The following is a 72,089-nucleotide window of genomic DNA, read 5'->3' as shown; positions in this document are numbered from 1 at the left end:
GATTTGAGCTGCAAATATATGAGCACAACTAACAAGTATAGCAGTTAACAGAAGGAAATTGATTTAGTTTTCATAGACAATTATATTTAATTGTTTTTGCTAAAACTTTAAAAATATATATATGGAAATGTAATAAATAATAATAATTGTTGATGTGAAGATACTTAATAAATTTATATACCTATGTTATTTGACATTTTGCAAATTATGTTAGGGTGTTCACCGCACACCTTCGCACCTTAGAGCAGTCGTCACTGGTGCACATATTGTATAACCAATATAAAATTTGATGTTGATCCTCAATAACCTATTTACATTTTTATTGATATTTTTAATGTATTGTAGGACAACCGAAGCGTTTATAAATTACACATATACTTCCAGTTGGCATGGAAAGATGAATAGATTTAGTGACTTTTGACTGTTCCTATATTTGTGTGACTGTTGGAAAATTGCATGCCATCTAATAAAGCCCATAGAAAAAAAAAATTTATTTTACCATCTACATCAAAAGGTTAGAGTGGATCGTCGCTCTTCTTATAAATTTATTATTGACAAGTTTTTCGGAAAGAATATTCTTTTATACACACTATGTTATTATTTACCGTACTGTACACGTAACATGCTCCAAGTCTCATAAAATATTTGAACCACATCGAATTTTGTCCTTCCAAATTCTGAACTTTACAATGCTAGTAAAATTTTTAATCTAGAAAAATTCGTTATTGAAATAAAAAATATTTCTGAAATGAAATCAAAAATTTGTCACAAAATTTTTTGCAAATAAAATCGAGATGATTGCATATGAAATTTAACTGCATTGTGGCACTTCAACTGATTTACGGAAACGTAGACTGCAGAGTAATCTGATATGAAGTTCTAGTAAAAGTTGAAACTTTGTTCGTTAATGGAATTTTTAAGTATTTCTTCTTCTGTATGGAATTAAAACTGAATGGAATTAAAACGCATATGAAGTTGATTGACGTCAGTTACTTGAAACTAAAACTTTGTTACTTCAGAAACAAATTTTTGATGGCATTTTTATGAAGTGAATTTAAATTCTTCTGTTGTTCTTCGCTCAATATGAACTTGATAATAAATTTTCTTTTTTAAAAACAACAAAAACAAAAACTTTCACTGCACGTTCCTATAAATCAAAATGAGATGAACTTTTTTATTGACAAATTTTTTTAATTCACTTAAAACTCGTATAATTTCACAGCACGTGCTTTTGTATCTGCAGCTTTAAAGTATTTGAACGTGCCAAAATCTATTATTGTATCCTTAAAAATATCGATTGCTCCTAGCAGTTTTATTGCATTCAATTTTAGGTTCGGAAATTTTATTGCGTTCAATAAAATTTTGATTCTTTCGACGTCGCTTGTAATGAAACAATACCTTAAAAACAAAAAAAAATAGGAATAGACAAATCGAATAGCGTATGAAAGAGGGGAGATCTATGGAAAAAACAACATTAAGGCAAATAAATAGAAACACAAATCCTTGTTGCCTAAGGGGTACCGGGCTGGAAATTGAAGAAAAAATTACAAAGAAATTAAGTATATAGAAATTACTTACATTTTATAAAATATAGGATATACGAGGAAAAAATATTTAAATTATGTTTGAAATATAATAGATTTTTAATATTTTGAATTTTAAAAAAAAAAGATGGAATTTGCTGATTATTAATATTTTTTAAAATAGATTTCGTTATTATAAGATTTTTATATATTAAATAAGCATGTGCGATGTTCAGTGAAGATCTCATACACTTTTTCATATTTTCATATTTTCATTATGTATAACATTTATTGCTGTATTATATTTTTTTTTGCATTATTCCTTTAAATTAATATTTTTATTTTCACTAATAAATGACACACACTTTCATATCAAGTGTCTCTTATATAAAACTATTTATGCAGAGGCAGAACCGTAGCCAATTTCATTCAATTCAAAATTGCCTTTCAAAGAATGTCAACGTTTTAATAAAATTTTTTATAAAGAGGTTTCGTAAAGTAGTGAACTAAAACAATATATTTTAGTTATATCTTTTGTTTAAATATATTATCATGAAGCGTTAATAATAAATATACTTTTAAAGAAATGTATTTTTTAGCTTTAGTTGATATGAAAATAGTCCTACAATATTCCAAACTTCACCTGACCGCGATAGCCATGATTTTCTACAAAAATTTGTATGTATCTCCACCCCGTTTAAATACAACTATTAAATTTTAAACTCGGATTAATATCAATAAATATCCTTATCGATTGAATATCTGAAAACTTATTTGATTTATTTGAAATGCATTCTAAATAATTAGATCCAATGTGATCACATCAGTTTTAAGCAACAGTATTAGAATTGACCAGATATAGTATATCTATACCTATACAAAAAATTATGGGGACATACATACAATAAAATATATCTTAAAGTACTGCAAATATGTGTTTATTCTTTTAAACATAAATAATGTAATATGAATACAATAATGTATATGAATATCTGCCATATTGTTTGCTTTATATTTATGTACTTTACTACAAAAAAGTTTCAAATAATTTTAACTAATATGGAAAATAAAGTCTTTGTCGTTATAAAATAATTGTATCCACAATTTGAATACTGCATTTTTCATCGAAGTAAACACAATGATCTAAAACTACTGGTATCCTACGGAATAGACTTAGTCTAATTTCTTTTTTATTTACAAAAATTTTAGAGAACAGAATAGTATTGAAATTTAACAATTGAAAATAAAATTATAATTAATTAATCAATTCAATTATTCTACAGCTGGTTTATGATTTCGTTCTAATATAAACACAGCAAGTAAAATTGTTAATAAAAATTTTCATAGTAGTAGTAACAAAACTCCAGAAAAATTTGCGAACAAAAAAGTCAAGTACGGCTTTGGATCAGTTGGTTAAGGTACGCTAATTTTGAGCTTCACATTTGGCAGAACCCGAGTTCGATTCCTGGTACTTGCAGTCTCAAAAATAATTATTTACGAATAATTAAATACAAGAATTATTTCCAAGACCACTGATGATGGGTATTTGGCAATACACGAAACAGCTGTACGGTCAGCCAAAAATTCAATTAATTAAAATAATATAAAAAAAATAAAATTTTTGTTGTTGTATTTCACTACTGTTCGAAAAAACCTCTTCAAAAATTTTACTGTTTATATTTTTAAATCAGAAGATACGGAAAAATATGCCATTGTTTAATATAGTAATATAATATAATATAAAACCTAGCACAGTATAAATAGTCCATCCCATATCCAGTGAGAATTGTCTTAAAAGATATATGAAGCAAATTTAAAATAGCCCTCATCCAAGAGCAGAGCAGAAAATGTCTAACGAATTCTTTGAAAGATTTTTATACCCATCATACGACACTGTTTTCAATATAAAATTGATCTACTGAGAGTTGTCTTGGTCGAATTTTTTTATATATCGGGTAGGTTAATTAAACGATGATTTTCATAATTGAAAATTGCGGTCAATACAGTGAATGATAGATAAGAATATCATTTTCTTTTGGTGCAAAATTCAAATAACATGATGGTTTAGTGTGGTGGTGCGTTACAGTGCAACAAAAAACAATAGCCTTCCTCTCATATTCTAGTCCAACTTCTTGAATTGTAGGCAACAAACGTTTTAAAACCCCTACCTCTTAAAACCTAAAACGTACGTTCTGAGCTCAATGTATGGTTATTTAAGAGAAATATGACTTTTGACAACTCACAGCATACACTTGTCGACTCGACTATCACCCCTCTAAAAAATTTTGTGTACGCGGTCTCAACCAACTGGGATAATTTGTATATTGTTAGCTGGACTTGGAGTTATAATCATTTCACTTAAACATTTGAGTTTACTTACAGATTCTAGTTTATTGAGCTATTATTTTTAATTAGTCAAAATCATTGTAAACATATGCTCCTTCTGTGTTTTATTCTTGTATAGGAAATATAGTTCATAAAGTATGTGGCTGACAATATCCCTTAGACACTAGATGCTAGACGTTCGTGAACATACAAAAAACATTTGGCTTGGAATAGCAATGTTTTTAATAGAACAGGTTATATTTTTAACTAATTAGTATTATTAACGATTTAGAATGTTTGTTAAAGTTGTGCTTTATATTTAGTATTGTCACGAGAACATTGTTTTATGTATTTATATTATAGTAATAATTAAAATTTTATCATGCACTATGAAATAAAATATTATTTTTGATGTAGAAAATCTTTTTCCGCCTATTTAAATCACTAGATATTGAAGTTTTCATTATAGATTAGGATTAGAAAAATTAGGATTATAATTTTTAATAAATTAATTATAAACGCTAGTAATGTCTAAAATATCTAAATAAAAAATCGAAATTTAAAGCAAATATGGCAAGATATAACCGTTACCAACGTCTTAGAAAACTCTTCTGCTTCTACTGTTACTTCTGATTTTCACATTATATAAAAAAGTATGTTACTTGCATGTATATAACTATCACAAAAACTAAAGAAATTTTTTTATTTCCATATTTAAGGCTAATCTGGTCTTAGATTTTATAACTAATAAAAACAAAAGCAATGCTTGATTATATTATTATTGTTTTCTTTCATGTGATAACCAAACGGTCCGTTGGTATTTTCAACAACTTCCGGGTTGGTCAAAATATTATTATTATTTTTAGAAAAAATTCTTAGGTAATTACATGAAATTAAACTCAAATAATTTAACTAAAAGATTTTTATTATTTTTATTTGTCATAAAACGAAAGAACAGATTAGCTTAGAATACGAACATAAGATATTTAAAATAGCAATAGTTGTATAAAATAAAATAGTTGGCAAAAATAGAACAAAAAGTAATTAAATTTTTCGCTGTCTTTCTTAAACAAAAATATATATTTATTTGTGAGTTAACACAAAAATTAATATTAAAGTTAAATAAGAATAAGGAATTCATTTGCCCCATATTGAAATATATTATTAATCAATAATGAAAGAAACCGATGTACCAAATAATTATTTTTAATAATAGTGGCAATGAATTTAAATAGTTTCTGTTTAAAATATTTTAAGTGAAAAATTATTTGTTACTAATAAGTTGACTTTTTTTAATTCAAATAATTTAAATAATATAAAATGAATTATTGTTGTTGTAGTTCAGTACAATCCGAAAAATCTATTTAATTGTCAGAATATATAACAAATGCCGATATAATTTCATATTATATTCGCATTCAAACTAAATACTGAATTTTACTCCCTAAAAATATTATTTTAAGTATACATGCTACATAAATAAGCATATCTCAATCAACATACTGGTCTGTTACGAATGCTTTTTTATTTATAACATTAAAAGCTAAAAGTTAGTATTAGAATATAAAAAATATAGAAAAAAAATTATCATCAATAAAAAACTAATATTACAGTGATTCTATATTTCCAAAAGTTCTAATGACTCTCAATATCACATTCATATTGATGAAATATGATAGTCAGTACTGTAAAAAGGAAAGAAAAAAAGGAAAAAGTCTCTTTCTAAACAAAGTAAAAGAAAATTTATTTTATAGTAACTACACGTATTTACCTTTCTTCATATATTTTCATTACCTTTAAAAGCATTTTTTAAAATATTATCTTCTGAGTAAACATATCTTATATAAAACTAATATCAAAGAGCTAATATTTTAATGTATAATTTTTGTCATTTTATTATAATTTGTTCTTCCGTTCTCTTTGTAAACTCTCAGTTTAAAATCATATATATTCTTATATTCTAAAATACTAAGATTCCATCAAAGTTAAAATCGAATTTTTAATTAAAATTGAGTTATACGAAATCGTTATAAATTAAAAGTTTTAATAATATATTTTTTGGATTTAAATTGTTCGCTTTATCAACTAAATTTGTCTCCTCTAACAAAATATCACCATCTGACATTTAGCTGAGAACAGAGTTAGTATATGTCTTAAATAAAACAAATATTTTTAGAACACATTATAAAATAAACTTATTTTGAAACATAAACCAATTTTATATATAACAAGTCAAAAATTTTATTTGGTCACCGTATCGTATGATTAACGTGTACTTTCAGACACTTTTATGAAAAAATATCAGAGTTTAAGGAGTTTTGATGTACTTTCAGCTGATAGGAATTAGTTCTTAACTCAAAATATAGACATATTTAGTGATCTTAAAAAGACTCGTTAAGAGTTTATATGCAAAAAATTGTTAGAAATTCACGACAACTATTGCTCTACCAGAAGGGGTGTATACCTATATATATCTACATATAGGTATAGTCATCATAACTGCAACATGACTGTTTAATAAGAAAAAATAATTTCATAAATTTCTGAAATCCATCTCCAAAGTGAATTTCTGACTATAGGGCCGTGTTCTACGTTGTAATAAAGATTTTTTTATCCTTGATGTACAAACGCAGAAAAATGTCTTAAAAGCTGTTATTTAGATAATAAAATGTTATACATGTGTGGCTTCATTAAAATAGTAAATTAATGCTCACATTGAAACAAGAGCATTGCTATTAAAATAATATGTTTATGATTACATTAAAAATATGAATTGAAGCTTACAGTGTTTAAGATGCATAACTACCTTTAAATACTCTATCTATTTTTAACCTTCTTTTTTGCTGGATAAAACCCAAGTTAGTATTTAAAGCACTTTTATTCTATAGGGTCTGTTACTGCTATTAAACATTTTCTCTATTCTGTCAGGTAGAAAACAACTCGTAATATGGTAGTATTGCTCTACAAATATCGAAAAAGTTATTGAATGAGGCATTATTATTTTGATTAGAGGTCCTACTTATATCATAATAATTTCACATAAGATGTGCAAAAAACTGAACAAAAGCTTCAATAACTAATCATTTAAAGTAAGTTCTGTTTTATAAGTATGATGCATTTCATCTACATATTAACGTTTCTAAGCATCTAATGGTATATGTAAGACATAGGTGTATGTATTGAGGTCATCTATTGGCAATTAGGTGCATCAGTTCTATCAAATACTACTCACGCTCACATAATTTGGCATCGTGGGAATACGTTCTTAGAAATGCAGTTTTAGAAATATGTATTGAAATAAATAAAACTGAAATAAAATCTTTTGTGTGTGTGAAATCTATCCCAAAGGCATATGCGGACATTCCGAAAGAAATTCCAATCGATTATCGAAATTTTTACATTGATTGCGAAGTTCATTTCTTTTTGGATAAAGTAAATCCATTTTACCACTGAGCACGTCTAGTAATCTTAGTTATAAAAAGACTTCTTTATTTCAGAAAATAGCTTTAAAAAAATATATAATCCAAATCTCTAAATTCAAAACCTTTTTCTTTGAATAATATTTAATAAAATATTTTAACTCTCAATTAAGAATTTATTCATATAAAATATAGTATTAGAAGTAACTAAAACAAAAATGCTAACATTTTATTATATTATTATAAAAACCTAACACTTATTACCAACTACTGTTTGACACTATGATGTACCAATATAGTATATAAAGCCCAGAAAAACTTCTCTTTATTCAATTATATGAATAAATGCTATCATATACTTGCTTAAAATATTTATTTATTCACTTATAAAACATATAACATTTTCCTTTTTTATTATTTTATATGAAACTGAATAATATTTACTCTAAATATTTTTTTCTGTATATAAATTTATTTATTTTCATGTAATGCCATTACAATGATTTTATATAGAAATGTTGCCTGTACATAACTTAATTTAAATAAAAGCAAATTATCAGATAAAACTTTGTTTCTGTATATAGTATACGAGCAGAGAAAGGATAGAAAATGTATTGTATACATTAACTACCTTTCGCTTTTAGCCACAAACTAAAGCTAAAACGATTGTTTCTTATCAACATGCCAATCATTTACATATTTTAGTCGGACTTAACTCTCTGCTGCGTTTGTGCCATATAAATGAGTTACAATATTTCTAATCCTTATCTGTTAACGAAGCGATTTTATCAGACAACTAGTAACCCCAAAATTGGGGTATGGAAAATTATGCATTCATACAAAAGGTTACACCTTAATCCTTTGTATGGCAAACTCGTAACGCCATCGCAGTGAAAACAAATCAACCTTTAATAGTTTCATGATTGATGTGATTAAATTGACCCACACAAAATATAAATGTTGAAGGAGCAAAAACATCAAAAAACAGAACACAACACAAAATAACAGAAAATAACTGGGAATAACAGAGAATAACAGCACAAAACCTCACTTCAAAGTACGGAGAAATATACAAGAAGACATCAAGTCATACTTACATACTCCGCACAGAAATAATAAATGACTGCGCTTAGAGTTGCCAGCTGTGTGTGTGTGTGCTGAGTTGTGTTGTCCTTTGAGCGCCGTGTACTGCCGAACAACTCACACCGACACCAGGACACATGTAAGGACGCTGTTAAGCTAAATTTATACTGCCACAAAAATGTTTCCTTTGGACTAATGGCACAAAATTTTGTTGTAGCAACAACGTCAAGCAGTTTTATTTTTGTTGACCAAGTTGCTGCCAATATTGGCACACAAAATTGCCAATAATAGCAGCGAAATTTTTATAAACTTTTTTCGTCAAAATAAATTTGACTTCATACACTTTTGTTTGCTTTAATAAAATTTTCAGTATTAACCGAATTAATGCTTAAGAATTTTCAATAAAATTTACCATCTCTCTTTTTTATATTAGTTAAAATGTAAAACTTTTCTTTGAATTCGATGAAAACATTAACACTCACTGTTGTTTTTGTTGTTGCACTTAACTGCTTTAATAATTTGTCAAAATTAATTTGCAATAATTTATAAACGATTGGGTAAGAGCGGGCATTATTTTCGTTTTTGTAACTTCATTAATCTTTATTTGCGAATGCGGCACACTTGCACAGCCCTTCCCTTACATTCTACATTCGCTCATATTTATTAATTTTCAATTTGTTTTCCATTTTTCATTCACAACATCATTTTTCACAAATCTCAACTTCCGGCAATTAGTGAGCCAAGCACGAAAGCCATCCGTAATGCCTCAATGAATACTTGCACAGCTGACTAAAATACGTTATCTTATTTGTGGCTTTTATATAAATTCTTCTAGTTTTCTTCAACTTATATATATTTTCAATTTATCTAATCATCGGAAACTTAAATCCTTTTTGATTGACCAACAATGTAACGCGTTATTGTCTTGCACTTGAGCAGCAGCCGCTGTGCACAGCTTCGTCGTCTGAAGCCGTTGTCATTCAACAACATTTTTGTGTAATGTCACTCACAAGCTGTAAGCTACGGTTTTGATTACATGCGCGCCGTTCGTAACCATACATCCTTACCGAGGAATTTTCTAGCTGAAACTGTTTCAACGAAAGCGTTCACTACAATGTTTGGCACGTCGGATTTTGTATTCCATAGTTTTTGGCTTGCGGCGAATATATGAAATGACGATAGGTCACGAAGTTGTGTGCCAGCAGACCGACCTAGACGTATGCGTAGCGATGCTCGCACGACATAACAAATGCGGCGAATTCAATATTCTGAGTCAAGTGAAAACAAGTTGAGCTAAGGCAAACCAAGTGCGCCAGTATAGTGAGTATGGTTGGCGATGAAGAGAAAGAGCACGAAAAAGCTGTCGGAGAGCAAACAAATTTTTGGCGCACAAAAAGCAAAAATTCAAATTTAATTTTTGGTAAGAAAATTTTAGGCGCCATGTTAATCCGATTTAATGTATATATATAAAAAAGTGGTTTTAGAAAGTACAATTATTGCAATATAATGAATATAAAAATATAAAATAGCAATAAAATATTTTAAAGTGGCCGCCAAAAATTCTATTAATTAAAAATTTAATTTTTTATACTTTAATACTTAAAAAGAATTCAGTATATTTAGTACTAAAATATATTAAAAGTTTGATACTTAAGTAATTCTATTAAATAAAAATTTAATGTTTTATATTTTAATACTAAAATGTATTCAGTATTTTTAGTACTAAAAATTCGATGCTTAATAAATAGAATTAGAATTTTTGATTGACATTGTTCAATATTTTATTGCTAATTAATATTTTTAATAAAAAAAACTTCATTCATAATAATTGACTTTGAAAATTAAAGTAATACTATGTTTAGACTATTGCACTAAACTCTACGCAGCAATACATATAATTTTTAATATATTTAAGAGATTAAAGTGGTGCGATTAGAGTCTAAGTGTAAATATGGTACAAAATAAATGAAGTTAAATGTATATAATTATAATCTTTTTTAATCTTTTAATCTTTTAATTTTTTTATTAATAAGCATAATGTTGAAATATATGTAAGCATTTATAGAATTTATAATTGCAACAGAAATTTAAAAGGGTTGCATATGTTCAATTGACCTATGAGTATTTCTTGTAACTGTTTTAAATACATTAATTGAACATACTTATCAAAAATATTAGTAGACTTCTACGAAACAAGTATCTTCCACATCACATACAAAGACAAGAAAATCATATACAGAAAGTAATCAACTAAGATTGCACAAATCCAGGTATAAAGTATGAGTCACAGTAGTCAATTAAAATCACAAGCCCCTTTACTTGACTTATGCAGACAATGCACAGCTCAGTGTGCATATTAAGACTAAAGATCAATAGATAATAAAAGTGAATATACCTTTAACCTGCATTCCATGTCATCAGATACAGGAAGATAATGAAGACACAGACTAGTAAGCAGACAATATCTTCATAGTCTACAAACCATTCTACAGAACTTTCAAAACGACTAACAACCTAACCTCTAAACAGCTTTCAACCTCTAAATAGCTTACAACCTCTAAATAGCTTATTTTCTTAGTACTATAATTTTCGGTTAAAAAGTATATTCCCTGTACATGCCGTAAAAATGGATTCTAATTAGAATACATAGACTTTATTAAAGAAAATTTAGTGGTCTAAAAGAAAACCTTATTTTCAAAAAAAAAATATTTTTTTAATATAACGAATGTTTCTGAGTCGAATTATACTATTATTTATACAAAAAAAAAGAATTCTTATTAAAAAAATAGTTGATTAAAGCCTTTAAATAATCTAATATTATTTTTGAATTTTTATTTTTGACTTCCTCTAATAATCTTATATCATTTAAAGGCGTAAGTTCTTAGGATCGGCAATAAAATGTACCCATAATTTTTTTACGAGTGTACTTAAGCTACTAGATTTACATGCTTTGGTCAACATATGCTTTAGTGCTAAGAATATTATTAATACAATTAAATTATCAAAAAAATTAATTATTCGTAATATGTATATTTAAATTAATTATAATCTTTAAAATATTAGTCTCAAAAAAAATATTCTCGTTTAACTAATAAAGAACTAATGATTTAATTCCTTGTATTTATTATGGTTAAAGTAATTTTAATATGATGAATTAAAAATTATATTATACTCTTTTATAATTTTTTGCTTTTATTTTAGTAGTAAACATTACTACCAAACACCAAATATATGTATTTCAATTATTTCAGTTATTTAGTTAAAATATTTGAATATCTTATATAGTTTTTGTTTTCATTTATTTTTAGTAATTTTCTTGTAGATTTTTAAACAATTAAATTCGTTTGAAACTGAGATTATTTTTTCTTAATATTTATAAATAAAAATTATCAAACGCATTAAAATAATCCTTTGCATTTGTTAATTCTGTCATTTTTAATCTTCGAGAAAGCTTTCCAATGTTCTCTATTATCTCTAAACAACTACCGAGAGAGCAAGAGACCACAGAAAAGCTCGTCCTGCATTTTCTTCTCAGTTAAAAATTACTCAGTCCTTTGTCCTTTCGCAGTTTGTTTATGAACACGCAGTGCCTAACAGTGGATTCAGCTGTGCAGAGGACATTCCTGTGGAAGTCGTTCATTCTCGTGCATGGCAATTGTTGCATTAAAGTCCTGAAACACATTAACCTGACACAATAAGTCAAATGATATTAAATAACCTAACTCAAGATGTGAAAGTGTGAAAATTTGCAGACAATTTTCTTCTAATTTCCCTTCATGCCTATGTCCTTAATGTGTTTGAGGTTTAGTAGACGAAAATAAAATGACTGAAACATGGGAGAGAAATATTTTTTTAATTTCTGCATAGTCATTTGGCAAACAGGTTTTACATATTAAAATATCACTTTATGGAGGTGCAATATAACCAAGAAAATTTTTAAATATATCAAATTACAATCTAATGATTGGAAAACAGAGCATCAACACAAATAATCACCAGTTCTTAGTTTAATCAACAATTGTTTTACGCTTGTAAAAAAATGAACTCTTGTAGTTGAGTTAATACTAATGGGTCGAATTCCTAAATCCACTCGCTGTTGATGCTTGTTTATTTCCATTTTTGTAAGTACCATTTTACATGAGATAGAGGAAATATAATGTGCAAAAACATGGATAGTTAGTTACTTGCGATGGCAGGTCTGCAGATATCTTTTCACCTTTCTTAATAAACAAATGTTCACTTTTACAATCCCGCAATTGCTTTAATAAACCTAAAGAGATATGAGTAAGATCGATCTTCCGGTTTTATCGGAAGATAAAACCACTCCAAAAACGTGTTCCTTCCCGAATTCAGAGCTGGGCGATGACAGAAAACATAAAATATGTTAAAATATATGTTATTTTTTTTGTATTTTTATAATAAATAGTTGGAAGAAATTGCACAAGCATTTCAAACTAATAGTTTTTTACTATATATATAACAAATATATATTAAGGTCTAATTCTTTTAATAATATATTATAAGAAATAATAAGCAGGTCTGTCTAGTGATCAAAAGTAATTTTCTTGAATAAGGTTCAAAAACTTACCCTCATCTTAGTGATGAGAATATAATATGGTTCACTGATTAAGAGCAAAAATAACTCTGTGAATATCGGTATTGTTAGAGATTCAGTTCCTCGAAAAAAAATTTAAATTGTTCAATTTAAAGATTGATTATAATTTTTGAAGCGAGTAAACCTAACACCTAAACATGGCATAACTTAATGTTTGCTATCTTAGCGTACAAACAATCCACAAATAAATAAATAAATAGCTATTAATTTTAGTTAGGCAATAAGATGAACAAATGATTTTTCTTTAGTAAGCTGCAAAGAACTATTTTTAGTCTTTAATAAAGCACCCATAACTCACTTCAATGTATTCTAATCCAAGCAATTTATTTGAGGCTCGTTGTTTAAGATTTATTTACATTGTTTTACATTAAATAGTTGTATACATAGCTATTATAAATTTACTCGTATTATGTATTTAGTATTAATAATAAGAGACTTATTGATAGTGTAAAAGTACGTTGTACAATAATATTTGTATGAAATACATAATATTATTATATTTCCAACAATAATCATGATATGAAATATATACTATAATAAGAGTGATTATTGCAGTTCACATAGAACTGTAAATGTCTTGAAGGGTTTCTAATCAAAATACTTTGAAAGAAGCGATATAGAAACTGTTAGCTTATTTAGAACATATCTTCCAAGCATGCTTAATCTACGCTGTGCCTGTACAAATAACAAATACTTTTTTTTTGACTTTAACTTAACTAAAGCTACACTTTGAGCCATTAAAGGATATATTTCATTCCGTTGCATGATTTTTTTATTTGACTTACCCTACAACTGACACCTATGTAGGGGATCTCAAGTAAATATTATATGTTGGCAGAGTGGTACCCCCAATTATAATAAGCATTAGGTACTTTTTATTATTTCACTGTTAATACTAATTCTCATTGTTGAATTTTATTTATATGTGTGTGGAGTATAAAATACATTGCTTTTGTATGTTTTAACATTTTCCAGCAGTTTTTTAATATTAAAAAGTATAGCGAAAACTGTACTGTTAAGTAAAGTAACGAATTTCACATTGTAATGCGCTGTTATTCGTTGCTTGACTGTAAAGCGAATTTGCAATAACAGAGCATCACAAACTTTTATAACAGTTTTCTGCTAGTAATGTTAAGTGCTAATGCATGGGTGTTGTATTATTTATACATATGGATGGGTAGTAAATAAAGAAAAAATTTGATGAACAGATTTTCAGTTTTGATTAAATTTATACTTGTTAATCTTTATTAATATTACTACTTTATATAAATCAGTACATTATTAATTTAGTTAACAGTAATAAATTGCAAAACAGTGAATATGACAAAATTGTTGTGTTAGTATATATGAAAGTAATTGAAATATACGACCGCACTTTATTATTATTGCTAGTAGTTGTGTTAAAACATCTTAGGTAGGTGCTTTAGATAGCTACATTTTCCCAAAAATTACTTTTTTCTTAAACTTGTGCTTTTTCAGCACTGATTAAATAAGCTACTAATATAAGAAAATACCTAAACATTAATGATGAAAACCATTGGTAGTCTTACATTGCAATGTATGCTGATAACTTTGTAATAACAGGTGCAAATAAATTTATCATATATATATTAGTTATTCTATATATTTGAAATTTGAAGCTTATATTTTTAGATATATATATTTGTCATATACGTTACATATCTAGCATGTTAAGTACCGATTGTATGTAATAATTTCTTAATGTGAAAAGAACAGTAGATAGAGCAAAATAGAAAAATATAAAGTAAAAAGAATTAAAATGCATACTTTAACAGCCCTATTAGGACTGTTAAAGTGGAGTCTAAATAGTGCAGTACTGCAGTATCATTTAAGAACATTTAACGGGCATTTATTGAATATATTACCTAAAACTAATGATTACGAATTATGGATTTAGGAACAAAAATATTCTTAGCGTAATGTAGATATACTTAAGAATTTGTTAAATTATGCTATTAGCTTATGATTTACTTAAGATATACAGATATATATAAGATATTTATACACATATACAGATATATGTATACATAAGATACTTTTAAAATCTGTGTAAAAATGCACAAAATTAGCATTTCAAATATAATTCCATTTCTAGAAAAATATTTTCTCATAAAATAATTAAGAAAAATTTTGAAATATAACCTAAAAGCACTCAACAATATTTCAGATATAAACTTTTAGCTTTAAAAATTTTAATACCCACTTTCGCAAACAAATAAACTCTTTAGCATATCACAAACGTTGGTTCTACTCAAAAATGTGCATAAATTCACGGTACGTGACGTATGAGTAACTTGAAAGAGCACAGGGCAAATACTGTAGTATTTCGAATATTCCTGCGAACGATTGCATAGAGAGCCACAATTTATTTATTAGCCTCCATCAACACTAAACTCAAATAATAAACTTTTGAATTGTTGGACAGTGTTTCAATGCAAAACTAAAAAAATAAAAAAAATTGTAATCCGTAATAGCAAAAATGCAAAACACAACAAGTGTAAAAAGTTTTGTGAAATAATTGTTCACGTTTACACTGTTGAACTTTGGAACTACAACAAAAGTTTGAAAAATTTTATTACTTCATATAACAGCTCTGTACAGAAAACTTTTAAGGGCAAATTCGACTCTATTTGCTCAAACAAATTCATTTGTTTAAATGATATATTGCCAATTTTCCAACAAATATAATAGCACATAATATACATGCAATTAATTATTAGATATAATAAATATATAGTATTTAATTGAAAAATATTTAAAAAAATAAAAATTTTAACAAAAAATAAAATGAAAATATAAAAACCCTAATAAACCAATTGAAGTTACTAAGTACATTCCTTTGGAAGTAGAATATATGCATATATTACCCAATGGATGCACTAGTATCAGCAAGTAAAGCAATGGCTTAATAATGGATTAAGCGAAAAATAATTTAACGTATTACGTACACCTAACTTAATAATGAAGAGATTCCGTACTTATAATATTATCAGCAATAAATAACGTAGTTAGAACTTAAACCACGCCCTATCCTTTCGCAGATTGTAAAAGGCTTATACAACCTAAACTTCATATTATAGTATGTTAATATAGTATAATAGCAAAATGTAAATTAAATGCAGATACTAAAATACTTAAATCATTTCTAATAGTTTAATCAATACAGAAATTAATAAAAGTAAAAGAAAATTGAAAATTAATCAATCGACACCCATGCAATCAAAAATGAAAAAATTAGGACCAAGTTTTGAAATTAACTGAGATAAGAAAGAAAAAATCACTAATTCAAATTATTTTAAAAAACTCTGAGAAGCTTTATATTATCACAAGGTTGCTTTCACAAGTACTTAGCCCATTACTGTGCAATAAGTCCAGATTCGCATCGACAGAAGTTTATTTTGTAATGATTTGGTTTAATTCCTGCCATTAAAAATATATAATTTTGTTTAACTTCTTCAAGTTGTATTTTTTTTCTCTGCATATACACCTTCCCACAGAGTTTATCTTCAAGAATTATACTCATATATTTAGCTACATTTGCATATGAAATATATGTTCCATATATGAATATAGACTCATAAGTTATATATTTTTGTAGAGTTCATGTTAGCAAACTTCACGTTAATAAGCTTAATTCACGAATTTTCCCTTCTAATTTACAGAACCGGGAAATCAGTTTCATCTGCGAAAGAAGTTATCATCACATCACCCATGTTATCACCATAATAAGCACTTGATGATGACAAGTCGGACGTATTCAATAATTATAAAATGGTTCGGTGGATACTCCAGAGCTCATTCTTTATAAATCAGAAATCCATTACTGTGTGTTTACTTTCTATAATGTAGTAAATAAAGCGGAAAACGATTAATTTTTTATTGTCTTGTTCCAATTGCCACTTTATACATCTCACTTTATACTCATTTGAAAGCGTCAGTTAATGCCTAATAATGACGTACTTTATCATCCTGCGAAAGCGTCCATCACTCTGTTATTTCAGTTATGGCGGCACCAAGATAAATTTGATGTTACGCAGTGCACATTTCTATCAATAGTCAGTATATATTTCGCTTAATCAATATTATAAATTAATTTAATAATATCAACAAATATTGGTCTTAGGAAACATTCAAATTTTTTTAATTAGTTCATAGTCCGCATATAATTTGTTTATAATTTGTTGAGCGCTGATGATGAGTACATGGCAATACTCGAAACAGAGTTTTATGGTCAATCAAATTTCAATAAATTAACCAAAATTTTTTGTTGTTGTCTCTTACTTTTTATTTGAACCCTTTGAACTTAGTTTTACTTTTGATTATATTTTAGTTAAAAAATGTATATAACAAACTATTTAATATGGATACGAACGCACACAAACCGTTGAGACATAAAACCGAAGAATTTTTAAATGCAAAAGAAGTTCTCTAATATATTAAATTGACATATATAAAACTGTTCAATTGGGCATATTTTCACAGTTCGAGTGAAATATATTTTTTAATCGCAGTTTTTTAATATATGTTACTTGTGCTCACATATTGTAAATTTCATTTGAACCTTTTCGCAACAAAAGAAACATCATATTTCACTGATGATTGTCTTATTTTCTTGCAAACTTCAACCCAAGAGTTATAGGGACCTGTTTACCAGATCGCAAAGGATTCAAATTGTGTTTCTTTACAAAGTTATCTTTAACATTCATGTGAAAAGTGTACTTATAAAGACAACAATCAAAAATATTGATCCGAAAAACGACCTTCATATTCAGAATAAACTTCACACACAAATTGGAGTAGTTTTTACGTCTTCAGCTGGTTTGTCAATAACACTCACAATTATGAGCAATTGTTGTCAGTTTGATGATATATTCTGCTACACAAAATTTTGGTTTCTTTGCCTTTATTTTACAGAAACTGAAAATATGTTCTGTCTCAATTCCAATCTATAGGTATTTTTAAGATCACGGTCATCTAAGCTTCTAGGTTTCTGTCTACTGATCTCTCCGTGATATTTCAATATCTTCATCGTTCTTATGTATTAAGCAAAATTTCGAGCTTAAACAAATTTTCTAAGTACCAGAGAGAGTTTTTTGTTATTGACCTTTCTAGACCACCTCCATTCATTTGAAGTTAAGATAAGTTACACTTTGGCTACTGATGCTTCCTAAGTCCAAATAACTGCATGAACCAAAAAAATGGTTACAGTATAAAACTCCACACTTTAAATACGTATACGTATATATGTTATATATAACATATTCATATTTATGTAAAAAACGGAGCTGGGAACCGTATTTGTTATTGAAGGCTGGTTGGTAATGCAAACAATGCGGAAGGAGTAGCCGTGGTAAAGAAATAGAAAAGCGAACTCGAGTTTTTTCATGCTTTATTATAATTATCACTTTTGTTAATATTACTAAATACATCTCACATATATATATACATATATATCTGGTTATTAAATTATTAGGAATGACAGTTTATATGGCAGCTATATCTTAACCTGAACCCACATAAACACAAGTTTGTACATAATTTTACATTAGTATGAGCACATTTTGTTCGATTATTTAATTTAGGTAGCAGCTATAGGATGTACTTTTTCGATTTTAATTAATCTGAGAAACTACCAAAGACTTTTTCCAAAAAGTATGCTTACGAAGTCATAGGTGAATAGCTCAAAATCTGAGGAACTGGTTTGAGTTCAGATAGACAGACGGACAGACAGTCAAAAGGACAGATGGAAAGTTGAAGAATGTACTTTATGAGTTTCACAAAGTTTGCTATATATGTTACAAAAATCTTGACAAACTGAATATACCGTTTTTACACGTTTTTGTGTGAAGGGGAAAGAAGTTAATAAAGCATAGTTAGTGGAATATAAATAAATTTAAATAAATTTAAATAAAATAAAATAAACTAGAATAAAATCAAATAAAATAAAATAAAATAAAATAAAATAAAATAAAATAAAATAAAATAAAATAAAATAAAATAAAATAAAATAAAATAAATAAAATAAAATAAAATAAAATAAAATAAATAAAATAAAATAAAATAAATATAATAAATATAATATTAAAATAATATAAATAAATATATAAAATAAATAAAAATAAAATAAATATAAATAATAAATAAAATAAAATTAAAATATAAATAATATAAAATAAAATAATAAAAAATTAAATAAAAATAAAATAAAATAAATATAATAATAAATAAATAAATAAAATAAAATAAAATAAAATAAAATAAAATAAAATAAAATAAAATAAAATAATATAAAATAAAATAATATAAAATAAAATAAAATAAAATAAAATAAAATAAAATAAAATAAAATAAAATTATATAAAATGAATGAATTTATGGGAGGTCTTTAGTTCAATGTTTCGGTTTTAAATATTTAACAAAAATGCACAGAATTTATGAAAACAATATCCATTATTGTAGTTTGAACTCAAAGTGAATTGCATGGCAATTTTCAGCTAATTTCCTTTAATTTCCGTTTGTTTTTTAATTTTTGCTGAATATTTAAACTAACAAAGTGCAAAATTATAAACAAAAGCCCATAATTAGGACACATTTTTGACATACAATGAAGTTGGCGTGTTCACATGTGAACACAGCTATTTTGTATTATCAGTTGTTTTGTTGTTAAATTCCTGCATGAAAATTAATAAATAAAAAATGTCAACACAAAATTAGTTAATAATTAACTTCAGCTTAGCGCAGACAATATGAAAATTGTTTACAAAAAAGTTTTTGAAATTGTATTAATTTTCCACATAATTAAGCGGAAAAAAATCCTTGCAGTGTATCGTGAAATGTGAGGGGTGCAATTTTAGTCCTGCCCCCTGCATTGGATCCGTATTGCTTTGTTAAATATGTTTTGAAAATAAATTGTTGGCACTTGTTTGAGCCTTAATGTGTAATTATTGACATATTGACAGCTGAAGTTGTAATATCACAGTTCCTGCCTTTGTTATTGAGCGGTACAAATTTGTAGAATGCACCAGAGCCCTCACATATCGACATGTTTATTTATTTATAATTGTCTTGTTTGTTCTGCATGTTTTGTTGGGACTTAACTCGATGTTTATGATTGCATATCTACAAACATGTCCGTCCGTCTGTCTGTCTGTCTGTCTATTCAACTGTCTGTTCAGTACACAACACACTATTTATTCATTCTATGCAGAATATGTTTATAAGGTAAAACTTTATAAGGTGTCAGTTGCAATTGTTGTTTTGTGTGGTTTTGTTTTGTTGCAATTATATGCAGCGCAACAATCACACAAACGTTATGTTTTATTCATTTATCTGCAATAATATGAACAAAGTTATACTTAGTCCTCGTACAACTGAAACAACACAACATTTGGGTTGCCTCGTTTGATGAATTTGCCTTGCATTTGAAATGCAATGAACACGAATAATTTTGAAAGTAATTCACTTAAATTCACTGCACAGTCGGACAAATGAAAATACTCTTTAACTATATACATTTTCACATAACCAAATGCTGCCAGAAATATTCACAATAAACACAATTGTTATTGTATTTGGTGAATTTATAACCCATAGGCACTCATGTGGTACTGACACTTCTCCATGTTCTCCCAAAATATTATTCTAATTTAGTGTATTTTCTAGCGTTGGAATATTTAGTTTAGTGACTTGCACTCGAAGTTCAAGGAACTTTCAGTTTAACATGAAGGATACTCAACATTTGCATGAAAATTATAAATATGTGCAAATTTTACATAAAAAGTTGGGTGTTCCGAATTATTTCAATTGCTTCATATTATGGAACGAATAATCTATATACCTATGTAGGGAAGATAGTAAATAAATATAAAAAAATGTCTTGATAGTGATTTTACTTGTTAAAGAAGATGTATAACTTAAGAAGTGTCCTTTCTCTTGATAAGAGTATTTTTATTTTTTTCTTAAGTGTAGAGCAGGAGAAGACCAAACCATTCGTCGTCAGTTCATTGTAAGTCACCGAAAATAAAAATTAATTACTAAAATCACATTTGGCTAAAACAAAAGGATCTAATTATAATGTTATACACAACACATCGGGTAAATGGAGAGAGAGCATGCCATTCATGTTTGAAGCATCATAACCGAAAAATTTTAATCTTGATATGAGTAATGTGTTGGATCCATAACGTGTCATGTTAGCCACATTGTGTTCACCTACATTTCTCACTAAATAGGCAATACATTAATTAATTTCAACCAATAAACCAATAATCATTAATTTATTCAAAAAGATACCGTTTAATGTGACGTTTCAAAAAGCGACAACTTTTATTCAGAGGACTCCATTGTTTCATGCAAAAGTAATACACTCATTCTAACCAAATACTTCGTTGTCACTTTTTTGAAATGAATTATCTTTTGAAATGAAGTATCGAAACAGACTTCAGATTCACTAAGCATTTTCCTATTGCAACTATCTGTCTATCGGCAATAATTTTCTTATAAAGTCTGTGGGATTACTGCCGAAAGGATGTGCTTTATTCAATATTTTTTTTATTTTTTATCGCTGATACCATATTCAATTAAAAGGCTCTTATGAGTGGTTGTAGTTTTGGAAAATATTTTCTCTACATCTCCATGAATTATAACTAGTTTATTACTAATATAGAAAATGCAAAGATGAGTACGCTTTGGTCTGTAGTAAAATTAACTCCAAAATTTTTAATAGATATAGAAATTGTCTTCTGCTTATCATACAATATATGCCAACACGTTGACTTTATCTCATTTGTCTATAACAAGCATATATCAGATAATAAAAGTCTGTCATGCGATAACAAACTTTCCACTAATATCCTTAAAAGTAACAACTTCAATCTCATCTTTGTGGCCTAACGCATTAGTTATATGTATATTATATGTGAAATATATTTGTTTGAAAAAGTCTTTATAAAACAGTAACCACTGCTTTATATTTAATTTAAAAAAATTTGATGTGTAAAATATTTTCATAAAGCACAAATATTATACTTCAATGTATTCGTTTATGTTATATATCGTTAACCTTTGTTTCATATTTTGAAGTTAAACAAAGGATTCAATCGTGTCATTTCGACATCAGTGTTTTAACATTTTGGTAAGTAATTCGAAATTCCCATAATATAATTACTCACTATTTATGGTCACTAGACGACTGCATAAATCCGCTGTACAAAAATGTTGCTACTAAAGGAACCTTACATGGATGAACCATTCATTTTCAAACCCCGCAAGGTGGATCCATATAAAGGCTTAACAAACCCAGAGAAGATTTTTGTCAAGGCAATGAAAGTTGAACCTGTTATGATTACCAGGAATTTGTTTGATGACAACAAGCTTTGCTTTCCTCGTCCACAGACCAATTTTACGGGGTATGGCATTGATCGCAGATGTAATCAGTTTTATAAAACAACTAATTCTGAATACGGCTTTCGTCCCCCTAACGATTACACCATTCCAAGACGTTTCTTCGGTAACAAACATGAACTTACTTCAACCCTTACCGACTTCTCTCCACATATGGGCCTACGTTATACTCTTAACCTGTTGAAAAAGCCAAACCGCTATATACGTTTGGCAACTAAGAAGCATTAAGTTTCCTTTAGTAAGCTTTTGAAATGCGTACTTTTGATACATTTATCCCATTTCAAAATTTTCCGTGAATGTATATTAGAAGATAGAAATATATTTTGTACAGAAATATTAAACTGTGACTTTTATCTGTCTTAACGATTCCATGAAGACGTTTCCAAAGTTACCAAAATTGAAGTAGCATATCAGAAAATGATATGAAATAATAATTATTCATCAGCGTAGGATATTTCATTGATCGGAAATGAAGATATAAATTCACATATATATTTGTTAACTTTATCTCAAATAAAATTACAAAGAGATGCACGATTCCGATATTTCGGATTCGCCAATTCCACAAAGGGTTTTAGTAAAGGCAAGTATTTTGAAGAATTTCTTTTACTGCGCTAGTTGTACTTGTCAATAGAACTTAGTTTTCGACAAATTTTAAAGCAGCGAATCACAAGTATTTGTAATATCTTTAAGATTTATTAGTGAGTTTCTGCTTGGCGCTAGATTTAATAAGACTGCAATATTAGTAGCCTAGTACCTAGACCACATATTCTAAAATTTTTAGAATGCCTGCCTTGCTTTATTAATTCCGACTACAACATATGCCTTAGTAGTATGGCTTTTAGTTATTATATAGCTGAGAAATTCAAGGGCAACTGCACTGCGCTTTAAGAAGATTAAAGTCAAGAATACGTTGTTATTACAGGATCAGTTTACTCTGCTTCAGATTGGCTTCATATCTCACACATCTAATATTGCAGGCAAACTAAATAGTATTGGATTATGCTTAATAGTGCATCATCCAATACGACATATGTACTCTGAAGCATTTAGTAGCTAAAAGCAATTCATTGTAATACTATTACGCTTTATTCGTTGTTTCTTCTCGTGACGAGTTCCAATACCCTAAAATGAAAAATGGAGACTATAAATAATGAAAAATGGGGATGAGTAATATCGTTTTTATGCACCATTATTACTCGTGGCTTTAAAAAATCGGATTTTCTTGCCTTTAAAATAAACTGGCAATTTAGTTTCAGCACCCGTTACTTTTGTGGCAGGAACAGGATGTTGTGGTATCCTATATGGTATGATCGCATTAGATAGTATCGATTACGAGACCAAAATGCAAGAATCGGTGATGGATGACTGATTGCCATTCTTCAAATTGCTCTACAACTTCACTTATACAATATTTTCAGTTAGGCTTATCAATCTCTTTAAAATATTTTTATATCTATTTTGAATGGTTATTGAAAGGATTTTGTGATGCATATCTCACTGCTAATAAATTCTATTTTTTATATTTCCTTTTTTAGTATTTAATTTTGTTTAAACTTGACGAGGTCACAACTTTTAAAAAATAAATGATGACCTTTATCAATATATATAATGGTCTGATCTAAAGCTTCAGTTAACTTTTCCCAGAATCGATTCTATCAGGAACTTAAACTCTCAAACTTCACACTTTTAAATATATTTTTCTGTACTTATATTAAATTTCTATATCTTAAAAAAAGAAATTAAATAAAATAAAGAGAAATAAATTTTTCGCCTTTTCATTGAGTGCAATAAATAATAATTAAAATCCTTTGCGCTAATTGCACTTTGGAGTGTCTGCCTGCAAAGAAGCAGGAAGCGGATGTGTATCGTGGAGTATGTGAAAGCATATAAATTTAACAAGCACTTATATATAAATTTTAAAAACATATAAAGTACAATATGCACCTACATGTGTTATTATATGCTATTAAGATTTCTTTAGTAGAATTGCGTTGCATATAACAATAAAAGAACCAATTACACACATAGCACTGCAAAAGATTACAAAAAATATCTACGGAAGCCTTTCTTCATTACTCGCTACTGAAGCGGGGTTAATAATGCTGAAAAACGAAAAAAAAAACAAAGAAAAAAGAATGGAAGAAAGCTATCAAGTTCAGTATAATGCTCGTGCAACACTGACACTGCAATTTGGTGCAACCTGGCTGGATGCAGCCTTAGGAAAACGCGCTTAAGGAGCTTAAATGCAATAATTTATAGTATTACAGCGAAAATCCCACACCAAGTTTACAATAGCACAAATCCTGCCATTGCATTGCAGCTAGTAATTTGCAACAGAATTTAATATCAAAATCTTTAACAGTGAATGCGCCAACACGCCTCACGAAAAATCCTCTTGCAAAACGCATCCTTACGGTGGCTGTACAAATTTTTATACTAACTACTGTTAAAATGGCAGTATGGCAGTACAACGTCAGGTGCTGCTGGTTCCTGGAATCGGTCCGAGCAACTGCTAACAGGAGTTTCGCTTGCATGTAATTAGTATCGCATACTCGGTAATTACAACGGGTTTAACTTTAACTCCGTAGAATGATATATAATTATTTTGTATGGTGCTCATTTACATGAAAAATTGCTCATTCCTAAGTAAGAGAAAACAATAGAAAATAATTTATTTAAGATTTAAATATTTTAATTATTGTTTATACTACACATAAGTAAATCATAGCATAAAGCATGAGCAACGAAGATATAGTTTCATAAATTTGTGAAGAGGAATTTGAATTATCAAAGTTGGGTTTCAATAAGAGTTAAAAATGCATACAAGTCGGAGAAAATCAAGTAATTGTATTTTTAAATATAAAGACGATTGCATTTCATTCAAATAATTGAAACATTCCGACCGTCTCCACACAGTGACGACGGTCGGAAAAAATTATGTCAAGTTAGAGGATGGACTAGAAAATATTTTTGTTAGAAGTGATTTTGCAAAGATTATATTATTTCCCTATTATATTCCCTATTTCCCCTTTTTCCCTATCTTGAATATATTATTTTCCACATATTTACTTGTTTGCTTCATACTTTTTCAACCATGACTCTTTATATGAAACAGTCTGGATTCTCGATATTGTTAGGTTGTGTAACGTTGAACTGGAAGTTTCGTAAACCAAAGCCACTTAACCACATATAATAATCTGATCTGATACCATTGATCTGTATATTATAGTGTGAAGATAACTTGAACATAGTTTTATACTTTTTACAATACTCACAATAACGTTTCTTCAATATGCTAAAAACATGATCCTTATTATAAGAATGATCTCTTATAAGATCATAAGGTTTTTTGTATTTAGTCCAAATTCATATTGGATTAGCCAAAAATGAGCCAGATAGAATAAGGTGCAATAAAATATTTAGCGGGCCTTTTAGCATATATCTATAGTTGAAGTAAGTTAGGTTATAAGTGTAAATGCATAATTTTTTTATATACAAAAATTGTGATTTTCCTCGTATTTGTTACAATATAAGTTATTTACATAACACATGTCGACTAAGGGAATATTTCTTATTTCATTCTCCATTTAGTCGCCTAACGAAACTTCCTCAATAATTTATATATCATGCCTACCAAACAAATGCTTTGGTAATATTTTAGGAATTTGATGGCCACGTAGAATTTTAAATATGTAAGTACATCAACGAACAATAAACCAAGGATATCAACAAACTAGTCATAGGACAAAATATACCACGCAACACTTCACTGGAACTTCCAAGACAACAGGCACAGAAAAAAACAATATAAAATCTGAAGAAGATAACAAATGATACTGGCAAATCTTTAAATGAATTAAGTTATATTGCTAGAAATAGAAATTTGTTGCAGATTTCATGGAACAAGTTAATGCTCCTAATGAAGTACGGCTAATAATAATAATATATGTCCTAATTCGATTTATCAGTCATCAGTTCCAGTTATACCTGTCGAATTTGATATATGATCGGTTCAATCATATTTTCGCTTCATTCAATGGTTATTTATCTGAGATCCGATAGCTATTTTTCACAATTTTTTATTCATAATAGTTTTAGGCTATTAAATCTCTTACATCTTATAAGTAAAGTGAAATTTATATTTAAAATTTCGTCTGTATAGTCACTCTCAATGATTCGTAATAAAATAAAATAAATTTACAGCTGGCTTATGATTTCGTTCTGATATAATACAGCAAGTGAATTTATTAATAAACCTTCACAGCAAATTAACAAAAAAAATACTCCAAGTTCAAACATACAAGTTAATCACGTCTTTAGGTCAGTTGACTAATAAACACTAAGTCTGATTTTCCGATTTGACAATTCCGGTACGTGTACAATCCTTGGTATTGCAGTCTCAATTATTATTTACGAATACTTAAACATAATGAATAATTCGAAGATCACTAATAACGGGTATTTGACAATACTCAAAGTAGCTATATAGTCAACGAAAAATTCAATTCATTAAACCACATAAAAATTCAGTACTGTTCGAAACCGTTACTTCTTTTTTTGTTACTTCTTTTATCAATTATTCATTCCAATCCATGAATATATTCTTAAATCTACTATATTGTATTCATGATGTAGCTAATTTGATTAAGATTGCATGTATAATCCTTAATGCATACTGAAAAGAGAAAAGAGAATAATGTCTTTAAGGTTAGAGGTCTTTAAGTTCTGCACTGAGCATTCAGCAAACATCTCTGTTTGGTTTGGTTAGGTCAGGTTATGCTGGCACACCAAAAAGGGCACGCGAAGACCATTAAGTTCTATTACGATACAAGATCAGAGTCTAAATTTTTAGCGACAGTGTACATCACTTAGGATGCGCGTATTATTCGCGAATTTTATTATTATTTCAACAGAAACATCAGGTATGTAAATATCTCAGCTATGTTTATAGAAAATCGTAAATGCCTAACCTGAATCAGCCTAGCTCTTCGGCTAACCTCCACTTTTCAACCTGGGAATAGCGTAAACCGGGCAATACAAGCCGCCTGCACGAGGTGCAGCAGATGAGGATGGTGGAAGTCAGGCATACATATGGCCTAAATATGACCTGTTTTTTATGTTAGGGGTGGTTACAATATGCAGCTCGATGCGTCTGTATTCCGGTGACTCTAAACCGCGTCTATTCTTTATGTTAGAAACTATGAAAACCTATGTGCTTAGTCATTCAAAGGATTATAGATCCCAACAAACTCCCACTTTGTGTTTATACCTATCGGCCAGAAATTTATTCTCTTGAACCAAGAGTTAAGCAAAACATTGATCAAAACCTCACGATTAGAAAGTCTTTAAAGGGTAATTGTGATTCGACAAATCCCACTGCTTCGGCGGAGTGCACACCAGATTTGAAGGCGTAAAATTCATATCTTAAAAAATTTCAGAAAAGGGTCATAATAACCAACAAAATACATTCACCTTCGAAGCCATATGGAAGATACAGGAATTGATGAAGATAAATCGTTTGGTTAAATTACGTAAATTTAAATTACGTTACCTAAGTTAATATAAATAAGATTAATATTAAAAAACAATGTGTCAGTTTTTTTTTTATTTTATTAAATCCTTTGGGTCTATTAATAGATGTTGACTTACAACGCCTGTGATGTTGAGCCAAGCATTGTAATTTCACAGATGCTACAAATATTGTAATAAAGAAACAAAGTACTGCATAATTAGAAATGAAGTGAATAATTCAACTTAGCAATATTAGTTATATTATCAAGTTAAGGATTATCCTTAAAGCAATACTCCGAGTATCTTTTTTACTAATATTTTGTTTCTTTTGGAACTACTTTTATTAAATGAACTTCTGTTCTTTTAATAGAATCGAAGAGCTATCCAACTGACTTTACTGTGACCTGCATTATCTTACTATAATTATCACGATGTCAAAATTATCCATGCATTTGGAGTGGTAACCTAACATATGTTTGTGCAATGGCAATGTCTTAATAATATGGTTCGGAATTCCTTCACACAAAACAAAGAACTTTGATAAAAAGGAAACTAGTGCATAAATATTAACTACAAAATTTAGTAAAAAGAAATATATTTACCCAGAGTAAGAGTAAGCTCTTAACTAATAAAAATGAAGAAAGTATTTTTTTTCTTTGACCTACAATATTATTCAATCCCATTAGCTACATAAGCTAGAAAGGCGATTACATACCACCTCATACCTTTATAAATATTATTGCAATTGAATGAAGCTCTCATATTTTAAACTATGAACTAATTACAAGTACGTTATTGATTTTTATACCTTTCATTTCGAGAACTTTTCAAATAATTTCATACCAAAAATACAATGTATAATAATCTATAAAGTCTTGGAAAAAATAACGCAATCAAAATATTTCAATATGGAATCCTTCAAGGAATGCATAATAACATGCTTAAGTCTTAACGAAACGTGTAAGTGGAATAAATTTCACTTCACTTAAAAAGCAGAAGCAAATCGTAAAAACCAACCAAAAAGCATTCACAGGTACCACGTTTGAGAAAGTTTTCCAATAAATCATAAAAAAGCGGAGAGAAGTGTTTTTAGCTAGAACTTGTTACATATATTTAAGGATACTTACGCCTTGAATGGATGCACTGCAATTTGTTAAACACAAAAGGAAACTCAAGAACTCGAGAGGAAAAACGAATATGCGTACGAATAAGTAAATTTGCTCGTAAACTTTTTTTACTCGGAGTATTTTGCACATTTATCAGCAGAAAATACTTGGTTAGGTGACTTGGAGAGGTTCGTAAGGTGCCGCTGGGTTTGAAATTTGACAGGAATTATGAATGCGTTTAAAGTTAAGCGCGAAGAAGAAAAGAAAAGGTCTCATTGAAAATTTCAAATTTATTTTTCAGCATTAAATTGATGATGCGAAAGAAAGTAAATGGCAGCACAAAAGTAAGAAATTCTTAAAAGTAAAGAAATATGTAATTTAGCGTAAAATTTTTATTATTAAAATTTTCCTCCTTTTTTCTTTGTTGCCATTGCCATTCGACAGAAGAAGAAGAAGCAGTAGCATTCGAGAATTTGTCAGCAGTCAAAAGTTGTTCAATGGAAAAGTTTAACTATTACGAATACCTTGGCGCGGTACCTACTATGAAGTGCTGATATTGAATATCCTCGTGAAATTGGTATAAAATTAGTCCAGAAGTATCTGCTGCATCACGTATTCCATTTAAAGTTTAATTTCACAATTGCAACTTTTTCCGTTTTTAATGCAAACTATTTTGCTTTCTAAGCAAACTACGGGTAACACAAGTGAAACTTATGAAATTCGGCGTATTGACACAAAATCTACTAGGAAGTGGCAACGGTAACGGATGATGACAAAAAATTCAATTATCAAAGTTTTGATGGCACAAAATCCAAAACGACATTATTACAAATCAATGGAGGAAGTGGGCCATAAGTAATGTTGATACTATGCAGTAGGTTGACTTCATTGAAACTGATAAAGTTTGATGGAAATAGAAAGATTGAAATAAAATTATGTAAATGATGCTTGCAAATGTTTAAATTGTCGTTACATTAGAGATCACTCTGTATTCTAAAAAATTTTTATCAAATGTAGTGACACATTAGATAGTAGTGAAATGACGCTGTCAGAAGAAATTAAAACCTGCAGTTAAGTTCACGAATGTGCATACAAACGCACTAAATCCATATGCAGCACTCCAAAATATATGTAGGGGTCATCCATAATATAGTCATACTAATTTTCACTATTAAGAAACACTTGCTGCAAAGTTCACTTGTCACTTATGAACCTCATTTATCGAGATTTCGCTATCCGGAAAGAGTCGTGGTAAAAATTGCACTCTAATATAACAATAAAAACTTCAAAGTGTCGAATTATGATGAATGTGAAAAATGGAAGTAAAAAATATGAATTGATTTTAAAATTTTGTTGATTGTAAAGCAATTTTTACGATCGATGAGTCAGTAAAATAAAATATTACCAAAACTTTGAAAAGTACAAATTATTAACATAATTATTGATATGGAATGTTGCACTGCGGACATTAAGTCTATTTTACCTCTTTGTGTATTAACAGTATCACTGTAATCCCAGTCCCAGAGTAATATGAAACCCAGGGTATTCTAACAACACATGTGTGGCTGACTTTTCATTCTCTACGCAGAATCTACAGTTTTCCCACACTCTTAAGGTGGTATTTTAGTTTACAGTCTCCTGTTAACATTACTGTGATGATTCTAAGTTGTTCTTTTGATAAGTCCATGCAATTCTGGTATCTACTATTGTTATATGTAACAATAAGTGTTTTAGATTGTGTTAATCCTGGTAGATTATCCCAGTAATCTTTTTGGTGTCGGTTCTCCTTCATTTTTATGTGAATGGTCCTGTGCCCTAATATCTTTAGTTCAAGAGATATGATTTTCATAACTTTAGCAAATTGTCCGATTTATATTGGTCTAACTATACTCTGCAATTTCTCCTATAAAAAGAGCGATCTTCTTTCAAAGATTTCTAGAAATCTTCCTGTGAATAGAAAATCGTTTTTAAAAAATATTTGAAATCAGTTTTTTTTTGGAGGGAAGGAGGGATTTAGTGAAAGCATAAAAAAAATGCTTATTATTTTTTAATGGCTAATTTGATAATGGCACATCTTACAATTAAATTTTTTTTATTAAATTTCTAAAACCTCTTCTTTTTAAGTTTAAGTTGTTTCTTGTAGATTCCGAATTATTTTTGCAAACAAAAATTGTAGATTTAATTAACATAGACTAATATTTTACTAAGAAACGGTACACTCATTACATTAGCACAAGAAACTACCGAAGATCCATAGAAATCGTTTTTGACTTCTGTTGCCAAAACTGCACTGCTTCACAATATACCTCTCGTTTACACATAAGTGATTTATAAAGTGATTTCCAAAGATATAAGCACTTCTTTAAAAAAAGGAGTGATACGCAGAGATGTGAAGTTATTGTATCTTAACTCTTTCAGAAATGATATTAATATTTACAATAGAAACTGGTTCAAAGGCCGGATTTCTAATCATAAGCAACACTAAATCGGATCAAGTATCAATTCAGATTCAATAACAATCGAGTTATTGAACAGTATAACTAGTATTTGTAGTCAAGAAATCGGTAGATGTCATCGACATTTGAATCATAGGAAACAGGTGTGGTAATCTAAATATTGGTTTAAATATTTATTTATTGCCAATAAAATATATAAATTTTCAGCATTAGAAGTTACAAAGGTATTAGAAAATGATGGTTGAAACTTTAATATCAGTGAAAATCACAATTCTACTGTTTTTATAAACTATTAATTTTGTAAAGTAATAATTTTTCAGATTTACGTAAACACTTTCGAATAAGTAATCTTTCATCAAGTATTTAACTAATTTTAAAAATTAACGCACTCATCCCATCGCAATAATCAGCCTTTGTCCGTTGGCAAAGGATGTACCTGTACCTGTGCGATGGTGTCACATGCACCATAAGCACAAACTGAACACATAATTCACATGGAACGCGTACTTTAGCGCCTTCGGTGTGGAATAGAAAATTAGGCTCGTAAAAAACTAAATTAAAACTCGTTCACAAAGGCATTGTGTACTGTCACGTACACATTACCGGCTTTTAAAAAATCATTATTCCCATGTAAACTGGCTGATTAGAAGGGAAATGTACTGACGCAAAATGGCGCCTTTCGTTTGTAATGGTGATAAGCTTGCGCGCATTTAATATTTCGCCTTTATGAAGGATTTTATGCTTGTACGAAGGAACGCAACAACGCAACAACGCCACAACGCATCAACGCAACAACGTAAGTACGTAAGAACGGAGTATCGCAGTTCGCAGTATCCGAAACACAGACAAAGCCATAAACTTTTACTAATTTACACGCACATGTGCTGGAAAATAAAATTGTTTTAAGTCTCAAATTGCCTTCGTAAAATGTTTTTAAAAATTCTGTTGTTTTGTGGATATTTTGACTCTTTAAGTGAGTTGTTAACATTCGCTATTAACAAGGAGCGCAGATGTTTCGGAAAGATTTTCATTAGTAATTCGAGATGTGAAAAATTTACGACATTGAAATAAAAATGATGTTGACAGCATTTAAAAATTTAATAAACTACCAAACGTCTCGAGTATCTGCAGTTTATGTGAAAAACTCTGAAACCCATCGCAGTATTCACTTAACATATTTATGATGAAACCTGACAAACTCATTAGTCAAGCAATTCTTAACTTTTAACAGAAATGGGAAATAATGTTTTCACTATTTTCTTTAAATTTTGGTAAAAAACTGATTTAATCCTTTAATGAGTGCATTTTTTTTAATAAAATTCGGTCGAAATTTTCAGAATATTTGTGTAAATATCAATAAGTAATTTACAATATCGATAACAATAAGTAAAAAGAAATTTCTTAGACTATGTTAAAAATAATTAAATATATTCAATACTTTTAAATATTTAAAAAAGGATCAGTATATTTTGATTGACAACTTACAATCCTGAATTTCTATTACATTAAGCGATTAGGATCGTTATGTACTTTATATATTATATTTTATTCGTGTTGATATAAAACAACATTCATTGACCAATGAGTGAACTATTTCTTTCAAAACAGAGATGAATTGATTATCCAATCGAATTTATTAGTCAATTTAACTTGATCTTGCACATTTATTTCATATGGATTGCACTCCAAATGAAGTTGACTCTTCAGAAACATCTTTAACAGTGAAGATTAAATAACTTCAACTCAAGTTTTGCTTCAAATAATGTTATATTACACCTTAAAATACATAGGAAAGTATAGAAAAGATAAGTCTATAACGGCAACATATTGGACTGCATAAAGCCAGTTAATGGCAGCACATATTCCTTAACTTGTGCGTGTGTCATATATGAATAACTCGAAAAAATTCACTCCTACAAAAGTTTGAATACCAACCAAACATTCAGTACAAATATAGTAGTAAATAGCAGAAGAACCACTAATATTAGTATCATAGCAAAAAACATATATTTCTATGTTATATTTTGCCTCAATTAGAAAATTTATGAACTCTGAAAAGTTACCATCACTGCGAAAGACATATCAGTATAATCATATAAACAATCAAACTTATTATTTTATACGAGGGAAGTCCAAGACGGAGTAGAGTTTTTTGATATTAAGTGAATGGACAAACAAGAACAATACTTTTTCTAATCTTCTTTCTGGATTTTTTTGAAAGTCGAAACTATTGTGATATACTTTATTGAAAACAACAAGATACTACACAACATAGACTAAGGATATATTGATCGCAATGATGTATGGATATATAATAATGATAAAATATATTCCCAAAATTTTACTTGTGAAAATATTTTCATGTCATAATAAGACAGCTGTTTATATCTACTTAAATATAAAAGCAGACTAAATATCTTTCGAATGCATAAAAATGGTACTTTTTCCTTATTCCATGATATTTGGTCTGAAAAGTAAATATTTTTCACTGTATTTATTGAAATATATAATATAGAGACAATACGCAAATATTTTGTTCTTCAGTGAATAAGACCGTATTTGAAGAAGCTGCGGTTTCCAAATGAAAATTGAGCATCAAATATATTCAGATTATTATATATAAAAAACACGACATGATACCGAACATTTAAAATTATTTTTTATATTAGTTGAAAAAATTAAACAGTAATAAAACACTTCAATACGTATTGCGTAATCTTATTAATACTATATTCACACAAGGGTTTTGATTGTAATTTAAGCTGTCAAAAATTTTGACATCTGAAATCAGAACGCAAAAATATCTATTCACAGGACGTAACATTGTAATTTAATTAATCGATTTATCATATGCACACACTTAACTACTTCTACAATATAATTACTTTCCACATATGATACATTCGTATTATAAATAACAATTTTTTTAATTTGTATGAAGACTTCATTTATTCCTCAAAACTATTCACAATAGCACAAATTTGTACTGTACAATACTGTACTACAGTCAACTGTCCAAGTTAAAATCGTTAAAATCGCAGTGATAGGCGATTGAAGTGTTGCCAACTACAACCTGATGTTGCCATCTTCATGAAATTCATACGAATGATGGCAATTTATATTATTTACAAGCCACCACAAGTATGTGCGTCTACGTTTTATAGAACAGAAGTTTTTCAAAATGAAATTCAAACATAATAGTGTGATTGCTTCATATTATTAGTGAGCTCAAACAACTCACAGTGAATAAAATGTTAGTGTAATGCTTTGAAATGCTTTGGAAAGTGAAGGAACGACTTGAACTGAAAATATTTCAGCGAAACATCCGACGCATGCTCTAAAATTAGCTCAAGGCAAAATCTTACAAGTTCTAAAACGCACAAGATCTTACACCAAAACAACAAAAAGTTGGAGTCGAAATAGCAAAGGAGTTATTACGCTTACGCGAAAGTAGCGAATTTCCAAACATTGTGTTCTCTGATGAGAAAAATTTCCACATTGAAGAGTTTATAAACTCTCAAAATGATCGTGTTAACTGAATGCACTGCCAAAAATTTGAGACTACAAATGGCCTCAAGACGTAAGTAATCGTATCGACAGCTGTGACCGCCGATGGACGCTCTCCAATCGTTTTCATCGAGCCTGTTGTTAAAGTCAAAGCGATTTATTATCGGGTGTACACACAAACAAAACTCGTCTCATAAAGTTCGTGTAAACCCAGAATGGTTAAAAAACCATGTTCCACACTTAATTGGAGAGCAAGGTAAGGACTAAAGCATATGCCAGTATGGATGCGCTAAAGAAAGCCATTTCTCAAGAATGTAGTAAATACCGGAACATCACATTCATGAAGCCAGCAACTTATTTTTTAACCGTGTAAAGGCCATAGTCAATACCAAAGTTTGCCACATCGAGCTAGAGTGAATGTATTCCGAAATTTTGATTACTTCTACAAATTTTTGTATTTTGAATGAATATAAAAACAATTTCACACAGAAAAGATATAGTCGCTTGAATAAGTAACACTTCATTCGTCTAACCCTTTATATAGTTTATATATCTAAACATATTACATAGTTTAGCTGACACAAAGTTTTTGTTATAAGAAGAAAATATATCTCCTACAAATGCAGGAACTATACTCAAATGTCATTTATCGATTACATTTTGGGTAACAGAGTATAGAAGTAGAAGTAGCTACTACCAAAGAAAATAATTCCAATAAAATAATACTATAAACAGTAGCAAGTTCACAAGGAAGAAAGAGCAATAAATTCAACCAGCTGATTAGAAATAGCAGAAATTAGGGGCACATGAGTTAGCAGAATGTTATAAAACGTTAATTAGTGGAATTTTACTATCAAACGATTGCAACTGATATTTATTATCATTGAAAAATTATAGATTTTAAAATATTGCATATATGACGTGTGCGTTTAAAATCTAACGAGCGAGCCGATAAGTTAACATCTTGTATACATGTAAAATGTATTAACAAAGTTTTTATATAGATCAATCAAAAATAATTCATCAAATGCATTACCAATTTTATCAAATCGAGTCATACACATATACACATATCGAATAAAGCTTCGAAAATGAAAAGAGTGATACTGCATACCTATAGACAAAAACGCTGAGGAAAAAATATTAACCCAGCTCTAATAAATATTTATTTATTTATTTACTCAGTAACAATTTAATTATTAATTATTTCTAATTTACTAAATAATTAACTAACACCTAATTCAACTTATATCGAATCTTCAAAATATCCACTGTGTAAGTATTTTGGTAATAATTGATGAAGTTCATCCAAAAATTCTTTATTCATATACAGATTCTTTCGATGATCCCTGGAAAGTATAATTTTTTCTACGTCGATATCTTTGTTCTGAAATTCATAACGCATCGCTAAAAAGCCCGATAGCAAAAATAGTTCTGAAATAACATTAAGTTAATAAAGAGTTGAAAAGATTTCGCAAAGACACAATATACCGAAATGTTTGTGTTTCAAAAACATAGCTCTGATTTCACTCAACTTAGGCACTTCCCCATCAAAATCAATTTTATTTAGTATTGACTTGAAATGACTGTGGTATAAATAGAGTAATTCATCAAACTGCTGTAAACGGTGCTCTCTGGAACTCATCATAAAGAAAGAATAATACAAATCATTAACTATTGGTCCAATGTAAGAAAGTTGAAAATCAAGTAAGAGTATATCTTCAACTTTTTCGTTTATAGGATTATGCTTGAACATCAAATTTTTAAAATGAAAGTCTCCATGACAAAGTACATATATTCCATCACTCTGCGGATTTTCGCGAAACTCATCAAATGTTTGACGGCATTTTTCAAGTATATCTGTTTGAAGTGCTTCAAAATATGGTTTATATTTACGCAGAGTTGGTACTTCATTTAGAATTTCTATAAAAATATTTATGCCGTCCGTCACGAAGTCGTTTTCTCGAATTGACGGTTCATTCATAAAACCGTATTGTAAGTTGTCAAATAGTTTTGGTTCCTGAAAAAAAAATGTATATATATATATGAAGTCTATTATTTTAACATTTTTAACCAACCTTTTTATTTAAATAGTAACTAATCGCATGGAAAACTGCCAATTTTCGCATAACGTCTTTTATTTCGTCGTTGTTAAGATCCCGATCTCGTTGTACGGTATAACCAAGTGGTACTAGATCTTCAAAAACTATGCATTTCTTAGGATGTAGACTATAATACAAACAGCTAAAAAATACTTCTAAATTAGAAATCTATCCATGCAATTTCTAATACATATAATATATTCTATTTTTACCTATCGATTGTGCAAGACTTATTGTATAAATGAGGACTATAAGTCAATTTGCTGTTTTTATTAACCCTGAATAAGTTTACTATTGAAGATAAATATTTCAGTTCGTATTTTGGCACATACATTTAGTTTTGTTAGAAATTAGAAGGAACACATAATAGATTACAATAAAAAAATCATATACTTAGGAAATTAACTTATATAATTAACTTTGATGTATTGATAGTAATAATATTAGTACATCGTATATATTTTTGATACACAGGTTTGTATCATTATATGTAGGATATATATTATGTATCGTGTTGTTTCGTTATGTATATCAAACATGTATGTAAACAAATTCGTTGTCTTATATGTGCAACGACACTATATCACAGAACCCTATATTTATAGAATTTTGTTTTGGCACAAAGGCTAGTTGTGGACGGATAAATTAAAATTTTTTAATTAAATATAAAAAACTAACTAACGACTAATGTCACTTCTAGTACTAGTTTAATAAGTTTTAACCATGTATAGATCGTAATCGTCATTTTTCACACTTGTTGTAGTCTTATAGTAAAAATAACCGTAAGAAACTCTGTTATAAAACTTATATTAATTGTTATCACACAAAATTTAATCGATAACGATAGAATTGCAGTGTTATCAGAAGTATATGAAAGACAGCTCGTAATTACATTACATGGACTTCCCGAAGTAAAACAGATAACACGTTGAGCTAATAAAATATTTTGAAAAATTATTCTTGTAACAAATTTTATAATTTGTTTCGATTTTAACAAAACAAAAATCGTTATCTCTTATTAACCAATTCAAAACTTTATAATTTTACTAAACTTATAATTAACTGGTTCTATTTGCTCTACACATTCGAGCTGATTGTATTCTCAATTAAAAAATGTGCATTAAATTGGATTCACACTACAGTTTTGATTGTAATTTTAGTTTTGCAATATTTGAAAATTTTTTAAATATATTAAACTGATATCTGAAATCAAAGGCAAAAATATCGATTCACTCGACGGATTATTATAATTTGATTGTCAGACTTATCATAAGTTCACACTTTATAATTACTTTCACCATATATTTACATATAATATATACATATTATATGTAATAGTTTTCCTTCATGTTATATGAAAATTTCATTCATTCCTCAAAACAATTCACAATAACACAAGTTTGTACTGTACAATAGTGTACTACAGTTAACTGTCTAAGTTATAATGAACTTAATTTTTTAGAAATTACGATTCAATTCTGTTTTCAGTTGACAAAACTCCCATACCAATCTTCTTAATTTGAACTTGTTGTGCTATTGAAATCAAGAATAATTTGAAATAGCATCGAAAATTACAATCCGAATGCTCGTGTGAATGCGGTATAAAATTTCAAGCTAAAATGTAAAATTTTCACTATGTATGTAGCATTATGTTTGTGGCAAAGTCATAATAATATTCTTTCAAAAGCAGAGTTCTAAGCTATTCAACTCAATTCCATATGCTATAATAAATAAAATAATCAATTGAACAAATATATTTAAGTATTCAAGTAGGTTCCACTACAATATTAAAACTTTTGTGTTATATTGATAAATTAGTCATGAAATAAAAATTGTTTAATTCGAAAGATAATATCTGGTTCAGATTAAATACTGTTCATTGTATATGATACTCATTATCATATTATACAGACAATATGCTATGAATTGGTGTTTACGATACGATTCCATCGCTGACAGTAACATAAAGTGTTACTAGTTTATTGAATCAAATATCCCCTCATTACATGTGTTCACAATGAATGTTATAAAATGGTATTATTCTATTTCTAAAGAGCATACAAAACTTGCTCAGAAACTCCTTAATAAAACTTACTTAGGTCCAATTTTTGTTTTATCTCCAATAGAATTTAGAACACTCTCGAATTTAGGTAAAATTTCCGTATAAACCTTTATTTCAGTTTCGAAGATATGTGAATCCTTTAGCATTTCCTTCTTTTGACCTTCAACCTCAGGCATTGTTTTAATAATCAATGATTTTGACTTCCGCACACCCTTTATTTTGTAGTCCACATTGGCTCTGAACATGACACTGGCATAGTGATCGCCTTTTACAGTGCCTGGAGTGAGTTTAAAGTTGGTTACTTCTACGTCCTTAGTTTTTTCATAATTCTCTATGACTTTTTTTAGAAAATCGTTATTTAACCACTCAGGCGCAACGAGTTCATCGTCGTTAAAATTTTCTGTTGCTGACATTGCGCGGACTAAATTTTTTTTCAATTTAAATGACAATTTTTAAACAAAGCGGAATGAACAACTGCTTGACCGAGCGATACCGAAATACTAATAAATTTTTTAAAAATATTTAATATATATTTTATATTCTAATGCGCACTTCACATCGCACAGAGTGAGAATTTATCTAAAACCATCAATTGATAGTAAGATCTTTTTTGTTTTTATTAACGAGTGCTTTGAACTGAGCACTATCACAACCTCCAAATACATATTATTATCAAAAAAATAAAAATAAAAAAAAACTGTCAAAATGCTGTTAAACTTGTTGTTTTATAATGACAAGCAATTTTATATGATTTAACTAAGCGCCACGCTTCTCGTACGTAAACACCCAATTAAAACATTGAATATTTAATCAATTTCACAAATACTTCTAGAATTCGAGATACACAAACTTGTTGATAAGCGAACAGCTGACGATTACTTGCAGTTAGTAAACAAAAATAAATAAATAAAAAAAATATATATGTTGACCAGTTATGTCAGACAGTAAAATATGCTGAGTTGTACTCAAAGAAACATATTTGATAAAATATTCGAATTCTACACTTAAAAAAATATTATTATATTTTATTCGTAATTTGATTATTTTACCTGTTTTTTTATTAACTTTGATATAAACGAAGTTACACGTAGCTTATAGAACTCGACGATGGACCGCAAGCCTCATCCCAAAGCAAAAAAACTGTCTAACAAAAGATTTCGGCGAGGTCAAGTAATACCTTACTCAGCTCCTATCTCGTCATGGATATTTTAATAGCTACCTCTATCAAATGCGCAAAGTGAAGTCATCAAATTGCATATCTTGAGAATGATATCGTAGAACACAAATTCTATGAGCATAATAAGCGGCTACACGAATAAGAAGCGCCAGTAGCGCTAGTTGATGTTTTCTCCCAAAGGACGGTGACAGAAAAAATGACAGAAAACCAAGGAAATCGTGAGGTTGAAATAGTAGGTCTCGATAAGAGACAGCTGGTGCAAGCTGATACATCATACCAAGAAGAAGGGCAAGGCAAATCACACTGATGGAATTCTTAAGTGAGTAATAAAAACCCTACCTCGAAGTAATACTTACGTAGTCCCGGTGTAGGACAAAGTCTCCAGGTATGAGGGGAATTGGTTTAGATCGTGCTAGTTGGGCACAGGGCGCCGGATTGTGGTCAGAGAAAAGGCATTATACTCCTTTACTATAAAAACATTAGAGTAAAACATTAAAGATATGCGTTATAAAGCACAGTTGTGTTATATATTCAATTAATTTAAAGTGCAGTTTTTTTTCGTTACTAGCTAGTAATTACTAATATATTTCCATAAAGACTGGGCTATTATTGCGGATTAAGTATTATCAAGTTTTGCGTTTTAAAATAGGTTTTTAAAAACCATTTGAAAAAAATAACTGGTTAATTCTTAATTTTAGGTGTCGTATTACTCGCTTTATAAACAATTCTTCATTATATATCAATGTGCTACGTTTTTCTAGTTATGGATGTAATATATTTATATTATTGTTACTGATAATATGCTCATATATTTTATCATACCGTTTTTAAATTACAAGCCCTTTTTTTTTAAACGTGTGCGCACTAAAAAAGTTCACATATTGCAGTGGGACTTGCATTTTAATTAGCTCATTTTCGTAACGTCTCAGTATTATAATAATATAATACTTGACATAACTGACAAATCTATACTTCTTTTAAGTATTAATAAGCTGTTTCATAAAAATTTTTGAATTCAAATTTTATAGTGAAAGTAGTAACCTTACAGTAGTATTCGGCAGCTCCGAAGTGTTGCAAAAAACAACAATTCACTAGCCTAAAGTCGCTAATATGTACTTAAAACCACAACACTTCTTCCTCTATCTAAATGACTAGTTATAAAGTAGCTAAACATCTTAGCGACAGTATAAAATAATGTTACCAAAGGTATAAGTGGTCTGTTGTGAACCTTCATTGGAAATTTTAACGAATAACACCTAATATTAATAGGTTACATGCGTAGTCTTGTAAAGCCCCTTAAAAAAATGTATAATACTGAATAACGATGGATATGAATATGAATAATTTCTATTAAAAATTATTATATATTTATAATAAAAATTATTATATATTTAATTATAATTTTTGCTTAGGCTAGTCTAGTCTTTTAAATAAGATGAAAATAAAACATATTTTACTTTATTTTTTAATCCAATGTTTCGGTTGTTTTTTTCCAACATCTTTTTATAATTAATTCTTTTAATAATACATAGAATTTAAATTGTAAACATATGAATAACAACAACAAAAATAATAATTTATTATATATTAATTTTTATAAAATATTATGTAGTATATACGTATTTAATAAAGTTTTAAATTTAATTAATGGCCACAATTTAGTCAAAAAATCACATCTAAAAATTATATAGTAATTTGTGAACCTAACCTTTGATGTTATGTAGTTAATTATTTTAATTTTCGCTTCAAATAATTTTTTATAAACAAACAATTATTTTTATCAAGTAAAATTGTACTTCGTCATGCACTGTGAATTAAAATAATAGTTTTTAGTTGAAATACAAATTTTGTAGATATTGAATTTGGAAAGTCATGTTAAAGTTAATTATTAATTACATAAAAAGCTCTTGAAAATTATCTCTTTTCACTTCGTTCCGCACTTTTCATATAAGCTTGTGCTTCCACTTAAGTGTTTGCTACTCTTCGGTTTGTAATAAAATATTTTTAAAGTACCCAGCAGTAAAGTCGGCTATGCAGCGAAATCATAATTTTTTAGCACATTAATAATAGCCGTAATTTTTTCTTTCAGAGGAATAAAAAAAACAGCATTAAGTCTGGTTGAAAAAAATTTGCCTTACTTTTAAAATTTGTTTAATGCTTTTTTTGACATATGTTTTCTGTTGTGCTGTAAACAAATAAGAAATAAATACAAAAAACAAAATGAATTTGGTTTTAACGGATGACTGGAATTTTTCAACATATTTCCAGTAAACTCTACAATAGACTAATTTCTGAATTTGGCTCAAGACTTAAAATTTTTGCAAGTAAAACCTAACATGCGAGTATTGTTTTGCTTTTTTATTGTTTTTGATTAGGGCTAATATGATTTTATTTTTAATATAACTAGTCCAAGTTTTTAAAGTTCACTTCATAATCTATAAACCCAGCAGATGTTCTAAATGAATCAAAGATTTTTGGCAAGTAAAATTGTTTTTGTTTCTGCAAACATTGTTAAATAAATAAATTACCAAATCACACTTTACTAAATCTTCCTTCATAAAACAATCTTCCACTTCTAATACTGGATATTGTCACTAACCAAATATTGTCAGCAAATTTCAAAAGAAAGAAGTGCTTTTTAAAACTTTGTGGATAGACAAATTACTGCAATATTCTTTCTACTCTACTTAATTTTTGCAGCACACTTACTGAACGTCTTTAAAATGCAAGGTTAAATGAGTTAGTACTTTTTCAAATGGACTTTGAATGCACTTTGTTTTTGTACTTTTCTTTCTTGGGGTATGTGGATGGGTTTTGTATGCGTATAACGCAAAAAGTCTTCTATATATTCAATATTAATTTAATATTAATTTAATGTACTATATGTAATATATAATAATTATATAATTCAATTGTATAAAATATAATTATTGAGTAAAAAATATTTTTTTATATCTAGTATATTGAAAAATTTATTTATTTTAAAATGAATACTCTAATATTATGATTAGCCCAAACCGCAGACAAACTTATAATTTTATATCTCTTATTTCATGATTAATCGAAATTTAGTTTTCTACTAAATTCCTAACAATTTCTTAACGAACTCTTGGATCCCACAAAAATTTACCGCCAAAACTCATTAGTCCATGATTTACAAAAATTTGCCAATATTTTTTTCATGATTTTCAATAGATTTGGATCACTTATATACAAATCATCAATATCATTATATTTGTTTATTTACTGTACAATAATATATATTACTAAAATGAAGTCATAATGAAAAATTGGTAAAATGTTTGTTCTAATAATCCAATTTTACTCAAGTGGCGCAACGCCATTTTTTATTATATTTTTATTAATATCGGCAAATGCAATTTTTCTGGTGGGTACTTTAAGCAATCTAAGTGCCGCATGTGTCGGAAACACGACTATGTTTGCGTTTACCAATGTGTATTTGACTATATGAACCGAGGTACTTTAGAAAACCCTCTAATATATATTAAATTAACTGACAAATCAAATATTGATAATAATAAAGAAATGTGTAAAATTTAGCTAATTTTCAAATAATTAATTAAAATTAAAATTTTAAGAAAATTTCACAAAATGGATTATCCAAAACCATTATCTAAGATTATTGTCACCCTTTACATTTCATACCGACAGTAGGGAACTTTTAAACCAATATTGCGAATTTGATGAACGGTCCATTCATAAAATACATCAGCAAAATATCCTCTTCAAAGATTCTCATAGTTTTGATTCTCTTACATAAAATTTTTTGAGCGGCTCTCAAAACAATCATTAGCAATTCGGCACACACCAGTCAGAAGAGTGCCAGCAACTCAAAAGATCACAAACAGAAACAGAGCTAAAGCTGCATATAAAGCTAGTATGCAGAGATAATAACAAAAGAGAGACAACACACATTTCAAGTGACGTCAGAAATTGCATATACATACACAACTATGGAAATTCATATAAAAAGAGGGCCATTATTGTATGCTAATCAGTTGTCTACTAGGCACGTAGTTTCAGCGTTCTACCATCAACTTATTAGTCACCTCATAAGCCTATATTTAAGTTAATTTACTCTGGAGTTCTGATCCCAAGACTTTGATTAAACAGCCCGGCGTTTTGACGCCAATCTTATAGTTTATCGCGTAATCTTAATTTAAATTTTCCTGGCTGATGAGTAAATAAAGTTACTGAGGATAGGTTAAACTGGCTAGGGAGCCTACAAACATCCTAATCTTATAAAAAAAAGATTTTAGTTTTCTGATATTTTCTTATATAAGCTTAAAGAAAAATCAAAAAGATAATATTTAAGTCTTAAACTTCAGCTTTTTTGTAATCGAACAAGTCAACCTAGAAGAACGCACCAATGTAATCTCTGTCACAAAGACACAACGTGTCTTAAGATGAATAGGTAAAGCGGTTAGAACCATTTTCACTAACTGCAAACAGTTAAGCCCAATTCGATTGCGGCTTAACAACTATATATCAGCAATCAGCAATTGTAATCGCTAACGAAAAGTTTATAGGTGGACTCTACAGATAATTCGCTAGATAGCCAAAACCTATATCTTGCAGATTTTTTCATTAAGCTTGGTTTTCAATTAAACAACTGAATTTAATTTTTTATTAAGAACTGTCGGTTTGTATAAATGCTCAATTATTTTATATACAACATACAATATACGTAAACAATTTACTCCAAATCTTCGAAATATCCATTGTGTAAGTATTTTCGTAAATATATATGAAGGTCATCCAAAAATTCTTTTTTCATGAAAAACGACTTGCGATAATCTCTTGAGAACAACGTTCTCTCAATATCTACATCTTTATTAAGATGTTGGTAACGCATCGCTAAAAAGCTGGACACCAAAAATAATTCTGAAAGCAAATTGGATTATCAGGAAAAGTCAAAAATTTGAGAAAAAGAGTACATACCAAAATATTTGTATCTGAGAAACATTGCTCTGATTTCACTCAATTTAGGCACAACGCCATCAAACCCAATTTTGTTTAGGATTGTCTTGAAATGGCAGTGGTACAGATAAAGTAGTTCGTCGAACTTCTCCAACCGTAGCTCTCTTGAACACATCACATAATATGCATAATACAAGTCATTTACTATGGGTCCAATATAACAAAGCTGAAAATCTAGAAAGAGTATGTCTTCAAGTTTTTTGCTGGTGGGATTATTTTTGAACATCATATTTCTATTGTGAAAGTCTCCATGGCAAAGTACATATATGCCATCCTTTTGTGGATTTTCACGATACTCATCAAATATCTGACGACATTTTTCTAACATATTTTTTTGAAGTGCTTCAAAGTATGGCTTATATTCACTTAGTGTTGGTACGTCATTAAGTACTTCCAAGAACATTTTTATTCCGTCTTTTACAAAATCATTTTGGCTCATTGCAGGATCATTCATCATACCATATTTTATATTGTCAAATAGGATTGGTTCCTAAAATATTATTATTAATTTTGTGTGTTATTGCAGACATATACTTCAGACATGCCTTTATATTCAGATAGTAACTCATCGAGTGGAACACTGCTAATTTTCGCATGACTTCTGTTAGTTCCTCCATGTTAAGCTCACGATCGCGTTGTACAGTATATCCTAGTGGCATGAGATCTTCAAAGACTATACACGTTTTTGGATGCAGACTATAATACAAGCATCTAAAAATATATTCTTAAATAAGAAATCTGTTGATATTGTTTGGAAGGTCTATTATTTTTTAATGAACAATCCAGACAGTGTTATTAGGGTCCTGTGATTAAAGAAATCAATGCCACAATTATACACACCCTAATAAATATGCTGTTGTTGATCTGCATTACTGCAATTGTATATATTTATATGGAAAATAAACAAGCACTTTATTATTTTTCTATAGCACTTTAAACAATTATATTACTTAAAAATAATTTATTGAAACTTACTTAGGTCCGATATTTGTGTTATCTCCAATAGAGCGCAAAATACTTTCAAATTTTGGTAAAATTTCCGTATAAATTTTAATTTCAGTTTCAAAAACATGTGTCTCTCGTAGAAATTCCATTTTGTGTCCTTCAAGTTCAGGTGTCGTTTTTATTATCAATGATTTTGCTTTCTGTGAACCTTGTACCGTGTAGTCCACATTAGCCCTGAACATAACACTACCATAATGGTCGCCCTTTGCAGTGCCAGGAGTGAGTTTAAAATTGAATACTTCCACGTTCTTAGTTTTTTCATAATTTTCTATCACTTTTTTTAGAAAATCGTTATTTAACCATTCCGGGGCTACGAGTTCGTCGTCGTTAAAGTTTTCTGTTGCCGACATTTTTTTGAACTCTTTTTTAATTTAGCGGCAATTTCAGGAACAAAGCGGAATGAATAGCAAAATAAGTTAATACTTATCCAAGCGATACTGAATTACTAATTAATTTCAAATAAATATTCTATATATATTGTGTTCTATTGAGTGCTTTTATGTGGATTGAGTGGGAGTTTATCTAAAACATATAAGAGAACGAGCGAGTTTTTATCTGAGTTGAGCACTATCACAGGCAAAAGAACCGCATTATTTTTGAATAATGACTCGCAAAAACTTATATGTGCATAGTTTTCATTAAAACTTACTTTATTTGTACTTACGTTGATATCATCGCATAGGCGCTGAATAGTCTATAACTCTTTAGTAACCATAAAAAGTAGCATACAATATTATAACTAAAATTATTTAAGAATAAAAGAGTGAAGGCATTATAGAAGAAAGATTTTGCTTCACTAAGAGCGTACAACCCCTTAAATGAAGTTCTGAAGCAATTGTAGTTTATCTAAAGAAGTTATGTTCTATAGGCCACATAATTTCTTTAGATAAACTACAATTGCTTCAGAACTTGATTTAAGGGGTTGTAGTTTTCAAAACATTCACAGTTCACACAATAAATAAATAAATATTTGTTGGTGAAAATTTATATGCCAAGCAATTAGTGAGTAATTCCTTCTTCACCAAAAAGGACGAATGAGGTTATCATGCATTCTAACAGTGCCGCATTAAGTTAAATAGACAATGACATTGTGAATGAATGCTTCTGCTATAAGTATATCATTGACCCAGGAAATGATCCTATTGAAGTTTTACATAAAATGAGTGGTGTTGCTCGGCTATTTTAAATCACAGTTTTTATAAGTCAATTCCATTTTATTCGATTTCATGATATTAAGACAACTGTCAAATAATTGTAATAAAGCTTTCTGATATGTGAATAAACTAAAGCGGTTGAAAATAACGCACCAAAAGGTCAAATTGTAAAGAATTGTAGAAAGCTTTACAATGCCAAGAGTCTCAATATTTTCTTTTTTGTAAATATGTTGTTTTCATTTCTTCAAGTGAGAAAAATATCTCTACGTTTTATGTACATATGTACAGAAAAGAAAAAAGCACTTATACCGTTTCATCAAAAAAGAACGAGAAGTTAAAAAAAAACGCAAAATTTTAATTTTAAATAATTTTCTTTAATATCGCCTTCAAAGTACTCTCCTCCTGCGGCAATACATGCATGCCAACGCTTAATCAAGTTTTCCATACAAGTTTTATAGGCCGCCGAAGGTATGGCCTTTAGTTCACGCAGCGAATTCTATGGTCTCAAAACGCGTTCCTCGCAACGACATTTTGAGTCGGGGGAAGAGGAAAAAGTCACACGGGACCATATCTGGAGAGTCCGGTGTTTGGTTGATGATATTGGTGGAGTTTTTGACAAAAAACTGCGACACAACCGGTGTGTGAGCCGGTGCGCTATCGTGGTGTAAATTCCATGAGTTTTCCTTCCATAAGTCTGGCATATTTTGCGAATGGCCTCCGGAAGGAATTCATTGTGAACCATACCACGAACATCGAAGAAAACAGTCAGCATAAACTGGATTTTGGACCGACTTTGGCATTTTCTTTTTGGTTTCGGCTCACCTTCAAAGCAACATTCGATCGATTATTGTTTGGTGGGCATTTCAAATTCATAGACCCATGTCACATCACCAGGTTTGATGCGTTCAATGAATGTGGGGTCACTACCTGCTTGAAATTCAGCTAAAAATCGACTCACAAAATTTTCCTAGTTCTTTGTATAGACGCCAAACAAAAAGTAATCGTACGATATGCGTTAAACTTTGATAGAATGTGTATAATAGTGTTGCCAGCGTGAAAATGAAAAAAAATTTACCGATTGGATAAGCGCGGGAATTCAACAAATAAGTTCTTTTTTGATCACAAGGTATATATAATTCATAAGTGCAGTATCTACAAAGTTAGAGCCACTGTGGAATAGAATACACTCTACGATTTTGAAAATAATTTGCTTATGACGTAATGTGATAAAATCTTTGCTATAGAATCAATAAAGTATTAAGTTCAGTGACAAAACTATTTTGATTTATATTAATCAAACGATAATAAAATAAAGTAGATTAAATACAAAATACGTCAATTTGATATTTATTAATCACTAATTGCAAGCATACAAAAGTTCAAGCACAAAAGCTGGCGGATAACGACGGATAATTCAATTTAAAAAAGCAAACACACAGTCGACTCCAGATTGTCAAACTGATCCGTTTGAGTTATCAAACCACATATTTCTGAACATAAGCAATTTGAATGATATATTTAAAAGAGAAAAATCTAGAATCAGTGAATTGAATAGGTATGTATAGTACTCTACTAAGGTAATGTAAGACATCAATCAAGCCAGGAAGCTCACCAAAAGTTTTTAAGGTCTAGATACGCTAAACTGCAATACCCATCATTACTATCGTAAAATGATTATTATTTGTTATATTTATTTCTTTGAAATCCTGAATCAGCTCGTAATATAAATTTTAAAGACATTTTTATTCTTACAATATAATTATGACTTATTAACTTACAAAGTGAATTACAATAATATTACAAATATTAAAAATGACTGAAATTAGAAAAACGTTTGGTGCATTAGGAAATTAATTAACGTTACTGACTGGGCCACATTGTTGGATTAAGAGATGAACGTTACCGACTGGGCCACATTGTTGCGTTAAGATATCAATGTTACCGACTGGGCCACGTTGTTGGATTATGAGGTCAACGTTACCGACTGGGCCACGTTGTGGATTAAGAGATCAACGTTACTGACTGGGCCACGTTGTTGGGTTATGAGATCAACGTTATCGACTCGGCCACGTTGTTAGGTTAGGAAATTTATTTAATTACCTTGTTCAATGTTCTTACGAAGATTTCGAAGCATCCTGTTGCTGCGCTGTGCCGATGTTACCTGCTGTGAGTACTGCAACCAAGTATCTATGCACTTACTACGATGAGCACTGTTCTAAGTGTTGCGACCAAGTGACTAAGTGACTTGTTAAATTTTCCATCTCCGTTTATACCCTTTTTTCATAACGGGACTTCAGTTACAATTGTTATGTATACGGTGCGAAGCTCCTCTGCTTTATTATTGCCTACAATATTATCCTGTTGTCTGCGAATAGCGTTCCTATGCGCTTGCTCCATGTATTCGGTTGTGCGTTGATTTTCTTGTTGTTGTTGTAGTATTTTTGATATGTTCTCCATGTATTTGCTTGCGCATGGGTTTTCTCTGCTGTTGCTATGATCGTATTGCTATATATTTAATGCATATGCTATTGCTTTGGTTTTGTTGGCATTAATTTGACAAAACTACATTCAACAGAAAATGGGTTGTAAGTTATCACTGAACGAGCTTCTTACTGAACGCGCTTCTCACTGTACGAGCTTCTTACTAAACGAACTTCTTACAAAACGTGGAACGGAAGCAGTTAAAAACATGTTGTAAAAGCAGTTAGAAATAGTGGTAAACGAACAGCAGCAGCAGTTAACTCGAGGTATCTCGAAAGGTGTACTCGAAGTATCCCTCTTTACGCCTTGACTGGCTTATTGTTTATCACTTCATCAGACTAAGCAATAATTGACCTGAGATCTGCATACCTTCCCGATGAGCCTGTAACCATTCTGAGATTCTATAACGCAAATAGTTTTCGCAAATAATTTTATGGCTCTATTCTTTATGTATTTTTTGATCGGATCAATCTTGACGTCCCAGAGGATGTCATTCGTCCTAATGTATCATGGTACCTTGAAAAAATTTCTCAGAGCTTGGCTTTGTGCAATTTCTAGCTGGCGAATAGTAGTGCTTGAAGCTTTCCCAAACACTATACATCCATATAGAAGTGACGGACAAATTATTTGCTTACATATCAGCTTCGTGTTCTTAGCATTGAAATTTTCATTTCTGAATAGCGGTTGGAGGTGATGAAGAATTTTGGCACAGCAAATTCTTTTCAGTTGAACATGTATATATTTACATTATAAGATGTGTGTTTACCAAGGGATAATATTTGTACACAAAAAATTTTTTTGTTATTATATTTATTTAAAATTTTTTTTATTTAAATGTCATGTTTTTTCATGCACCATAATTTCTACAAAAGTCTTAGTTTACCCGTATTAGCTTTTGCATACCAAGTCACACTCAAAATTAAATTATGTACATATGTCCAATACTATTCTTATACTTTACTCGATTCATTAATATGTACGCTTGGGACATCTTTTTGGATTTGCGGGTTTTTTTCAAAAGAAGTGAGTTTCACTTCTCTTTAGCACTAATATTATTTTCGCGGAAACTATGTTCTTATATGAAGAGAGCTCGGAATGGGTATGTTCACAATTAATAAATGTTTATATACTGGTAGAAAACAATTATTCACATATATTCCCTCACATAGTTTTTGTAGAATTTCTAATATATTTTTTTCGTATATAAGTATTTCTTTATTATTTTTTGAATATAGCTAATGGAAAGTTTTTTATGACGATGCTAGATGCCCGAATATGATAAAACATTTTGTGTTTCGTAGGTGCTGCACGTTGTTGTTACTCATTGATGCTGGTCGTTGATGCTTTCTGGTAAAAGAGACCACATGCGTTATGCTCTTCGTATTTATAAGCATCGATAACGCCAACTCGTTGTTATTATGTTCCACAATGTAAGCGGCAATGTATTCCACTCTTCCAAATCTATGTCTCAAAACCATTATTTTGTTTGGCAGTTCTTTTAAAATATTTCTAATCTAAGCATTTTGCAGTTTGTGTAGTTTTATACAAATATATATATATATATATATATATATATATATATTATATATTTTATTAAGAGAATTTTTTTTTTTTTTCATAAATTGCTTTAATATTGTACAAGACTTCCTCTAATGAAGGAAGTCAGCGCAGTCAATTGAATTGAAGATAACGGAAATTAAAAGCCATATTTTTGTGTGGAATATAAATATGAAAAAACCGAAACTCATAAAATCAGTGCTATTAAACATTAAAATGGATGTCTCATTTATAAAATACATCGGCCAAATACTCTCTTTCTAAGATACTCTTTGTTCTTTTGTTTTAAATAAGTACGACGTTCTAACATCATTTTATTAGTCACCTTTTAAATTCATATTTAGTTTAATTTAATCGACGTTTTAACGCCAAATCTATATTTGACTTAATCGACCTGCCTTTCTACACCAAGTCTACTATTAAGTTTAATCCTTATTAAAGTTTCTAACGATTTAAGGATAATTATATAAATTAGTTGACTCCGGCATTTCGATGATAATTTAATTGATTAGGCATAAAATTTAATCTTAAACATAATTACTTGTATAATAGTTTTCAGAAATAGTTTTTAATTTGTAAATTTAAATAAAAATCCAAACAAAATGCTTAAATCACAAACTTCGGCTTTTCTATATTTAAAAAAATCAACGATGGTAATTCAATCCTCTTTAAGCCTGCCGTACTTTAAATTTTACTAGAATACAAATTATGTGAAAATAGAAGTAGTACGTTTTAAGTCGATGTTATTTAAACACTTGTTGCCATAAGATAAATAAATCATCCGATTCTCACTAACTACATATATGTCATTATAGCCAATGGCATGCACAGGTTTTGCCAGTACATAACGAATATACTCCAATAATATATATAGTAATACAATTGTATCAAATATCAGACTATTATAGGAGTATACGACTAAAAATGTTGTTGGGTTTTTGACTTGGTCACTCATGTAACCTGCGCCTAGATTGTTATATTTAAATTGGGTACTAATAATCATCTCAATCACTTCTAAACTTAAAAACTAATATGGTGTACTATGATATACTAAGCTAAGTTTCAAGTCTTCCAAAAGATATACGTAATTTTTTTATATACAAAAAACCATGACACTCCTTTATACATAATGCTATGTTATGTGGACTTATTCCACATATTTGTCGGTCTTAGGTTTGCCTTACTTTGTATTGAACAAAATCGAGAACAAAACGCAATATTGCAATTATTGCCTAGAAATTTATCCCACATACAAAGTAATGCTTCCTGTTTGCCCACTTTTGAGTGCACAGAAGCTAACTTACCGTTTATGCTGATCAAGCTACGACCACCAAGTCAAGTTGAACTCAGCATTCTTTGCTTACTTGCTGAACAAAGTTTCGTTTATGATTCATCTTATACAAATCAACTCAGATACGACAAACACCACTACTCTTATCACAAGAATGCACGTCTCAGCATAACTGGCCTGGGTTGGTTAGCTTTTGCTAGACACTTTCAGCTCAGTTCTAGTCAAACCAAGAAATAAATTGGTCGTAGTTTTCATGTGCATAGCAAGTACTTTAACGAATAATATGGCTTCTAGCCTTCTACCATGAAAAATGTATATAATTTTTGATTATTAATATAAAAAAATTTATTTTTGTAATATTTTATTTGCTGGTATAATGGCAATAAAGACTATATTTACCACTCAAGAGCACCTTTTCATAACAAAAAAGAAATCAAAGACAAAAATATGTTGCAATACTTCAAATTTTTTTAATTAATGAGCTAATCTTATTTAATAAAGATATATCATATCAAAAGAGAAAATATTTCACTACAGTATATATACTGCACACTAATCTCTCACTGAAAGCTTATACCTGGGATCTAACGAATATGCGCTAATTACCCCAACCACATATGTTGGAGATTTATTCAAAAACTTTTGATTTCAATTACGTTTAGTTAGTAATTTTTTATTAAAGAAGTTGGCATAGTTTTTAAAAATGCTTAATGATTTTAAATATAATATAAGCTACATTTAAATGAATTTACTCCAAATCTTCGAAATATCCATTGTATAAGTATTTTGGTAAGTATATATGAAGGTCATCCAAAAATTCTTTATCCATAAAAAAAGACTTGCGGTAATCCCTTGAAAATAACGATCGTTCTATATCCATATCCTTATTAAGAGCTTGGTAACGCATCGCTAAAAAGCTGGACACCAAAAATAATTCTGAAAGCGAGTGAGATCATCAGGAAAATTCAAAAATTTGAGAAAAGTAATTAAAATGTATACCAAAATGTTTATATTTCAGAAACATTGCCCTGATTTCACTCAATTTAGGCACAACGCCATCAAACCCAATTTTGTTTAGGATTGTCTTAAAATGGCAGTGGTATAGATAAAGTAGTTCGTCGAACTTTTCCAACCGTAGTTCTCTTGAACACATCACATAATATGCATAATACAAGTCATTAACTATGGGTCCAATGTAACAAAGCTGAAAATCTAGAAAGAGTATGTCTTCAAGTTTTTTGCTGGTGGGATTATTTTTAAACATCATATTTTTAGTGTGAAAGTCTCCATGGCAAAGTACATATATGCCATCCTTTTGTGGATTTTCACGATACTCATCAAATATCTGACGACATTTTTCTAATATATTTTTTTGGAGTGCTTCAAAGTATGGCTTATATTTACTTAGTGTTGGTACATCATTAAGTACTTCTAAGAACATTTTTATACCCTCTTTCACAAAATCATTTTGGCTCATTGAAGGATCATTCATCATACCATATTTCACATCATCAAATAAATTTGGTTCCTGTAATTTTTTTATTAGTTTCATGTATTTTTGTAAGTAGGTATTTACACAGACCTTTAAATTCAGATAAAAACTCATCGCGTGAAACACTGCCAATTTTCGCATGACTTCTTTCAGTTCCTCCATATTAAGCTCACGATCACGTTGTACGGTATATCCAAGCGGCAAGAGATCTTCAAAGACTATGCACGTCTTCGGATGCAGACTATAATACAAACATCTGAAAAAGTGTTCTTAAATAAGGAATCACTTCGCATTGGAATCTACTATAATTTTGATATAAACAACTTGCACTAGGTGAGATCATTTGGTGGCCGAAGACATGGATTTCCCAACTCCATCTTACTGCACCTGATTTCAGGGACTATAATTTTGATATGTTTCCCTGCATATACGTGTTATTATATTATTTTTGTTTATAATGCTTATTTTAGATTTTAAGTAAAAAATGTTCTCTGAGAAGTTATTATAAATGAAATAGTGAAGATGACATTTATGAGAACGGGATTAATTACATTTTTTTTAAAGTTCAAACATTAAATTTTAGTATTAAGATTAATACTATATTTTGAATATTATATAAAAATTTATTTATTCATTTCCTTTCCTTTATTCATTTCCTTTAAGGTATATATTATGAACTATTATCGTATTTTTGTATAGAAAATTTTTTTCCCTATTAAGACTTATTTTGATTATAATCGGATAAGAGTTAGAAGTTTTTTTATTTAAATATTTAGGCTTTACTGCGATTTTATGTATTCACACTTTATTTTATACAAGTATTTTATAAGATTTCTTTAGACATGTTAAGGATTTACAAACATTTTACTAAAACTTACTTAGGTCCGATATTTGTGTTATCGCCAATGGATCGTAAAATACTTTCAAATTTTGGAAAGATTTCTGTATAAACTTTTATTTCAGTTTCAAAGAAATGTGTATCCTTTATCATGTCCATCTTATGGCCTTCAGCTTCAGGTGCAGTTTTTATTATCAATGCTTTTGCTTTCTGTGAACCTTGTACCGCGTAGTCCACATTAGCCCTGAACATAACACTGCCGTAATGATCGCCCTTTCCAGTGCCAGGAGTGAGTTTAAAATTGGTTACTTCCACTTCCCCCGTTTCTTCACAATTTTGTATGACTTTTTTTAGAAAATCGTTATTTAACCATTCCGGGGCAACGAGTTCATCGTCGTTAAAATTTTCTGTTGCTGACATTTTTTTGAACTGTTTTTTAATTTACCGGCAATTTTAGGAACAAAGCGGATTGAATAGCAAAATAAGTTAATACTTTACCAAGCGATACTGAAATACTAATAAATTTCAAACAAACATTTCATATATATTATATTCTATTGAGTGCTTTTAACTGGAATGAGCGAGAGTTCGTCTTAAACGTGTCCACATTGAGTATAAATCTTTATACTCATTGGTGTGAGCAAAAGAGTGCAGGAATATATGAATAGAATTAACTAATTTTCGGCGATAGCTTGTGTGAGTGACGCGAAATGATCATAATCACGTGCAAAAATTGGCCATTATATTGGAATGACTGGCAATTTTAAAAGGAATTATGTCCATAATTTTAGGACTGAATACTTAATTAAGATGAGAATCATCAATGGCAGTGCGTTTGCAAAAATGTATCACTGGACTTTAAGTGCACTTACACTTTAAATACACTATAAGTACCGATTTCCCCAACATATGTTAGAATAGAAAAGCATTGTTCAATTTGTAATAAAATAATCAATATCTTCAATGCTTAACCTGAAGACATCGGATAGGCACTTGAGTAAGGCAGTACAGATATTTCGGTCTACTTCGTGTACGATCTTTAATGTAAAATGTAATTAAATTTAAATTATTAAGTGTAATATTTAAAATAAAAACATTTTTATAATTTTAAGTGTTAAATAAACGAATTTTTAGTAATAATTAAAAATGTAAAGATTTTTATATCTTCCATCTATGATATTTACAATTTTGCTATAATAATTTGAATGGGATATGAAAAAAAAAATTTTCTTCAACATTACATGTTGACTTTTTTTTAATTACTACTAAAGTTACTACTCATAATTATAGACAACCCTCAACTGTATTCAAAACAGTGTCTAATAAGTAGTTTTTAAATTAATATGTCTTTCGATTTTTGATATATCTTCAAACAGTACTTCCTTCAAAACTTTAATCTAAATTACATATACAAATTAAACCGCAATCTCACGCATTTTCTTTCAAACTTCTGCTGAAGCCATCATCTCAATGACATCACCCATTTCGTACCGATATGAATGCCACTTGGACAGCACGGCTGCAAACAAAAATAATTATTTTTATGTTTATGTGGGTATAGAACAGTGAACTGTAGAGTCATAATTTTAATGATTACAGCAGTGGTGTAGTCAGAATTCTGCCAAGGGAGCATTTTTTTCAGTCAAGTAAATTGGTTAAATTGATGGTATATGAGTGTTTATTATTTATATATTGAATTTTTTTTACAATTTTTTTTTGCAGTTCACTAAATACAAAATGTGTATTTATGTCCACATTTGTATATTTGTATGTATAAGAACAAGTTGAATTATCGACTTATTCTCTATGGTGTTCTTTTAAATATCCTCATATAAATAAAGTCTTCTCAAAACAAAAAACTTCTTCTCTAATATATGTGTATATTATCCATATTTCTCAATATTTCTAATGATATGCAATATCATAATATAGAATTACATTTCTCAACTATACAGAACTGTATAGTTTTTCTAGCTTTCAATTTCAATGTCAAAAAATACTGGTCATCATCCAAAAATGTTCTAGAATGCAAGGAAGCTATAGCCAGACTAGCTTGCACCGCAGACTTTGTATCTACTATATTCCTGGTCATAAAGGCATAGAGGGAAATGAGGCAATTGATGATATTACTAAAAACGAAAACTAAACCTAATTTACTGCGATGTTTGTAGAAAATGTAACGAGCTCAATGCAAAGGAAACCTGGAAGACCTGCTGTGTAGCTGTCCGGCTCTCTCCAGAACTCGGTATGTGCTCCAGTTTTACCGGACTGGAGCACATACCTGAGGTTTCTGTTGAAAACTCAATAAAATTCGCACACTATCGCTAAAAGAAAAAATCAAGACTCTGATCTGGTATCGCAATCGACCTTAATGGTCTATATACCATTGATCCTCATCCCCTTCTACGCTACTGACTTAGAGTGTACTCCGGAGGTTGATAAAAATATATAAACATATTATTTTCGTAAGCATTGTTAGGGTGTTTTGTTTAATACACAGCGACAAAAGTTGAATATTTAATAACTGAATTTAAAAAAAGATTTATTAAGGGCCGTAAACAATTTAGGAGGAAATAAATCAATTTCTTTCAAATTTTCTTAACAATCAAAATAGGGGATTAAGCATGAAGAGTTTTGCTAAGTACACACACAAACTTTTTTCTTTGCCAAATAAGTACATATATGTATGTACATATAAAAAACTCACCGATAATAACTGAAAACATTGAGTATATTTCTCAATGTTTATACTTAATGCCGAAATATTAATTTGCCTATATCTGTTTTACGTGAAAGAGCAAGTATAAGTGCATACCAAACAGGTTTTTCCTGAGTATTTGCAGTACAAAATGCCGGTGCTGATAAATCAGCCTCGCAATAGTATAAACAGTTTGCCTTTATAAGTAAAGACAAGCAGAAGTACTCATAAGTACTCACCATATGTTGGAATAGAATAAATAAGTGAGAGTACACGCTAGTAAACATAAACATAATTTTGGAGAAATTTTCCGCGAGCGCTATAATTTGTTGAGCATAAAATTTGTTTATGTTTTTTATTCTATTTTTGTTTCGGTGTGTGTTGTTGTTGCTTTATTTGGCTAAGCAGAAACAAATTTTGCTAGCATATGCAATGTATGTATGTATTTTGTTTGAGAATTTAAGTACACAGATTTGTGATAGTATTAAGAATTGATGATTCATGCACGTAAAGAGTATAAATAATGCCCCCGTTAACAATGGAACGAGCGAGTACGTCTTGCAAATATTGTACAGAATATTTTACAAAATGTTGAATTGATCGAATCTCTTTTTCGCTCTTGAGTGTCTATTTTGTGACTTAAATATTAGAATTTGTTTGACAATTATTCGAAAAAACTATTCCTCGGCATGTAGTCTTTATTTTATTTTCTTTGTTTTTCATTTAAACCAAAGTAGAACCTATATTGTAATATTATTATAAATATATAAATATTATAACTCATTTACATATATGTTGTTCCATTATTCTTGAGAGATAATATCAAAATGAGATAGCACTATCAGTTTCCAATGAATAATTTCTGCAATCATATTGCGCGCAATAATTTTGTGTTCCCGGTAATGGTATCAAATCTTATATTAATTCGTTGCTTCTACTTATTTGCCGTGCGAAGAAACTTTGCTCTACACTCATCATTGCAGTCTAATTGTTAGTAAATATTTCGTAGGGGGTCATGATCTTTCCAATATTTTCCAAAATGACCCTCTACAAACCATACTAGTTAATACCATACAACACAAGCCCCCTTAATTCCTTGCTTTTATCTTAAAACAAAGCATGCCAACCTGCCACACATTCCATTTTACAATCGAGGTCGTAAGAACCCCGGGCTAAAGTTTACTCTCAGCTTAGTCGTGCTACAAGCTTGAGCTAACCTCACTCTCTTCACTTATAAAAGTTTTCCCCATTTAATCATTCTGGTCAAACTTTTGATAAATTTGGCTTGCTGACTATAGCCTATCTGCTTCCATGTCTGTTCTTCATTACTGAAATGTGGTTATAATTTTCCATATATCCATTCCTAAGCCAAAATCATGGTTGGCTTACGAATCAGTATGAGTTGGTTTAGGTCTCATACTGTGGCTTTTGATGTTTGTTAAAAAACATCAATGCGGTTGTTAACTACCGCAGAAAAAAGGAAAAGCTCATCGGTCATAGCTTAGATTCAAATTTTATAAATATTCAATAATTTCACACTCGGTAAAGCTTCTCCTCAATATCTATCACTTATATAGTTGTAATTAGAATTAATTTTTTTTTGTCTTCAGTTCTTTTAGTATAAAAAACACTTTTTGGGATATAACACTCTGATAAAAAGTAAAGTGAATATGTTTTTAACTTTTAAGACCCTTATTTATTCCTTAAAATCTATTAAATAAATCTATAAAACATTCTATGATACACGTGTAACGTATACAAACCGCTCTAGAATGTTTTTAGCTCTCCTACTATACCATTGCTATATACCATTATGTTAGGTTCGCTGGTTTTATTAACCGAAGTAAAAACTATTTATTGATTTTAAATGTAGAGTAAAGAAACAGAACCTTGTCACGTCGACACTATGGCAACTGATAACAGCCTTGCAGGCAAGTAGAAGTCTGATGTGCTATAGTTTAATATATTATATATGCACTTAGTAACTCAAGAGATTTGAACAATAGTGCGATAAAATTAATAAAATACTTGAACTTCAAGTGACTGATACTTAATAGATAAAAATAATTTTAGTCAGTAATTTTTTTTATTATTGGCAACTTTAAATTTGTTTATTCTGTTTTAGAATGCTGTTGCTATTTTCTTTTAGAATATAATACGCATTAATAAGTCATCTAATTATTTTGTAAAATAATAAATTTAATATATAATTATATATAAAATATATATTTTTTATGTTCTTACTTATTTCTTTTTCGCTGTTAAGAATCTAATAAAATTTTATTGCTATTACATTTTCAACGAACGTATTATGATGAATTATATTGAATAAACCAAATTTAGTGTTGCTCAAGAAAGGCTAACTACGTGATATATGTCCACTATAGTTATCAAGCTGGTAGCTGACGAGTATGCTTTCAAAGTTGTCATGGTTGTTAAGAGAGACGAATACCTTGACATAGCCGTAACTAACAACAACAATGTCAATCAGGAGATCAGGAGAAAGCCAATGACCATTGCCAATTAATTCTTTTACGATTTAAGCACCCAATTGAATTATACATCTTTTTCTTAGACGACAAAAATTACGCCCTGGCGCTTATCTTACCTGTGAGGTGTAAAAGCATAAACTCTATTACAAAACGATACAACAGTACAGGGATTGTTTGAGAAAAAAGCTCTTCGCAAAATCTTTGGCCTGGTATAAGTTCGCGACGACTACCTCATTTGATTGAGCAACAATCTATATGAACCATATCACTACACTGCTATCATGTAGCAAATTAACATTCAATGGCTTTTCTAATTTGTTTATGTTGCCAGAATGGATGATGATACCCTAGTTACTAAGGCATTCAAAGCGGTATATAGAGAAAAAAGATGTATTGAAATAATGTGTCTCCAATGGCGCGGTCAAGTTCTAGAAGCACTACCCGCGCTAGATGTACTGAACTCAGGCCAAAAACCCATATGGATTGTTACGGCCAAAGAATTCAATGAGTAAGGACGATTTATTTATTTGTGTGCTTGATATCATTACGAATTTAGCTTTTTGTTAATGTAGGAGTATTATGAAGATGATGTTGAAGTAATCTAGTGTAAAGTATTTTCTTTACTCTTTCTACCTTAAGTTGTCAGTTATTGCTATTAGTATTTATGATATTAATTCGTATTTTTGCATATGCATCTCTTTGAGATTGATTGAGATTTAGATTAAGATTAAACTTTTAGTAAGAAATTAATATATGCTAATTTTGTTACGTTTAGACTATTGTAGTGAACCGTCAAATATACAGCAATTGTACCATGTTTTATACCAAATCTGTACGAAATCGTCAAGGGGCCTCAGTGCAACCATGGTTTTATATAATATTTACCTATTCATGTATAGGTCATATATCATTTATTATATCCAGCTTATATTTTGTGCATACATTTGTCAAATAATGTAATACATGTATTATTAATGATAACATTTCTACCAACTTTTGTTATGAATTTACATATTATGATTCGAAAAAAAATTAAAAACCCCGAGCACCCCGTGAAGCTCTATATAAGAGAAATAATACTATAAAAACAATTTAATTGTGATAATAATCCGAAATTTGTTGTGCTACTTAAAATATTTAAATAATACGAGTTTCATTAATAACAAATATATTGCAATATAATAAATATAATATCCAGGTGATGCTCTAAGTTATAATATATTCCTTTGAAAAATCTGCTTATAAAACTGTACCATATATAATAAAATTTCAACATATGCATACACTGCTCAGTATTCAAAGTAACCTTTATGCAAATATCGAGGCAAAAGTTCTTCAATTTCTTTAATATAGTCCTTATTTTTATAAATTTGTGCACGTGCTTCTGACGAAGACATCAAACTTCCAACATCAACACTACCATCTTTGAACCCATAGAACATCGGCAGAAGAGTAGTCAACAGAAAAAGTTCTGAAAGTAAAAATTAAACTAAGATTAAATTATAAGTCTTGAGATTTACACAAAACTTACCATAATGCTTATACTTCATTATTTGTTCCTTCAGAGCAGCCAGTGTGAGGTTTGGACCTTTAAAGTCAACTTTCTCTAGTATTTGTTTGAACTCTTTGTAATAGACATAAAGCAGTTCATCAACGTTATTTTGACGTTGCTCAGGACTTAATATTAAAAAGAATGAATATATCAAATCGTTAACGAGTGGTCCAAAGTAACAAAACTGAAAGTCTAACAGCATCACATCCTCCAGACTACCAGTGCTGCTATTATTCTTAAACATTAAGTTTTTATTATGAAAATCACCATGGCTCAAGACATAAAATGCATTTTCTTGAGGGTTTACGCGGTACTCGTTGAAACTGTCCTTGCATTTAAGCAGAATATTTTCACAAAAGTTTTGAAAATATGATACATAAGGCGCCAAGCTAGGCGTACAGCTTAGTAGTTCTACGAAGTTTTTTACACCGTCTTTATACATAATGTTATTGATCATTGCTGTACCAGACATAACACCATAACGATAATCATCAAAGATAGATGGGTTCTGAAAAAACCAGTAAGGGAACTAATGAGAACTAAAAGTAATTTGTATGTGTATGTGTAACTAACTGCTAATACTTGATGATACATAGGATGTTCGATCAGAATACAAATCCTTCATGCTGAAAATATTTTATGAAAAATTTAAAATGTCATACTGAACATATCAGCAGGAATTTTTTTCAAAAACATTCTCAAATATTTTTCTCATTGATTTGCTTTAGATGTCTCTGTATCTGACTGTTTATGAATTCGTGTAATAAAAAACGGTGTTGCTGTTATTTTAACCAGAATATGGGGAGTTTTACTAAGACAAAATCATATCCTGGTGCCATGTTTATCAACCTTCGTTTCAAGTAGTCCATTAGAATGATTTGAGCAGAGTAGAATAAAGATTTTGATTTAGATTTAAAATTATTGATTAAACCACTAATACAATCTGGACATCAAGTAGTAATCAAAAAATATAGTTAAATGTAAGATGAAAAAAGTTCGGGGAAGACAAGTGTATTGGAAGCATTTTTGCTGATTGAAATTTTTTAAATAGACCCAAAATAAGTTCAACATATTATATATAGTTATTGAATTAATTTAATCTTATGATTATCCAAATGCACACGCATTTCGAGAGAAAATAGTTCATGTCCTATACATCGTCCCCATCTATGGTGTTTGTTAAAATTGAAATTTAAGAATCGCATTCATCTATTTGTTTTTTTTCTGTGTTTAAAAGCCGAAGGGTCAACGTTTTTATCAAATGAATGTATAGAAATGTGTATTTGAAAGACCTTGACTAAATGAATGATTTATATTGAGAGTGCATCGAGCTTAGAAGACAATCAATCAGTAACAATAAAAACTTAAAAAAATCTTTTTTTTGGGTTGACAACTTTTATAAGTTTTAAGAGAAATATAATCATTTATCTATTTTATTTAAAATACTGATTTAGAATGATTTGGAAATTATTACTCAATTCAACGACAAATGCAACAAGACCTTCACTATACAGAAAATGAAATATATCTGCCTAAAAAGAAATTATCACCTAAGTGGTGAAGAGTATTTATCAAGGGAAGATAAGGGGCAAAAATATATATTACGAATGCATGTTAAAAAATGTTATTATCATTACACGTACTAATTTAAACGAATCAATGACTCTATGGATGTCTTGGATGTTTCGGATTTTATACAATATCACTATATAATATCGCTTAAGATTACAAATCAATAGTAAATAAAAATCTATTCCATACCTCAAGCCCAATCTTGTAACTCATTGCATGCCACTTTGCTAATTTCGAATAAACCATTTTAACTTCATCTAAGTTAATGTGACGTTCGTGTAACGTTGCGTACCCTAAAGGTACCAAATCTTCCAATATTATTAATTTCTTTGGACTCAAACTTTGGTACAAACATCTACAGATATTAAAAATAAACATTATGTTTAATATTTAAGGTCATCGTAATAAAATCCAAACACTTACTTTGGACTTAAAACAGTTTTATCACCAACACTGCGTAAAAGTTTTTCAAATTTGGGTAAAATTCGCGTATACATTCCGATTTCAATTTCAAATATACTAGATTTCTCTAATATTGCTTTCTTTAGACCTTCAGCTTCAGGCATTGTTTTAATAATCAATGTTTTCTTCCTCAGTTCGCCCTTCTGTTTAAATTCAACATAGATTCTGAACATAATGCTAGCATAATGATCTCCTTTAGCTGAAGCGGGTGTTATTTTAAAGTTATTCACTATAATATCTGTATCTGTTTCACAGCTATTCAGCACTTTTGTTAGAAAGTCAGCATTTATCCACTCAGGCGCTTCTAATTCATCATCATTGAAACTATCAACTTTGTTTGCCATATTCAAGTCAATAATTAAACACTTTCAAACAAATATTTTTTTTTGGGCGTAACGTGTTTCAAGCGAGACGCTTTTGTACATACTGAACAAATTTACATTGTGACCGAAAAGCTTTCGGAAATTCTCATTTAAAATTCGCGCGCTGTATATTTTTCGATATTTTAAGTTTATGTAGTTTGGCAGCCACTGTCCTAATTACTATGCCAAAATGAGCGCGATCTGTCGGACAGTTCGTTTACGGCAGCTGTTGAAACCAGTTCACCTCAGTAGTGCGTTGCGAAAAAAACAATGGAAAAAAATATTGAACAAAGAGTTTGCATCAAATTTTGTTTTTCGAACGAAATTTCGTGTGCAGAATCGTTGCGAATGCTACAAAAGGCTTATGGGGAATCAGTTTTATCGAAAACTCAAGTTTATGAGTGGTACAAAGCCTTTCAGGACTGTCGTACGACCGTCGAAGACATGCCGCGTTCTGGACGACCTTCGACCTCTACCACCGACGAAAACATTGAAAAGGCAAAGGAAATCGTGTTCAAAAATCCTCATGTGAGTGTTAGAGAGATAGCACGAGAGCTAGGCATCGGTCGTGAGATGGCTCGTTTGATTTTGGTGGACAATTTGTGTATGCGACGTGTCAACGCCCGGCTTGTTCCGATTCACCTCAATTTGTTCAACATTATCAACGATTTTAAGGCCAAACATTCAATAAATACCATCGAACAGCCACCGTATTCACCTGATCTTGCACCGTGTGACTTTTTCCTGTTTCCCAACCTCAAATTACCACTCAGAGGAACGCGTTTTGAATCCATAGAAGACGTAAAACAGAATTCGCAGAGGGAACTCAAAGCCATACCGGAAAGCGCCTATAAAAAATGTTTTGATGATTGGTGAAGAAACGTTGGCATTTTGTGTATCGCTTCTAATGGAGCATATTTTGAAGGAGATAAAATAAATATTGATGAAGATTAAGAATTTTGCGTTTTATTTAAAATTTTCCGGAAACTTTTCGGTCACAATGTAAGTATTTGTTCCATATATATAATAAATAAAATTTGTATTTTAATTTGTTTAAAAAAAACAACAACAATTTTGTGTTTTTTAGTATTTTTATTGATAATTGCTAGATAACAATATTAAAAATTATATTTTTAAGTTTGTTTATATATTTTTAAATCAAAAAGAAAAGAAATCAAAAAGCTTTCCATTGTTATTTGGCTCTGTTATTGTTTATATATCAAAACTCTCAACCAACTCTTCTATATGAGAGAAAAAACTGGAATTAAGGGACGATAATGCGTCTTTGCCCTCTTTATCTCTTATATGAGGAGTATATTTTAATATTGCTTGCTGCCATATAAAGTCATATTCTGTTGATAGCATTTCAATTGGTGTTAGTGTTAACCCATTCACTTATAACATAAATTATCAGACAATATATGAGAGAACACTTGGCGTTGCCGTTGTTATTTGTCTCTGTTATTGTTTATATTGCTGAGTTCTCCACAAACTCTCCATTAAAAGTGCTTGTATAGACGGCAAGTCTATACAAGTCACACAAGTGTGAACATTATTCCAAATATATGAGTATAGGTTAATAATTCTCATCGTCATATATAGTCGTTTTCTGTGTCAAGCATTGCTTTTTGGTTCCCACTGAATTATGTCAGTAGTTGATTAACCATATATGGACTTAATAAATTTCCCATTGATAAGTTGATAAAAAAGATTATAATAATTATTATATGATTGAGTTATCGCAGTAAGAGCTTCTAATTAAATAAAAAAATGTGTATTTTGATTACTATCATCATATTATTTTAAAATTTATTACAATAAATATGCGTTTGAAAGGCTTTCATTGAAGTAATTGAAGTGTATTAAACAATGATACCAGAAACTGAACTTTTGTTATTTTCTACATTGAATGCTATTATAAAACCATTTAATGCAATTTATATTAACTTTAATATAATTTCCAAAATAAAACTATGAGTCTTTTTATTAATGAGTATTTAATAGAAGCTAGCTGTAGTAACGAATTCATTAAATGAAAATACGCTTCATTCCTTTATTAATTTTTATGTATCTAAAAATGGAGTTTCTCGTATACCATTAACCACAAAAATGAGTCTTAAGTTTTCCGCATATTTCCTTATAGTTTCGGTTGAGTTTTATTCAACACATATTTCAACGTCAACATAATTTGACGTACAGAACGCCTATTATTTGAGCGTTCTGTACTGAAAAGTATAAGTCGAGGATACGTATACGCCATGTGTCATTCATGGATGCGGTAATAATGCCATGACTTTGCACAGAATTTCAATTTTTATACCATTGCTCTATTGTAGTTTTTTATAAATAAAATAAATAAATTATGACTTCATTTCATTAAGCGCGTAGAATACGACGGACTCAAATCATGATTTCTTTTTTGTTTTCGTTTGCGGTAGGTGGATAGTATCTCAATCCCCAGTGTGATATTTGAACTTAGTGGGTTTAAGGAACGAGTTGGGATATATTGGATATATTATATTTCTCCAATATTACTTTCTTTAGACCTTCAGCTTCAGGCATTGTTTTTATAATCAATGTTTTCTTCTTGAACTTAGTGGGTTTAAGGAACGAGTTGGGATGATCTCAGCCATCATAATATGAAAGACTTTTGGCTGAAATCGTGTTCCAGTAATCAGAGGTGAAACATAAGAAGTTTGTTATTTCAATTTCTATTTTATCTAAGCTAGAAGATTTATTTTAACACAAGATTTTTCTTATACATAATATTTGTTTTCAGTAAAACCTTTCAACTAATGGGAACTTATATATGTATGTATAATTATGGTATATGCATAAAGTGGAATAGACTGATTACGATATGAATTTCTACAATGTCTAATATAGTCTTAAGTAAAAAGTATGTTACTCCAATTGAACTGAAGTCTTTTAGTTCTGTATAAGATCCCTAAAAGTAATAGATTTTGATAAAGATAATTTGCATATCACTGAATGAAAATTAAATGTAGGATTAAATCATTTTGGAACTTATTGCTTATATAAAAAAATTTTAAATATTAATTGGCTTAAATGCCTGATCTTTATTAGATATTTCTATTAAAAATTCAAACTTTCCATTTTATAAATCTTATTTCTATTACTTATGATATATGTTTTCAGAGATAATACACTGTTAAAAGTCTCTTTTTCATATAGAATCATGAAAACATTCTTAGTTTCCCCCACTTTTTTTTACAAAGAGAGCAAAATTTCTCCGTCTTTATATAAAGAGTTTCTCCAACTTCACAAATTTTTTGAATAAATTGTCAAACGTCTTCAACAGAATCAAAAGTGCGATTATGATTTAAGTTTGGCTCCTCAATACGCAGACAGCCAAGTTTTTGTGAATCTTCTATTTCTCTGCTACAATACCATAGTTCTAATTTTATGTCATACATAAAATAGCTAATGAGTATCCTATATTGATTCCTGAGGACATAAATCTTACTCAGAATGTAACAGTTTCCATTTCACTAATTGAGCAAACCAAGAGTATACATAACTATTAATACCAGTTGAGTTCTTTTATGAGATTAGACAGCCTTGCAAAATGCGGAGATGAAAAAAACTGTAAAAATTTTACTAATGTCACGTAAATAGGAACTTATGTGCCTACTAATATGACTAGGAAGCAATAAAATAAGGTTAAAACTATTGTCTTTAAATTTTTCAAGAAAAAAGTTTAATGTAAAATGGAACTTTGGGCCGGTCAGCATACTTCATCTTCTACACTGAATACAATGAAATGGTTATTTCAAGCTGACTATAAACTAATATGTTCTACCTTCGGTAGTCTTATTGGTGTTACAACTTATAACAGAATTTTTCTTGTCACTGGACTGAATGGAGCAAAATGTTCATTGAAGACTGATGACGGGCTGAAATGTTATATCTCCGGAGTGTTATATCAGAGGTAAATCGATTTACTATTAGTTTAACCATTCAATAATTTATTCAGTATGAAAAAGTAGAACAGAAAGAAATTCCTTTTTTTAAACGAAGTCTGTTGAATGATAAGTTCTCTATCTCCTTTTGATTGAGGAGATAGATAACTCAAAATAAATAACTCAAAATAAATTGAAGAACTTTATTTTTGTGTGTATTTTTCGCTTCATATTTGGCATTATTCCGTTGTTGCAAGTTACTAAATTGAATTGTGGAAATCCGCCGGAGGCTTAAATATTGCAGTCAGCAATTTATACAAAAACATCACCATTTAGCAAACTTTTATGCCTCCTAACTAGGCAAGCGACTATTTAATGGCTTAAGCTGATGTACAGTACGTGCCAAAGATAGACAGCTAACATCAGCACCAACAACGACAAACGGCAGTCAGGCACAAAGTGAACAACCGCATGTAAAATGCATGTTTATGTCAGTAAATATGATTCGGTGTACTTTTGTCATTATGTTGGTAAACGTGTGTACGTGTGTGAGGCATTTATGTGGTTGAACACAAATTATTGACGCTTCCAGCGTATTTGGAGCAAGAATATTTCTACGGAATGTCCCCCGTCCCTGTCGAAGTACACGCATGGATTACAGTTTACTATAGTTTTTTTTTAGTTTATGTTATTTTTTTTTCTTTTGTTGGTGGTCTTTATGCACGTAGAACTCTTTGTTTTGCATGTACTGCGAGTAGTGCAAAATTCTGCATGAAATGAAGTGGAGCCCAGCAGGCACGCCTATAGTTGCTAAATAATTGCAGTAACGATGCGTTTGTGAAACACGAAGTTTCACTCTATGCTGACCCAATTTTTTATGACTTCATATTTAAATAGCTAAGTAGCGCTCAGCATTTGTGAACGAAACCAACAAAAATGGATACATTCGTTCAGTCGGAAGTGTACAGTATGCAGACATACTGCAGCACAGAACACTGCGAGCCGCGAAACTGGCTTTGTTTCGCAATGTGCGGAGTGTTTCTGGAGTAGCAGTTGGGTTACTTTGAGGGAATGCTTATGTTTTCATGTCACTTTTATGCGGAAATATATTATCTCATATAAGCACACTTAGCAACCATAAATGAAATTCGCTAACCGCACTGCGTTGACTAGTTAGCAGCGTATATTTCAACATAAAAGTTTGCAAAATCAGGATTGAAATTTATACTCTTGTTTATGTAAGTGAAGAGATTTCTTCTGAAATGTGATCCCTGAAATGTAAAAAAATTAGGACAAACTTACAATAGTGACAAATAATCAAGATTTATGACAAATATATGGAAAGTGCACATTAACAAGAATGATCCTATTTAGGTTAATAAACTTTTAATATTTTATTCCACTGTTTGTAATTATCGAAGTCTATTATTTATTATTTATTTACAAAATACATTAAATGATGACTTAATAAAAATGTTTAAGAATTTATTTTTAAAAAAATTGCACAAATGTATTGCACCAGATATGTTTTTTGTTAACTAATGTGACTTTTTAAAAAGAATTTCATTTTGAACATTGCCAGCACCCTGGTAGGTACTGCAACCGTTCCTCTTATGCACTACCAAAACGTACAATATCTTTAAGCTTCATAAAAAGTACACTGTTATTGCACAGATGTAATGAGTTCCATCACATTATCATATCAGGTGATGAATTGTGGGCCTTAAAATAGTTTAACATTAAAATGTATTGTACAGAGTTAGCTATTTAATATGGTCATATCTGACAACAGATAGGAATTGAAATTGCGAATTAGCGCCATAGAAAACCTTCAATTTTTGAAAAAGAACTTCTTTACTTACAAAAAGTTGTTTAAAATTTGGTTTCATTGAAGTCAGTGGCAAAGTAATAACTGTCTGTCAGGTGAGTTTGTCTGTAGATGCTTACAATCTATTTTTGTAAGCCCCTTGTTTATGAAAATGGTTTGCAGCACTTCTGGTTTCAACAAGATGGTGCCTACCGCATCTTGGCAGTTCATGCCAAAATTTAGATTTTAAAGACATTGTTCGCCGGTGTTTTGATATCAAAAAATAGTGGTTTTAACTGTCCGCAAACGTCCAATTTGACATCAACATTGCTTTTTTCTCTAAGGCTACTGAAAGTCAATGGCTTATATTAATAAACTTAAGTTGTTTTACGAACTTAAGATAAAATCCATCAAAAAAAAAAAAAAAAAAAACAGACGCCAAACATTAATAAATGTTAATAGTAATAAGTAAATACGTCATACGTAATGTGGCCACTTGTGCTATATAGTCTTCAGAAGGTAATAATCGTCTTTTGAAATGATTTTTAACTTAAACGTTTCTTTTTTAAAGGTTTTTTGTTTTTGTTGAAATAGTAGGTCAGTACAGACTTGAAATAGTAAGTACAAACTTGTATGGATGGAAATTTGTAATAATTTCCAACCTACATAAATTCAGGAACACGATCACTTTGAATAAACATATGAAGTAATCTCAAATTAGGAGAAAGTATATTGATAATAAATGCAAAAAGGTATATCAATAATATAACATACCTTCATTATTTATCCGCATAAATTTATTTAAACAAATAAATTCTAATTTATTTATAATTTATTTATTGTTATATTTATGTATAATTAAAAAATGGAATAAAATACTCGCACCGGCGCTGTAAACAAACATTTGTAAACGTCAAAAAACGTCAGAATGCAATTCGCTGCAAAAAGATGCACAAGACAACTTTTGTGCAACAGTTTTAAATTGCATTAAGTTCAACTAAGATCAACTCAAAGCTTTGTGTACTTTACACAAAAAAAGTTCAACAGGATGCGTATAAAAGACGGCACATTTTTCTAAGAATTGAGTGTGTCCTGCATGCTCACTCCGAGGCATTGTATGCCAAAATATAAATTAAATAAATATTATTCCCTGACATGAAAGCAGTTTTAAGTCGTAGTGTATAACATATTAAAATATATATATAATTGTTTAAGAGCGCAAGGGCGGTATTCAGTATAGAAAAATATATATATTTTTTTTCTTTTATTTATATATTCACTAACACCTCTTCCCCAAGAACGTACTCATTGAGCAAGATAATCACCGTAATTATACAAAGGTACAAACCACGAAACCAAATTAGAGATCATCGTGAACTCCAAATAAACAACTTCCACATACAGCTTGACACCAGGAAAGAATCTCAAGTCTATATCTAATCATGTTTAACTAATCTGTTTGTTTTTTTTTTTTGAAGTACGATTGTAAAAAATAATAATATTTTATATAAATTTAACTTTGAAAATTGCACACATTACTAATCTCTAGTTTATATCTAATTACGTTCAATTAAATTCTTTTGCTTTTAAAATACTGTTTTATTAATATTATGAATTTTAAAATTAACCTTACTGTAAAATTAAACACGTTATCTTTATTATGAGAAGTCCTGTCCTCGCGCATACAAATTTATTGTAGCGACCCCTGGAAATAGGCTGAGGATACCTCAGCATAAATTATAACGAAACGTGAAAAGCCGTGTCGGTACAGAGCAGGTATCTACAATATGCGAATTTTAGTGTAGTTTAATATATGTTTAAATATTTAAATTAGAATGTGGGTATGTTTTTTTGGTTGGGCGGCCTCCCTTGTGTACCTACTCCTAGTACTGTTAATGATCCTACTCTTAATTATAATGAGTCAAATTTTCAAAACGAATTGATAGAGACAAAAATGCATCTTTTAATTTTACATAATTTTAATAAAAACTTTTTAGGAAAAACTTGCTGATCATATTCTCTTAAAAATTAAAAATTAACTATTCTAAATAGTTTTGAAAAACTTCAAATCATTTTAAAAATAGCAATTT

General features: G+C 29.5%; 5 protein-coding genes across 5 annotated transcripts; 1 reads left to right on the top strand and 4 right to left on the bottom strand.

The window, feature by feature from the left end:
- The first annotated feature begins 22,007 nt into the window (after window positions 1-22,007).
- On the top strand, window positions 22,008-22,725 carry LOC119679005. Its single transcript, XM_038091143.1, has 2 exons — window positions 22,008-22,119; window positions 22,173-22,725. Exon 2 carries the CDS (start codon window positions 22,200-22,202, stop codon window positions 22,614-22,616), a length of 417 nt encoding a protein of 138 aa, XP_037947071.1. The 5' UTR covers window positions 22,008-22,119; window positions 22,173-22,199; the 3' UTR covers window positions 22,617-22,725.
- Window positions 22,726-36,157: 13,432 nt separating this feature from the next.
- LOC119679004 lies at window positions 36,158-39,621 on the bottom strand. Its single transcript, XM_038091142.1, has 4 exons — window positions 39,169-39,621; window positions 37,050-37,215; window positions 36,463-36,991; window positions 36,158-36,405 (listed from the first exon to the last, which is right to left on the bottom strand). Exons 1-4 carry the CDS (start codon window positions 39,546-39,548, stop codon window positions 36,218-36,220), a joined length of 1,263 nt encoding a protein of 420 aa, XP_037947070.1. The 5' UTR covers window positions 39,549-39,621; the 3' UTR covers window positions 36,158-36,217.
- A 5,356-nt stretch (window positions 39,622-44,977) lies between these two features.
- On the bottom strand, window positions 44,978-46,744 carry LOC119679002. The gene is made up of 4 exons (XM_038091140.1): window positions 46,289-46,744; window positions 45,859-46,024; window positions 45,275-45,803; window positions 44,978-45,217 (listed from the first exon to the last, which is right to left on the bottom strand). The coding sequence occupies exons 1-4, from the start codon at window positions 46,666-46,668 to the stop codon at window positions 45,030-45,032; spliced, it is 1,263 nt and encodes a 420-aa protein (XP_037947068.1). The 5' UTR covers window positions 46,669-46,744; the 3' UTR covers window positions 44,978-45,029.
- A 6,758-nt stretch (window positions 46,745-53,502) lies between these two features.
- Window positions 53,503-55,623, bottom strand: LOC119679003. Its single transcript, XM_038091141.1, has 4 exons — window positions 55,172-55,623; window positions 54,384-54,549; window positions 53,801-54,329; window positions 53,503-53,737 (listed from the first exon to the last, which is right to left on the bottom strand). Exons 1-4 carry the CDS (start codon window positions 55,549-55,551, stop codon window positions 53,550-53,552), a joined length of 1,263 nt encoding a protein of 420 aa, XP_037947069.1. The 5' UTR covers window positions 55,552-55,623; the 3' UTR covers window positions 53,503-53,549.
- Window positions 55,624-61,533: 5,910 nt separating this feature from the next.
- LOC119679001 lies at window positions 61,534-64,316 on the bottom strand. Its single transcript, XM_038091139.1, has 4 exons — window positions 63,869-64,316; window positions 63,635-63,800; window positions 61,853-62,381; window positions 61,534-61,792 (listed from the first exon to the last, which is right to left on the bottom strand). The coding sequence occupies exons 1-4, from the start codon at window positions 64,249-64,251 to the stop codon at window positions 61,611-61,613; spliced, it is 1,260 nt and encodes a 419-aa protein (XP_037947067.1). The 5' UTR covers window positions 64,252-64,316; the 3' UTR covers window positions 61,534-61,610.
- Between the last annotated feature and the right edge of the window lie 7,773 nt (window positions 64,317-72,089).

The sequence above is a fragment of the Teleopsis dalmanni genome, chromosome 2 (genome assembly GCF_002237135.1).
Source record: "Teleopsis dalmanni isolate 2A chromosome 2, ASM223713v2, whole genome shotgun sequence".
Taxonomy (NCBI): Eukaryota; Metazoa; Arthropoda; class Insecta; order Diptera; family Diopsidae; genus Teleopsis; species Teleopsis dalmanni.
The sequence above is the reverse complement of the archived record's forward strand: the minus strand, read 5'-3'. Positions and strand labels throughout refer to the sequence as shown.

Bases quoted from the DNA above. Each gene is read 5' to 3' on its own strand.
- LOC119679005 (XM_038091143.1), top strand. From the start codon at position 22,200: ATGTTGCTACTAAAGGAACCTTACATGGATGAACCATTCATTTTCAAA.
- LOC119679004 (XM_038091142.1), bottom strand. From the start codon at position 39,548: ATGTCAGCAACAGAAAATTTTAACGACGATGAACTCGTTGCGCCTGAG. The intron at 37,216-39,168 runs GTAAGTTTTATT...AGTATTTTTTAG, and splicing joins AAAACAAAAATTGGACCTAA to CTGTTTGTATTATAGTCTAC. The intron at 36,406-36,462 runs GTATATTGTGTC...ATGTTATTTCAG, and splicing joins TTTGAAACACAAACATTTCG to AACTATTTTTGCTATCGGGC.
- LOC119679002 (XM_038091140.1), bottom strand. From the start codon at position 46,668: ATGTCGGCAACAGAAAACTTTAACGACGACGAACTCGTAGCCCCGGAA. The intron at 46,025-46,288 runs GTAAGTTTCAAT...ATATATTTTTAG, and splicing joins AACACAAATATCGGACCTAA to ATGCTTGTATTATAGTCTGC. The intron at 45,218-45,274 runs GTATGTACTCTT...ATTTGCTTTCAG, and splicing joins TCTCAGATACAAATATTTTG to AATTATTTTTGGTGTCCAGC.
- LOC119679003 (XM_038091141.1), bottom strand. From the start codon at position 55,551: ATGTCAGCAACAGAAAATTTTAACGACGATGAACTCGTTGCCCCGGAA. The intron at 54,550-55,171 runs GTAAGTTTTAGT...ACACTTTTTCAG, and splicing joins AACACAAATATCGGACCTAA to ATGTTTGTATTATAGTCTGC. The intron at 53,738-53,800 runs GTATACATTTTA...ACTCGCTTTCAG, and splicing joins TCTGAAATATAAACATTTTG to AATTATTTTTGGTGTCCAGC.
- LOC119679001 (XM_038091139.1), bottom strand. From the start codon at position 64,251: ATGGCAAACAAAGTTGATAGTTTCAATGATGATGAATTAGAAGCGCCT. The intron at 63,801-63,868 runs GTAAGTGTTTGG...TAATATCTGTAG, and splicing joins AAAACTGTTTTAAGTCCAAA to ATGTTTGTACCAAAGTTTGA. The intron at 61,793-61,852 runs GTAAGTTTTGTG...TTTTACTTTCAG, and splicing joins AATGAAGTATAAGCATTATG to AACTTTTTCTGTTGACTACT.